This window comes from Xiphias gladius, chromosome 17 (genome assembly GCF_016859285.1).
Source record: "Xiphias gladius isolate SHS-SW01 ecotype Sanya breed wild chromosome 17, ASM1685928v1, whole genome shotgun sequence".
Classification (NCBI taxonomy): Eukaryota; Metazoa; Chordata; class Actinopteri; order Istiophoriformes; family Xiphiidae; genus Xiphias; species Xiphias gladius.
In genome coordinates, this window is record NC_053416.1 from 16847521 (window position 1) to 16898341 (window position 50821).

Genomic DNA, 50821 nt, shown 5'->3' on the forward strand with positions numbered 1-50821 from the left:
AAAATGGACAAGAAAAACATGAGAAGCCCTACTTATAAAGGCTACAGAGAAGCATCTGTGTTACTGTGTGCCCTGCTCATGAGTTCAGTCATGCATGACCGTATGTAGATCTGTGCCTGTGTCGGAGTGTAATTCCTATCAAGCGTGAATATCCTCATGAAAGCAACTACCGGCCCCACTGACGCTCGCACGGTATAGACCTCGTCAGTTTTCGCACAACGTATGCCGAAACCATGTCAGATGAAATATAGGCCGAGTGTCTGTGTACATGCGTGTGTGTGTGAGAGCGAGCGAGAGAGAGAGACAGAAAGTGTGGGAGAGACTGTCATGAGGGACATAGTGAAAGGAAAGAGAGAGCATGTGTCTCTTCAGACGAACTGATAGTAATTTAGCAGACTGCAGCACTGCAGAGAGCGGTGGAGTTGAGAGCAGGGAGGGGGGGGGGCAGTTGTCACACACAGAAACAATGGCATCCTCCATTGCTCAGAAATTTTAAAAAAAAAAGATATTGTATGTAATAACTCACCCACTAATGCATACTGGTTTCTCATTTGCTCCTGTCATGATGTGCTCATAGACAGTGTGCACCAGACATGTTAGTCTGTCAGCTTGGTGCACTTCTTTTAAAGTGCACAAAGCTATGTTCAACATGATGACTGCAAATCATATTGATTATGAGTACACTGAAACAGAAGAAGCATTTGTGTAACAGTCGTGGATGCTACTGGATGCTTGACATTCTCCTAATGCTGACTCATGCTTTGTATTCGCCACACATAACCTTTCTGTTTTTTCATCATGGTACGAATTTAAACAGGAACATTGAAAGAAGGTGGACTTTTGTGTGACGAAGGTGGGAAACACAGTTGGAATTGGGCTTTATTAATGTAATTGTTTAACATTTATTATGTACCATTACATGATAGCCGCAGGATAAATAATAGGCTTTTATACATTTTATACATTCTAAAGACATAAAATTGTTTTCCATTAAATTTTCCTGAAATTTTTAAAATGTAGGCAATATAATAATAATTACTTCACAGAAACAACCAGTCTGCTGAATATAATGTTGTTGTTTTTTTTAAAGTTAATATAATATTCACCTTTAAAAATAAGGGTCTAGTTTGGGACTGCAGTTTGAGACAAAAAAGTGTCATGTTATTTATATGCTCTCTATCTTGCAGGTGATGTTGAGACCTAAATGCAGCTATTTTTAATGAATGTCAAGCTTTTTACTTGATCAAAGCTCTTTTTTTACTCGCAGGGAGGTTTTTTTTTGGATGCTGTTATTGGTCCAACCTTGTCAAATGGTTAAAAAAAAAAACAGTTTCCTTTAATGTCCCCCGAGTGAAGTCAAGACAAAATTGTATAATTTGATGGATTTCACAAAAAATGCCAGTAAAGGAGAACAAAACAGTGAAAAAAATATTTAAATAACTGACTTGAAAAAAGCTTTAGAAATGGTCTCTGATGTGTGTTTTTTTTCCCCATGTGCCTCATTTATATTTACTCCCAGTGTTCAAAGTGATTGTTAGTATGTGAGAACAGGCAGGGCTGTCATTGGTTGACAAATGGTGAACAAGTGCCAGATTACCATACAAGGAATCAGCGACATCAAACCTCACTAACATTTTTCCCTTAACATAGCATCTCCCACCTTCTATCTGTGTACTATTTTGACAGAGTTTAAAGTTATGACACAAACAATATGCGTTTCACACCCACAAACAGTGCATACATGAACGCTGATGCCCCCACACAGCACACACCCACACACACACACACACACACACACACAAAGAGGGACACAAATGCTTACATATGCAGGAATCTAAAAATAGTTTAAGGTCAGGCATTAAAAATAGACCAGAGAAAATAAAAGCAGGACTCGTTCGACTGAGTCTAAATGCTCTGACAGTCTGTCTTTCTACATTTGGCCATTTGTGGCGGACGCAGGCAGGAAGGCAGAGAGGGGAGAGGCGCTGGAGATGAAAAGACGGCAAGCGGCGAGTTGCACTGCAGTTCTGCTGCCTCTCCAGCTGGCTCCCCGGCTAATTAGAATGGGGGAGAGCACACATGGAGGAGGAGAGCAAGCATGAAGCCACATCACACATCATTTTCAGCTGTACATGCTCCCGTGGTCAGAATTGCAGCTCTCCGCTTCTCCCTGCTCGCCCTTCAAAATCCACCTGTCTGGATAATCAGATGTGGCATGTTCGGTAATGGACTCCTCTGTAGCTTATGGAATATTTTTGACCATTTACGGTACAGACAAACGAAGCTTTTGCCTTGACTCCATCTGAGCTGAGCTCACTTCCCTCCAGCTGATTCAATGACCCAGCGTAATACACTGAACTACTAACATATGAAGGATAAAAGGTCAATTGTTCAGAAATAATTAGACACGGGCTGTAATGCAACCACAGGCGAGAGAGACTTTAACTTATCAGCTGTAGTGGAGGAAGTATTCACATCCAGGACCACTGTGCTAATAAGTTATGTTAACGTTACGCTTTTATCTTGTGTCATACTTCAGTTTTTGCCTAACATCTGGTTTGTGTTACATTCTATGTAATTTATTATAATTCATTGTAATTCAAAGACTGAATATGTGTTCTTTCAGTTTAGATTTTTAGTACTCTTAGTTTTGCACGTACTTGGACAAGTGTTTTATGAAAGAACAAAAGTGAGTAAAGTACCTTTACCAAAACGTATAAATACTTTAATTCATCAATTCTAACTACAGCATTATCAGCAAAATGTGCTCAAGTATTAAAGATAAAAGTATTAATACCACAGTGTTATATCATTATATACAGTATATTATTAGATTACTTTACTGCTGCATTGACAAGTATGCAGCATTTTAATGTTGTAGCTGGTTGAGGTAGAGCTAATTTTAACTACTCACACAAACCACCGTACAGTAAGATGGGATCTCACGTATGACTGATGTGTGTGCAAACATATCCTAAATGCCCACACATCATATGTAGTGTCTTTTTTTCGTTGGTTATTTCTGAGCTTCACAGCCTGCTTTTTCTTCCTTTTTTTTCCCACAGGAACCTGGGGAAGTCAGGCCTACGTGTTTCCTGCCTTGGGTTAGGTGAGTTGCCTTGAAGGCAGGAAAGTACCCGTCTCTGTTTCAGCTGCTCACACAAAACAAACGTCTCTGTCTCGCCTCTCATTCAGGCACCTGGGTGACATTTGGATCACAGATCTCTGATGAGGTGAGAGCTCTGTTGTCTCTCTGTTTGCATGAGGAGTCGATTCCCCAACACCTTCACTTGGACAGTGCGAACGCAAATCTCAGTGTTTTCAATTATAGAAATGTCCCACAGACCTTGAAACTATAGTAGCTTGGTTAGACATTGTCTGCATCTCTACTGTATTATCCTCCCTGCATAGTGCCCTACACGGACAACCTCTGGATAATTGGAATTTATCCGTCGCCTCCCTCTCTCAGTCTCAATTTTTGTGCTCCCTCAGATGGCTGAAAACCTGATGGCCATAGCTTATGAGAACGGAGTGAACCTTTTTGACACGGCAGAGGTGTACGCCTCTGGAAGGTCAGTCTTCACTTTCGCTTCCAGTCACCAATTCAAACTTTTCCTCTTGTTGAATGTTTTTGTCCCAGTACTTTTATGTGAGCTGCATATCCTCTGATTGTAACTTTTCTCTCGAGGCAAATGAACAACTCAAAACAGATTGTTCAGGGTTTTTTTTAATCATATGACATGTTTGCAGATCTCCTGTATGCTTTATTATTGTTGTGCAGTGATGTGAGGTTAGCATCGACCTATCAAAATCAATGATGTATTTCTCCACAGAGCTGAAGTCACTCTAGGGAACATTATCAAGAAGAAAGGATGGAGGTGATATTACTCATTTTTCCAAACTGACTCACATGCATGTGAAAAGCTTTCTAACTCAATTAGATAATAAATATTTTTTTGAAATCTTAATAATCCATAATAATTCATCACCTTTCTGAAATGCACTGCATTTCCGCATGTTTTTATTACTGTTGGAACAGAGGCACTATTAAATTATCTCAAGGGAAATTCATACTTTTTAGATGAATGAGGAGCTGTAGCCTCGGAGAGACTATAAAAGGATAAAAATGCAACCATGTGAAAATAAACTCCCAGTTCACAATACTGCCAAACACTCATTTATGCGGGAAATCCTTGAGATATTTTTACTCTGGAGAAAAATATAAATTGTAAGTAATTACAAATCAAACTTTAAATTAAATTAAGAAAAACACAATACTGGTATAAATGTATTTTTTAATGTACCATACCAATGATAGCAGGCACAGAGAAACTGACTATTACTCACTTGTATACAGTAGACAAATTTAAAAAATTGAATACTGTATACAGTATAAAAAGTACAAATAAGGAGAAAAGATTGTCCTACTCAAAGTCTGTTTTTCCTACTGAAACTGCCCTCCTAACGCTCTTGTGTCCTTGCCAGACGTTCAAGTTTTGTCATCACAACAAAAATCTACTGGGGAGGCCAGTACGTATGACACTAAAAACTATAAACTAGACAAAACAGTGTTTGTTTTCATTCAAAATCCTTGTTCTCTTTTATCATTTCAATAGAACATCAATAATGTGTATTTTCAACATTCCACAGAGCTGAGACGGAGAGAGGACTGTCAAGAAAGCACATCATTGAAGGTAAAGTATAACTTTTTTTTACAGTAAAGTACCTGGATTTAATGTATTAAGAATAATGACTAAATAAGGTTCAGGGTTAGGCCCAGGGCCTGAATCTTGAGTTTATCACTCAATACATCCAACAGCAGTCTGATAACTCAAATATAATCAGAAAGCTGCCAGAGCTGTGTATTATTACTGATTTTTTGTTTGTTTGCTGAACATATGTTAGGACATTAATTAAAATTTCAAAAGTCTGGTTTTATCAGATTGTGCAGAACTTTTAGTGTAGATGAAATGCTTCCCATAGTGCATTAGTTCAACCCCAGAACAGGCCTGAGTTGTGATGCCACCTTAGTCTTTGAATATAAGTATTCTGTGTGTCGCTCAATTAAAGCCACTTCATGTCACGTCACAGCAAATACATCATCATGCCTTAAAACACACACACACAACAATAACTGTAAAACAATCTAACGGGCTATTGGCCTTGTATACGGTCATCTTCTTTGTTTGTTTTGTAAGTAGTATGGCCTTGAGGTGTCCATTTCCCAAAGACTTGAATGGGCCGTTTGACCGTCATTGTAATGAGGCTTTTCGTTTGAGGCAGTTGTGTGATGTGTGAACTACGTGTGACTCTCAATGTTTGCACGGCATGCAGAAACAGCGCTCATACGTGGCCTTCATACAGTGTGTCATCTCATTTGTGACTTTAACCTCTACATCAACTGCAGACAAACCAAGATTAGAAAGTTGGCAGACAATTACCTAAAAAAAATTGGCAGTAGAAAATATAGTGTAAAAATTTCAAAAACAGTAACGTCTTCCAGAATGGTTTATTTTTACCCATTTAGTAACATATTGTATGGAGTTTTACTAATGATTTCTTGGGAATCTGCAGTATGTCGTCAAAATGTTTAATTGTTGCTCAGATGCTCTTTTTAGCCACGCCAGCAACGTGGCTCTGTTAATGGCAATGTTGGTCAATCGGTCTGCCACTTTGGTCCAGACTGAAATATCTCAAGAACTGCCTCATAGATTCCCGTGAAATTTTACAGATAATCAGGGTTAAAAAAAAAATTAAAAAAAAATGAATGTCCCTGGAAGATGAATCTCTGGCTATGGTGATCCCCAAGTACTTTGGTTTATGACCAAAACTGCAAAACTACTGACATTCCCATCAACCGTTCTTTGTGTTTAGTGCTAATGGGCATGTTAAACATGGTGACATTATAACTGCTAAACATCAACATTTTCATAGTGAGCATGTTAGCATGCTGAGGTTAGCCATTAGCTCAAAGCACCGCTGAGCCTAAATGCAGCCTCCCAGAACCACTAGCATGGCTGCTGACTTTTAGATGATGATGACTAATAATTGACCATTGTTCATGACAGGTTTAAGAGGATCCTTATCAAGACTCCAGCTAGATTATGTGGACATTGTTTTTGCCAACAGAAATGATGTCAACAGTCCCATGGAAGGTCAGTTGTTTGCTGATATGCAGAGATCATGATGTAGTTATAGTGGCGTATTTTTATGTGTGAAAAAATTGCAATCAATCGTAGTACAGTGATTAAAAAAAGTGTAATTTCAATATAATGTTATATACTGTGATTTTCAGAGATCGTACGGGCCATGACCTTTGTAATAAACCAGGGTATGGCCATGTACTGGGGAACCTCACGCTGGAGTGCCATGGAAATCATGGTGAATGCTCATCTCCCATTCTTTACGAATTTAATGTCAGCTTATGGCACAAATGCTCATCGGTAACCATGGCATTTTGTTTGTGTCCATTTGGCACCAGGAGGCGTACTCGGTGGCACGCCAGTTCAACCTGATACCACCTGTGTGCGAGCAAGCGGAGTATCACTACTTCCAGAGGGATAAAGTCGAGGTGCAGCTTCCTGAGCTGTACCACAAGATCGGTCGGACATCCACAGTCTCACAGCTCTATTTATCTTTAATTTTTTGACTGAAGGTGGTTTAGTTCCAATGTATACCCTTATTCCACTCTTTCAGGTGTTGGAGCAATGACCTGGTCTCCACTTGCTTGTGGATTAATCACAGGGAAGTACAGTGATGGTGTACCAGAGTGCTCCAGAGCAGCAATGAAGGTCAGTTTGATTTGACTGGTCCTCCTCTGAGATCTATCTCCCTGATCAGCGAGGTATTGTAGTGTGAAATCAGTATTGGCGTACTGCATGTTGCCTTATCAATGCATTTCTCCATTTTGCTCCTGGTGAAGGGATATCAGTGGCTGAAGGAGCGAGTGAACAGTGAGGAGGGCCGCAGGCAGCTCGCTAAAATCAAGGAGCTCCATCTACTGGCAGACAGACTGGGCTGCACTGCTGCACAGTTAGCCATAGGTACGACCCAGGCAAATGACATGATTATACAGTGTATAGGTGCAGGGACTTGTTCTTTGTTTATTTTTTAGTTGTGTGACTGGAAGCTAAGATTGGGCTGTTTTCAGATTTGAATGTTTTCAAATCTTAAATGTGTTTGTGGTACTAGTAGGGTCACAAAACTACTGATTCAAAAATGTTATTTCACAAATAGGTAAAGTCCAGTCAAAATTTGAATCAAGGGGCTTTACAATCTGCGCAGCATATGAAATCCGCTTTCCTTTGACCCTCGAAGTGAATAAGAAAAAACTTTCCCAAATTATTATGCAAAGAGAAAGTTACACAAAAGATCTGAACATGATTTAGCATGATTTAGTACACCACATAAATGTGTCCTATGTGCCCATCTGCATGTGCGCAGCCACTTTACTCCTGATCAAGTACTTTATTTGTTAATTATATTACTTTTTTCCATCTTTGTGTTTATTCAATAGTGTGTATTTATTGTTTGAAAGCATGATTTGTCCAATGCATATCCTTGCTTATCTATTACAAAATGCACTGATTTTGGATCACTGTCATGACCAGCTGATCTTAGACCAGAAGTCCTGCTCAAATACATTTGGTAGATACATGTTAAATTTGGCCAGTAGACTCAAACTTAAAACAGTGGCATGTGATCTGACTCCTGCAAAAAACTAAAAATTCTTGTAGTTGATATTCTTTGGTTATCAATGATATCACTCAGTTTTAACTGAGCACAAGTTCTATTGGTTTTCTCACTTTTTTTTACAGCCTGGTGTCTGCGCAGTGAGGGAGTCAGCTCAGTACTTCTGGGAGTTTCTAATACAGACCAGCTACTTGAGAACTTGGGTGCCCTCCGGGTAAAATTTCTTCCTTTTTTTCCTCCCACGTGAATAATTTTAAGTGACATACTTAGCTACAGTTGTCTAAACCAATAGTTATGTCACTTTGTGTGCACTACAAAGTGGCAAAACTGACAGATCACAGCAGATCACATTTTTAACTGATTGCCATCCTTCCCTCCTCATCACAGATTTTATCCCAAATGACCCCTCAAACCATTACTGAGATTGATGCCCTGCTGGGAAATAAGCCACACTCGAAGAAAGAGTCACGCGCTTGAAGACGCAAATCTGAGTGACACATGATGTTTCAAGAAGATGAAGAAGACAATGACATTGGGAAAAATCGCTTTTTGCTCTGCTGTATACTCAACAACTTGCATGTCCTCAGCAACATTATGCTTCCAGTATGTGCGCAGATCCATTTTGCGCAGTACATTGTGTCATCTATGAAAAAAAGAAAATCTTTCGATTGTGAAAAAAGGTCATACATTGCTCACTGCCAATTCTTCAGATTAATTATTTCTACAGAGAGGGAGGCTAAAACTGGTTGGAGTGACAGGTCTCTGCAATCTATAGACCGAGAGAAGACAAAAAAAAATTCAAGTGATCTGACTCTTGTTCAATGAAAAGTTCTAAAGTGGAAAAAACCCACTTCTGTGCTAAAATGAAACTTTACTGCGTGAACGGTGCTTTCATTGGACATCTGACGTCTCTTCCCCTCGCAGCTGCCTGTTATTCTGTATGATGTTTAGTACCCAGCAGCCAGAGAGCCAAAGGTTAGTACTCATGTGTCTAGCCTAACATTTCCCATAATGTGCATGTGACTGGTCTGCCATGCTCACTGCTTTACAGGGTTGGGAACAATGGATGACTTGTAGAGTCTTTACAGTCATCTGACTGTTTAAAAAAAAAAAAAAAAAAAAAAAAAAAGTTAATCCAGTCGGGTGTTACTTTAAAAACAAGATCAGATCACATACTTTAAAAGAAAATAGGCCGATTCCTTTAATGCACCAAGACACACACATAACATATTTTACACATACTGAAATAATGATTGATTTCGGCATAAATTACTTGATCGAAATTAAAATGAATGGATCGCATTGCAAATAATAACTGCTAGATTGGCTTTTAAATTGAAGTATCTCAGTGCATTATATTATTTATTACTATTTAAAATTGTCAATGGAGAATCAAAAGTGGGTGAGATTTTGAAAGTAACTTTCCCAACCCTGCTGCTTTCTCGGCAGTCTTTTTGCCTCCTCTGTTTGTAAACTGTGCGCATGTCCCTTTAAGAGAGAATAGCCCTAACAGGGTGTAAATGTGGCATGGCTTTTATGGCTTATGTAGATTTGCAGTGCCCTTGTAAGCCATTTTTTACTCTAAATTTGATTCAGGATCCGTGCTGGTGGGCACTTTTGCTTTAAAGACTCTCTGCGGTCTGCAGACACGGCTGTGTGTCCATCTGAAATGTAATCTTTGTATTGTCCTAAACTGTATCAAAAGATGTTGACATCACTTTCAAGGATGCCATTCTCGCGAAGAGCATCATTGTTCCTAAATCAGAGGTCTGAGACAGGTGGACTATATGGAAAGGTGACTGAGCATCTGACACAAAGATCTGGACACACTGTGGTGAACAAGTAGTTTTCAAGTGATAGGACATAAATGATATGTCTGAGTTTATCAAATGTGATATTACTCTTGCCACAGGTCACTTGGGGTAAGATTTAGCAAATGTAACTTTTTTTTGTGGAAGCCTAAAAATATAGCTTCTCTGCTCATTTCTCTGGGAGTTTTCTCTCTCTGTATTATTTGTTCCCTTGATTCTTGCACACATGCACAACTCATTTTATACTGTGCTTCCTGTGTCTTTTCCGTTTAGTTTTTGTATTGATTTCAGTACTTTGTAATGTGAGGGGGATTTGTTCCTTTTGTGGTTTCCCATGAAAACAGCACTAATCTCCAAGGCGGGGTGTGTTTTGATACATGAAGTTATTTTAGTCGGCACAAGTTTACATTGTAATGTAAATAGGCTTATCTGTTTCGCAGTGAGATAAGATATAAGTTAAATTTATGAATGAAGAAATTCCTGAAGGAGCAGCTGAAACATTGCCCCCCTTTGTGACTCTGTGATGATGTACAGTTTGACTGAATTTAGCTTCCCATGTGCATAGGTACTGCAATCAAACCTTGGAAATGTCACTTTGCCTGCATAACTTATATTTTACTGTCTTGCGAACAAAGAAAAAACCAAAAGATGAGAAGAGACAACTCATACTGAATGTATCACATCTGTTGTTCAAACCTATCTAACCTAAAGGGACAAAGCACATTACATGTTTTAAAAGGGGTTTCTTTTTGTGCCTGAACCTGTTACATAAAAACCTGAAGAGCTCTCATGCAAACATTTACGTTGGGATTCGGACACAAGGTTATTCACAGAAGCTTCATGCATAAATACTATTCTGAGTCAAATATGTACTCACCTGCTTATAGAAAGTCAGATAAGGTTTTGTATTTACTGTTCATAACCAGAACATATTAGCTGAAACAGGCTAATCATAGCTGTTATGTTGAACATTAAAGTTAGCTTATCTGTACAGCTACATATAAACAACCTTTCCCAAAAAATGGACTGCTACCCACAATGTGAATTGTAGGATTATAATCTCAACCTCCACTCTCACATACCATGTGCGCCTATGATGGTTCTCTGCTTCCTTCTGCACATTTTACTTAACACACTCTTGAAAGCATACACTCACTTAATGACTTGAGAACTAACACACTTTATTTGTAAAAAAAACTCCCTGAGATTCAAAACTAAGAATTTTAATTTTGGATTTCATGCAGATACAAAGTAAAACAAGCAGCAGCGGCTCCTTCAGCCACAGCTTTTTCTCATTGTGGTTAAACAGTCCCTGAAAAATTGGCACTGCCCGGCATGCTTTTACAACTAGTCATTGTTCATAACTTAAGCTAACAAACCTCGACACCAGTGGATAACATTCACACCACAATGCATACATCCACATCTTAACAAACACTGAATCTAACTTTGACCCCGAGCAGGTTTTCTACACCCAGTGAGGCTCATGACATCCCTTTGTATCACTGCTGCAATAGCAGAACTGTTTCATGATGTCTTACGCTAAAAAGGAGCAGATTTTTTTTTTTTTTTTCACGTGTAGAAACGGGCAGCAACATTTACTGCGCATGGAAGAGCATGAAAATAATACCACGAGTTTGTCTGTGCTTCTGTGTATATGAACTGAAAAAAATATATTCCTTTTGGAGATGTTTTTCATCTTCTAGCTAGATTTGGCCCATCAAAAGCTTGATTATCAAAATATCAATATCAATATCATGTCAAAATGTTCTCTTTACCATCTTAGGATATATTTTGAGGTTTGGTAAGTAATGACTCATGTCGATTTATTAAATCAGAGGATGATTATTTTATGTAATGAAAAAAAGGCTGCTTTACAAGGACTATATAACAATCAAAGTGGATGAAAGAAACATTTTCAACTTGCAAATAAAAAAGGCATGCGGTATTTTTTTGCTTAAAAAAATGTTTAAAAAAAGAACTGTCATCCTCACATGCTCCCGAATGTCTGTCAGCCCTTCACCTGTGGACCCCAGGGTCATTCAAATGGATGGTACAAGAACAATATCACAGCCGTGTGCCCAGTGCTGTCTGTGCTGCTAAAAGAGCAGAGCCTTCCAGGACGCCCCACACCCTTACCACAAACAAAAAATATCTGCCACGACAACACTGGTAACCTCTCTGTTACTGGATCCATAATGCCATCGGAGTGACAGATGAAACATATGCGTGTATTAGAGTAATTATCGTATTTGTTGAAAAATGTTAAATGACTCACCGCCAACACTGTCAGTGAAAAACAGGTTTCACCACAATTCATCCTTCCTGTGAAGCAGGTTAAACAGAGTGATGAAAAACAGAAATGAAGGAAGTAGCCATAGACAGTTAATAAGAACATTTGAGATTTACAAGCTCCCACATCTAATAAAGTACACTTCATACCTTGCCTAGTGCTTGCCTTTGTATCAGTTCAGTGATTCTTTTATTATTCTATTAGCCTGTAGATGCTGCTGTGTACCCAAGGACACAGGACACAACTGAAACAGTTGGTCAAAAATGCATTTCAACACTTGCTCAGTTACTTCTAGAGTTATTCTGTTTCTTCACGTTTGCAATTTAAGTTGGATAAGGCTGCTAATGTTCTATATTTTTCTTATTGTCAAAAAACCCAAACAAAAGCCCAAACACTGAATTTATCCTACTAACAAGTATCGCCTGCGCAACAAAAGCCTGATCGCTTATTCATCTGTGCCATAGAGCTCCATTGTTTCCAAAAATACATCAATGAGCCACTCCATCACACCGGTCGACATATTCCTTCTTGCCATGAACATAGCCACTGCAGTTTATCTTAAATTAATCCCATATACATCATCCCACTACCACAGACACTCACTAGAGTACCAATTGGGTATTCATCCACTGCTGCAAACAGTCCCCAAGAAATGCAGTTTTTACTCCTGTTTTAGTAACCTTTGATAAAAACTAGTGCCCAGAAAATTACTAACCCTTAAAAAATAAATAAATAAATAAATGATGTACTTGTGACCCATAAAGATTTACAACTTCAGTAGGAGCTGCAAGAAAACAGAAAGAGGGACACAGATTAACATACTGTTGGTTTTGGTCTTTTCATGGGATTTGTTGACAATAAGACAAATTTGGAATAAAATTAGCCTTATCCTTTGAGCTTCTACTGAGCGTGTGAAATTAGTTGTAGTTGTATCAGTGAGTTATTTTTTATTATCTCATTTATCTTATTTTACCAGATACTCAGACAACATGCAAATCATGTCATGACACAGCTGGTTTTCATTTGTTACCTGCAGTTTATCATACATTATCACTTCCTTAACAGTACAGACATATCATTTGGAAAACTTTAAAAGCATAAAATATACAGATTCCACCCTCTGCTAAAATGTTCCTCCCTGTCCTTAATTCATCCCTGCTGTCTGCACATCTGCTGAATCACATTCAAATCCCCACAGATCGCTTTACAACAAAATTCCTTCACATCATTTCAACACACTGCAGCTATTACCTCTTTTGCCTGCTGAGGGAATAATATACTCCCTACAGCTGATAGTGTTTGTCATAGCTGCTTTTAATACCATAGTCGAGAAATGATTATTGTTTAACTTGTCTTCCTAAATTTATCCCAACAGTCAGCTGTTATTATAGTGTAATTAAAGTAATTTTAAGAAAAAAGGTATACAAAATTGAACAAAGGATGAGTTAGGTGATCACAGGTTACTTTTATTTTCTACTAAAATACATTTTTCATGCAGGTTTTGTCACTTTCCACAACAATCAACAAAAACACAATGAAACTAGTGTTGCCTCACAACATTAGCAAAGAGGGATGTTAAAGTCGCTCAGTACAAGGTTTTGTGTGTGTGAAAATTCCTAGTGGCTTAATAAATAGTGAATCTTCATCTGCTGTAGCATGCTTTCATTTGATAACCAACAGCCAGCCAATCATACCTGGTCATAATACTGTACTTAATTAATACATCTGGGGAAAGAAATGCTTGTTCAGAAAATCATGCTAAATGTGCTGGAAAACTGAAAATAAATAAGTAAATAATGTAGCCAAGTGAAATATTGCTTTTGAAAATTAATGTAATAAAAATCAGTGTACAGTACAAAGTAGCCCAACTGATCTTGGCAGAAGTAGCTGGCTAGAAGGTAAATTATCTCTCTCTACAGATCCATCAGTGGTTGTAAGAACTCAGATCTGGTACAGTTTAGATGGTCTCTTGATTAGCTGGATGTGGCGAGGCAAAAAAGTAAATGTTATCTTTTCTGTCCAGTTTTGTTGTCAACTTTGTGGCTCCCACTTTAACCGACTTAAAACGTTGTGTACTGACAGGCTGTGGTGCAGCTTAAGTTTAAACAGTGGAATAAAAGGCATATGTGGATCAGAGTATAGTAAATGTAGAGGAAAGACTGAGCATGGAGGAAACCCTACGCTCTACTCTACAAGGCCTGCTATGATCTTATGAAAATAAAAAGAGGTAGGCAAATTCTCTCCAATGCTCAAAAATACTGACAGTTTAATAAGATGCAGAAATGGGTATGAAGTGCTTGTCAAACATGCTACACACAAAGCCTGTTTAAAAAAATCACAGTCCAGTACAGCATGCTTAAAATCAACCACCCTACCTTATAAAAATGGTTTCCTTTCCTTGTGCAAGTGGTTGCATATTAACACTATTGAGACTTGAATTACGTTTTCATGTAAACAAGGAGACAACAAAACACACGACTCATGCATTATCATCTCCAGAATGTAGAACAACAGTAAACACAGACAGATGTTACTGCACAGCATACCTATTTAGTGGCTTTTTCTTAGATTTTTAGGTTGCAAGAGAATGTCAGAGAGCTTTGTTAATACACAAATAAAACAACCACCATTCAGCGCATCTTCTTTTCTTTCTTATTGCCTGTCTGCATGACATCGTTAAGGGTAAATGACATGAAGGCAATCTGCTCAAGTTCACTCTCTTTCCCGCACTCTATCAGGCACGAAAACTGATCCTTGTCTCCGTTGTAGGCCAGGTCCGAGTAGCCACTGGGTCCGCTGTGGATGATCCTGGGCCTGTCCCAACCTGATGAGTGCAGGGGGGACCGGTTCAGATACACGCCCATGTCCCTTCTACTGGACCTATTAGTTGGATGCATGAAGAGGAGCCAGGTTTGTGTGTCTGGAGACAAGAGCGATGTGCCACAAGCTTTGCTTTCGGCGTCATCATTTGGGACAAATTCAGGAGCAGGAAAGCCAACGACGCTGCCTTGACACCCTGAAGGTGGTTCGATGAGCTCCTGAGCCATGTGGGGCTTGTCAAAATACACACCGCTGTTTTCACTCAGGGCCTCACATCTGTGGCCTCCAGCGTTACGAGCATTGCAGTAAAGATGACTCCGGCCCTCATGGTCTATGATCTCTGCCATTTCACATTCACATGACTTTTTTCGAAGCATTTTACCTATATGCCACGTCTGTCCAAAGTCCTCACTATAAATAGACAGTGAGCGTGGGTAGACTGTAAATGGAATGGGGAAGGAACAGCATCTGTAAGGGATGTAATAGGCATATGCAGGAATGATCAATCTGCCATTCTCCATCTGAACACCGTGGCCGGGACCCACCGCGAATGTGGCCCACCTATGGATGGTTTCGCCAACTACACTCTCTGTTAAGTCTTTCGCTTGACTCCAAGTTTGCCCATCATCACTGCTGCTAATACAGCAAAGACGTGCCTTGTTCTTACCTGTAATGACTTGCCTAGTCTCTGTGGTGTTTCCCCAGATGCAGATGAATAATAAAAACAATGTTTTGCTGTTTTTCTCATACACTGGGCAAGGATTCATGGTGCGGTGGTTAGGTAGACATGCTGTCAACAGCTCCTGACTGGAGGACCACTGCAAACACATTTCAAAGGACAACAATTAAAAAGATGAGCACACCCAATGCTGATGGTTTTTAGTGTTAAAGCAAAGGCTTACGCAAAGGTGCGAATAATTACCTGAACAGATCCATCTGCTTTTAGTGTTCCTCTTCTCATAACAAGAATTTTGGCATCATGGTCAGAAGGTGAAGATCTTTTCTCTGCAAAGGCGAGGAAGGTGTGACTGTGCCTCAGATAAATGAGAGCAGGAACTCTGTATGTTATCCCATTTGCCTCCTTTTCAAACAAAGTTGTTTTGGCTAGGTCCCCTCCAATGCCACTCTTTGATGGTGTGTTTCCCATGGTGGATCAGAGTTCCTGTGAATAGAAAATGTTCCAAATGTATGACAAGTCTTAGCTTGTGATGTTTAGTCTGGCAATGAAAAATCTTTAAAGCACAAGACTAACAGAGTTCACACTCCAGCAGCTCATCATAGCCACATATGATTGCATTGGTACAAACAGCAGTCTAGCGTATAATGTGCGTGCATAACAAATCCCTTACCTTCACTTGCCACTCTTCACATTCGTCACCCTTGGTCTTTGAGGGAACGGCATTATACCGTCTGATTTCACGCCAAACCAAGGACCTCTAATGTTCACGACACTGATGCTATGGGATCATCCGAAAAGAAGACGACGCTCAAGCGAGAGGTACGCTCACACGCTCTTCCGTTTTCGCTTGGACGCGTCCTGACTAAACTAGACGTCCGGTCTTAACTAGATACGTAAGCAGAAGCACCAAGGAGTCCCTGTATCGTGTATTTCCCCGTGAGTATGCCAACACAATAACTACGTAACAGACAAACTAGCTGCTTTTTGTTACAGGAGTAACCAAAAACAGAATCCCACTGCAACCACGGCACATCCTGATTTACGCATGCGCATTGTGGTTAGTTCTGCTCTGACGCTACCTAGCTAAAAGGTTTAAACGAATAATGGTCGGAAGTAAATATGTCTTGATGAGTAATTAGACACTTTGTGTTAGTGATAGGAAAACTGCATCAAAATCGTATCTATAGCTGTCTAACGTCTCTAAATACTTATCTTATTATTGAATTCAGTCTTCGAACAGCTCGGCTCACCGGTCCCTTCCACCATTAAGAAAATACCCACGTTGACCTTTTACCGCCCCCCGCTGGACGTGAGGGGAAGCTCTCGTCTTACGTGTTGTTGCTAGGAAACGGAACACTACAGTGGAGCTGCAGCAAGTAGTTGTGTCAGTTCGGTGCGTGGAAAGCGTAGTTAGCATTTGCTCCAAGAGTTTTTTCGTGATAAATGGATTTACACAAGCAAACAAGATGACTGCTGCATCCTATAAAATTGATGATGGGCAGAGCTATCCTACCAAATGCTTCCCTGCCCGAACATTACTCCGTCGAAGGAAAGACGGTAGGTTAAATTAACTTAAGTGAAATGATGCAAGAAAATAACTAGTCCGCATAGTTACATGAAATTATCAGCAACAAGGACAGTACCGCAAACAATAGGGAGAACCATTTTAGTAGGTTAATATAATGAAAACAAGATATTACGGTACTACTTTATGAAAAAGCACCATTTATAAGGCTTTAAAAAGCTGTAAGTAATGGCTTTACTACTGCTTTACAGATCAGTTATAAGCCATTAATATCAATAACCTTTGGGTTGCCAGGTTTTTGAAAGTCGTCCTACAGCATGACACCTTATCAACACTTATATTCAGTAGGGCGACCCCTCCTAGCCGTCAAGTCTACAGTAATAAATGTTAGTAAGTCAAGGGTACCATATTTCTCACTTTCCAATAAGTCGCCTTTGGTGCAGTTGGTCAGTATGGCATTAATAAAAGGTAATGGGTTTCTCAATTTGTAATAAGCCGTCAGCAAAAGCTGCAAAAAGTCAGTCAACTATAAATGTTGATAAATCATTAATAAATAGTTCTACTATAATCCATCAAGTTATAAATGTAAAGCTATGTATGAACGGATTTTGGTCCAGATGCCCTGCAGCGCCTTTCCAGAAGGTGAGTGGTCAGAGCCAGCTAAAAGATGAGGGTCTTGCAGAAGGAGGATTTTCAGCAACCTGGCATCCCAAAAGTTGTTTAAGTAATGGCTTATACCTGATTTATAAAGAATTAGTAAATGATTTATTATCCCTTAATAGAGCCAATAATTAAAGATTATAAACCCTTTATAAATGTCGCCTTATCAGAAAGTGGTATGACATTACAATATGGGCTTTATAAAATGCTGGAAATAGTGTGATGCCACTGGAGTTAAAAAGCATTTAGCATTTTAAGGCACTTAGCAAATATATATTACTAACTATAGAAAAAGGGCTGCAAAAGTCATATTCAGTTAACAATCAGCCCATTGATTAGTTGCTTAATGAAATCACCCTTTAGTCTGTGATGAAAAAATAATACCCCGCGAAAGATATCAGGGCCCAAATGGTATTTTCAGATTTCTTATTTGTCTGTCCGAAACAAAACAAAACAGAACAAAACAAAACAAAACAAAAGAACAAAACCTGCAAATTTTCTAATATTTGTTGTCATCAATTCATTTTCTGTTGGTTTAATGACCAAACATTGAAACTTCTGGAAGGCAACATTAGTTTGTCTTAAGGGAGACAAAGTTCAGGCTAATACCGATGATCACTTTTAAAATGGTTTATGGTGTTATGTATCTATAGAAGCTGCCCAATAAATTATTCCTTTAAATATAACTGAATGAGTATCTATTATATACTGTGCATTAAATCAGACAGAAGGTATTAAACTATGAGATTAATAAATTATGAAACTGCACAAACAGCAAGCATGGACATTTTAACATTCAACAACTGGCGGGGAGGGACTGCAAATTCAAACGCAGTTTCCATGACAGATGACTCTGAAGCAAAAAGTTTGCAAAAGTTAGACAGCCATCAAGTCCCACTGAGGGACTTTTGCAGTTAAATCATTACAAGAAAAACATGCTCTATTGATCTCTCACACTCTTAGATAAATGATTAAGGATCTCTACCTTGGCAAATGATCTGGGACATATATGAGCAAATTTGTCAACAGTGCATATGTTATTTGATTATATAAATCATAGCTTTGCTGATCGTTTGTACAGTAATATACTTTGTTTTGCACTACACAGTAGACTGTAGATTTGAAACATTTAGTGGATTAACTGAAAAGTTGATTGACAGAAATTTAATCTGCAACTGTTTTGATAATCATTTAACTGTTTGAGACATTAATCAAACAAAATTGCCAAAATACTCAAATTTGATGATTTGCTGCTTTTCTCTGTTTTATATGATTGTTAATTGACTATCTTTGGGTGTTGGACTACTGGTAGGACAAAAGAAGCAATTTGAATGTCAGCTTCGGCAATGAGAAATTATGATGGCCATTTTTAACTATTTTATTGTATTTTACAGACAGCACGATAAACTATTAATAAGAGAATAATCTGAAAATGAATCAGTCATGAAAGTAATTGTTAGTTGATGCCCTAATAGACTGTTGACATTTGTAAATCTGAACACAGTATCTGCTGATATTATTTTATCCAGTTTTACTTTCCTTTAAGGTGGTGGTCATTGGCTTGTGGCTTACACAAAGGCAGAGGAGCAGAGGTATAGTAATGTGCGCAGAAGAATAAAAGAGACTCATAAAAAACGTTTGAACAGCAGGGTGGCTGATCCTCCTCATAGTAGTACTTTAGATGGACCCTTCCTGGTAAGTCGCTGAAATGAGACTTCTGTGTGAGACTTGCTTATTTGACAAAAGACAGCAAGATCAGTTGTCTTTTGGTGGCCCCCAGACAATTACAATTTTCAATTTTCTTTTGTAGCTCCAGTTACACTGTGTTGATAAACCCTCTGAGCTGTGCTCTGTTGACATCAGTGAACAGAAATTGAATTCTGTAAGAGTCACTTTTCACATTTTGGTCAAAATTATCTGGTAGTCTGAGGGTAAGCCTGAGTAAAGATTGTTTTCTAACTGTGCACAGGTCAAGCCAGAAGACCTCAAGGTGTTTGATAATGTAGCATTCATCGATGCTTCTATTAACTCCCTCTCTTTAGGTGATTATTTTTACATATCATGCAAACCTTAAATAAAGTCTTCTCTTGCAAAGAAGTGAAGAGTTTCTGAAATGTCCATTCTTTTTCTACAGGGTCTTTCAGCAGTTTTGTGTCTTTAAGAGAACTCAATCTGTCTGTAAACAGGATTTGCAACATGACCTTTGATGCCTCTGACTTCCCTTATCTGGAGGTAGGATGACTGATTTTGACATACTGTACTTATTAGATACACTATTGTTATTACTATTTTTAATATTTGTTAATAGTCCCTCCAACATGTTCTCATTTTATTTATGATGCTTCTTTCACAACTCCACTTCTTTCAGAGCTTTTCTATGATCTGGTGACAAACAAAGAAACTATGTACGGCCAGTTTAATCTCCAGTGATGTCTACATCATGCCTTTTAAAAAGAGAACTTCAGTATTTGTGCCTGTTTGATGTTTGAACAAAGCTGATTATGAGGGAAGGGGGGTGGGATTCATAATTAACTCATGCTAGAGCAGTGTGTGTAACATCTGTAATATTTCAAAGTGCATTGTCTTCCACTCTGCTAATGGGTACTTGTAGCAATAACTTCCTTTTTCCATTTCATCTTCTTGATGTGGTCATGTTTATCTAAATGATTTATTGAAATCCTCACAGGCTTTGGATTTGTCCTACAACAGTTTGTCAGCTGATGATATTGTTTCCATCGGTTGGCTTCCACGTCTAAAAGTCCTTCATCTGACTGGAAATCATCTTCATCATCTTCCTCCTAATCTGGGTTCTTCCAACCTTGACCCCACTCAACTGTTAGTACAAAACCTTATTTTCCGTGAAGCAGCAATATAAGAGTGACTAGGTATAGAGTTGGTCATGGGATAATTTTATTTATAGCATTCCTACTACTAATGGAAAAAGCTTCATCTATGATCAGACAACTTGCCATTTCAGTGCATAAAATTGCTCTTTTTGCTAGTTGTTTTAGTCTTAAGTCTGGCTACTTTTATGTAAATTTATGCTAATAACCAACACAAATGTCTTCTAATAGTATTTGCACATTTGTTCTGGGAAAAAATGGCACATACATAAGTAGATAATTGATTAAATTAGCGAGTGTGGTCTTTTTTTTAATTTATTTTTTTTATCCCAACTTCACACTCAGGTCAGTTCTATCAAGCACTTTTTTGTGTAATGCTTGTTTTGCCAGTGAGATGGTGGCTACTTTCCATATAACAGCTAAGTTGAAAAAACACTGACATAAGATGGCGGAATGAAAGACAACTACTCTGTTTCAATACATATTTTCCACATCAAAATGCGAATTGATTCTCCAATTACAGTCTGATGTTGCCTCCAGTTTCTTTTTTCAATTATTACTGCAGAAAATATCTTAAGCAGGCAGCATACATGATCCAGTATCCAGTAGTGAATGAGGAAGAATGAACGGCAATGTATTCCAAGTACTTTAACCAATAATGGTGCAAATGTTTTATAGTTTTATAGTGATCTTTCAAACTATTTGTGTCAGTCATCATTTGGTAGGCTAACTCTTCATGTATCAAACATGCTTATACTTGATCAGTAAATTGTTTAGAATAAGGCGAAACAGTGAATTAGACAGAAAGGACAAAACGTCAAGATGCATTTGGAACAGTTTTCAAATTGACCAAAAGGGGGTGCACAAATGTTCCAGATTCACACTCCTGATTCTGGTAAAGCAAATGTAATGACATTCAATACACCTGCTTTACAGCCAGGTATATAAATGGTGTGCATGCATGTATATTCGTAGCATGTTAATGTAACTTTATGACTTTAATTGCTTTATAAAATGCTTTTAGTGTTTATTAGTATACGCACTGTACTGGATTTTATGATGTTGGTTGATTGTACTGTTGTACTTTTGCTTTTGTTTTTTTTTGTAGACTGGCTAAAGAAGAAGACACACAATTTAGAGCTCTCGAAGTCCTGATGCTTGATGATAACAAACTGTCCTCCGGCGTCTTCAGCAGTCTTACAAACCTTAAGAGGTTATGATTTGGTTTTCTATATAGTATTTTAAGTAAATAAGTATTACTTAAAAGGACACTCCACCAAGTCATAGTCATATCACTAGAGTACCTTTTAGCCTGTGAAAACAATAATAGCGTATAACCACTTTTGGGAGCATAGAGTTTGTAAGATGTGGAGATTTATCATGCAGGGAGGTGCTATCACCTTGCATTATGGGAAGTGTAGGATCCAGTGTTTTTTGGAGATTGACTCATATTAGGGACTAAAAAATGGGATATTTCAGCCTCAGCTGCATCAATTTTGAACATTCTTTTTTAATTACCTCCACCAAGGAGGTTATTTTTTCATCTGTGTCTGTTTATTTGTAAGCAGGATTACGCAAAAAGTACTGAACCGATTTGCTCCAAACTTGGTGGAGTACTGGGGCTTGGGCCAGGGAAAAACCCATTCATTTTTGGGCAGATCCAGATCATTTAGTATGAATTTGAATTTTTTTTCTCGTAAGTCTTGTGTATGTTGTTTTTTCATTGGGCTTGGTGGAGGTATGCACGCCACTGAGGGCCAATTTTGTTTAAAATATGTCTGTTTCAAATATCCCAAATTCATGGAAATACAATACTAATTCATTTTAAATTGTCAATTACAGGCTAAAGTACTTAAACCTACAGGGGAACTGTATTTCTGAAATACCATATTTCCAACCAACGGGCTTTTCAAAACCTGTGCAGACTTCTAATGAAAGGCATGCTGAGGAAGAGGGACCTGGTAAATGTTATGAAGCTGCTTGATGTAATTTGTAATCAATTTAACAACAGACCTGCATGTTAGAGTTTCCTTAGCATCCTCTGAAAAAAATTTGATTTAGTCATTTTTATCCATTCACACCAGTCTACATTGAGCCAGATCCTAACAATGGTGAAAATTTCAAGAGAATCTCACAGGTAATTAATTCTGCAGTTGGTGTTTGAGATGGTTCATCACTTTGTATCTATAGCCCACATTTTACATCTGTTCGTAAAACTTGTGTGTGATCAGTCATCCCAGATCTTTCAGAGGGAAAACCTGGAGGAGTACTGCAAAGGATCCAGTTTGCCACTACCCGAGCTTCAGTTCCTCAATTTATCTGACAACAAGGTATGTCTGCTATTTTATATAGATAAACAACAATTTTTGAAAAATTAGCTAACGTGTCTCAACAGTGTTTTTGTCATCAGATTGAAGCAGAAGAAGCACTGATGGCTGTCGCTCTTTTCCCAGTACTTTGTGAACTTGATATTTGCTCCAACCCTCTGACCACACAGAGAAGTGGTAATCTTCTTCTATAAAAGAAAGTTTTTAATGATTGGTTCTGAATTGGGATTGCTGAAATTGCTTTCATGTCTTTGTTTAAACACAGGAGACCCCCCCTTACTGACCTATTATCTCCAAGAGAGACTGGGGATAACAATAAAGCGTAAAAAGACCCAAGAAGTTGTGAAGCCCCCGTTGAAGGTGTCCACTGACCCAAAATGGAAGGTTGGATGTGTTCTGCATAGTTAATATTGTCTGATCATGACCCTCCAGATTTCACTATATGAAAGTTAAACAGTTATGTCAATGATTCGTCTTTTTGTTGACATGTTTGTTTTGCAGGTGAAAGAAAGAATCCCAAAGATGTCAAAGAAGCTGTTGTTGATGGCTGCAACTTGTCCTGCACCAACTCAGGATGAGGAAACTGAGGTGACTGTCAAGAAAACACCAGAACCTGAGGGCAGAGATGACACCTTCCAAGAAGATACAGAGCACTTCTTTGTTACTCAGGTATGTATACGTCCAGTGTCTGTGATTTTCATATTGCTCCTGTTGGTTGGGAAATACGAATTCTAAAACCTTTAGGTTTATAAATGCTGTTCAGAACTACACAGTGGATTAGTGTCTACACAGTTTCTTTGTCTCGTTACTGAATGTTATTTAATGTCCAGGTAGCAGACATTTCTGATTATGAGTTTGATCTTCGAGCTGATGAGAAAGTGACTGCAGAGAACAAGGGGAGAAACGAGGACGATACCATCCCTGTAAAATTCAACTGTTATAAAATGTTGATTAATGCAAAACCAAATCCTGATGTGGTGGAGTCCATTGGTGAGTACTGTAGTTTCACCTGCAGCTGTTTATTTTTTTTACATTTTACTCAAGCCCTAAAGAGTTTGGCTATACAATGGCCCCATAGTGAAGGGGAATATTCATGCTTTTTTTCTCCCAACAGGAATTCAAACAGCTGTTCGGATGCTGGAACACGCACTGAAGAATCTTAATGTTTACAGAGACTCAAAACCAAAACTTGATAGCATCCAGATGCCACACAAAGAAAGACAGAAAAGGGTTTGATATTTTGCTTCCCAAATTTAATTGCATTCCCTATCAATGTTATTGTCAAATTATAACAAATCTAACAAGAACGGTAAAGAACAAGGAAAATGATATCACCTTCTTGTTATTTTCTTTACACAGATTAAGGAACTTCCACCTTTGAAACTGATAAAGAAGCCAGTTGAAAGGGTTGACCAAATGATCAAAGAAATGAAAGAGAGTACAACGATAAGAGAAGTCACCTTGAGTATGTACATTTCTGATACAAACCCTGTCAGCTAACTTGACCTTTCATGACCTTACTTTTCTTTATGTAACACTTTGTTTTCTGTACAGGCAGTGCCATACAGTGCACAGGTGTTAACAAGCACGAATATAAGGAAGCTTTATCGCTGCTGAGCGATATGAAGACAAAGTACAAGATGGTCCATAAGAAAACAATGGAACAAGCAGCCAGTGTTGAGTCCAATAGACCCACCAACCTAAACTGAGCTCAACCGCCACCTGTGCAGATGATCTAATTGATATTCAAATGCATAGCTAAACTCTGATTCTCTTCCTGTCTTGAATACCACCTTTTTTATGTTGGCATACAAGTGTGTGGGGTTGCATTGAAATCACTGTGTTTCTGTCTGTTCACATAGTTCTGTCTGATTAACACTGTGACAAGCATACAGGGATGGTTTTGAGCAGCTGCACCGATGCTGCTATGACCAGATTCAATCCAGTATGGACTGAATGCATAGTATGCATCCACTGTTTGCTAATAGAGTTCAGCTGTAAGAGTTAAATGGGTCGTCTTTGGGGAGAGCCAACGACAGTTTGTGTACATTTGTATCTTTTCAGTCCAAAAAGAAGTCTCAGTGATTCCTCTGGCCCAACCTGTTTCCATAAGCATGCCCTTGAACATCCCAGAATGAAATTATTAGTGATGTCTTCTATTCTACTATAGGCAAACGGACTTTGATAATCAGTGAGAAAGATGTCGGCTCCAGCAGCCATGTTCCACTGAAGTGTAATTCAGCAATGAAGAAATGCAGCTTCATGGGTAACCGTGTGCTCGAACGTCCTTAATTCCTTTCACTTTTCATTTTCCTCCTTGGTGCAGGGATGGGGCAAGGGCCGGGGAAGAAGCCAGTAAATTTTGAGGCCACTGTGAATTTGAATTTTTTTCTCTGAAGACTGGTGTATGTTGTTTGACACAGACCTGGCGGAGGTATGCACTCTACTGAGTGCCGTTCTAGTTACCATGTAAATTTTTTTGAATCCTTGAAATCAGCTAGAGAACATTTTGATAAAACCTTGATCCACTATCTCATAACTCATAATTAAAACTCATATCTTTTGCTTTGTTAGTCTGGCATTACTGTAGCTGAAACCTTTCATTGGTTTCAGATACAATAATGCAATTGTATGAATTCAGTGTTATCCTTAAGTGAAGCTAGCTGTGATCGTTTCTATCAAGCAGGGACAAGAGCATTTAGTGTTAAAGTCATTGTTCTTAATTTTGAACAGACCTCTACAGTTCAATATGATTTACAGTCAAATGATCATGTCTTATTACACCAGAATTTGATATGTCATAGGTGACATTCCAACACGTTTACAACAGAAGCTTTTTAAAATTTTTCTAGTCATGTTTTTGTTGTTCATTCCCATTCTGATTTCATGGTCTTGTCCTTCATATGATTTCAATTATTTTTCTTGAGAGCAGCTTGCAGATGTGGAATGCACATTCAGCCCAGGTGGAATAATTCAATAGATACTCTGTATTACATACATTTTTACTTTACTCTACCCAAAAGGACAGGTTACAAATAATCTAAAATATTTAAAAATGTGTGTTTGCTCTGGTAAAAAAAAATCTGCTACTGAAAACATTCAGTAATTCCCTGATCTGTGCTACCAGACAAACACATGGCCTTCAGTCTGAGGGTTTTATTGTTTTTAGTGGTATATTTGATGGTTTTTATTTTGCCTGAAAAGAAAACTGTTGCAAAGTAATTTTGAAGTGATAATGGTTGCATAAGTGCAGTGTTTTCATGCTGGAATTCAATGATGTAAGAAGAAAATGGATATGTACTATTGTGCAAGAGGTTGTTTTACATGTCAGTTTTCCACAGTTTTGCACCAGTCACAGTAATGGCTGTTATAATCCATGCAGTAAGTAGGCATTCACTGACCTCATCGCAGACTCACAGAACTCTTAGGTAATTTATCAGAAACACCTTTTTCCCACTTGTAAAAGTTCACAAGACGAAGGATAATATGAATGTGTTTAGGTAAGTGTTTACTTTTCAGCTTCTGTCACCATTTTTTCTGACAAATAAACTTTCTGCCTTGGTCTGCTTGTGTTTGCACCATCTATTATAAGACCACAAAACCCTGCCTCAGCCCCCCAGGTACTATCTTGCATTGCCTTCTTAATACACGCATCAAAATAATCCTGGTCACACACCCTCACCACTACCTTTCTCTTCAATCCTAAAAGAATTTGGCATCAAGAGAAGAGTCAGAAGTGTGTGTACAAAAGCAATGAACCACTCCAGATTCCCTTATGAGTCTGATCAGGTGATTGATACATAATCAAAATGAGTCCTATTTAAATCTGTCAGCACAGTTTAAACTATATGCCGGGAGAAGATTTTAATTCACTTTATATAGACACAAATGTAAGCTAGAGAATAGCCAAAAATACTCATAATCAAATATGAGTACAGAACATCAAGACTGCCATAAAATAAATACATCATCAGGAAAAACCACCAAAAGGAGCAACTGATTTTCTATTGCACTTTCATAAAGTGATAAAGAGACATATGACAAAAAAGAATAGTCAAAGTTGAAGCAGCAGAGGTATCCTGACTTTAGTCCGTACAGGTCAACTTCCAAAAACACTGGATGCTACTGGATTTCCCATAACGCCACTTGATAGCATCTTTCATTAGAACTGCCCTGTCCGGTTATGCAGACGTTGTATTAAAACTCCACACCCCCAGTCTGTAACGCAGACGTTCTGTTATAACTATGACATCATCAGGGTTTGGTTTTTTTTTTCAGACTGGTGAGCTCCATCCAGAGCCACAACGACTGTTTTGTCAGTTAGTAGTACTCCTTATGCCGAGTAAACTGAATTTGGTGTGTAAAACTGGTGGAGTGCTCCTTTAAGATTCTTTTTTATCGTTAATGTTACTTTGATCGGTGTCCAAAGTTAATCCCCATTTCTAATTGTATATTGTATGTTGTTTCTTTTTCTTTTGGAAATAAAAGTTCAAACATCACTACTACCTCTTTGCTTTCCGGGGCTGTTAATCCTAATCTTGGTGATTTACACTGACTGACCTCATGGAGGCATGCACGCTAAAGATGTGAAAACGGTCTAATAATGTGACAAATCACTTCAAGATAGAAGATAATTACACAATCCACATATGTCTGTAATTTATTTCCTATAAACATGGAAAGTTTTTCCAGAATTTCATTTTAATAAGCACAAAGTTAGATTGACTTTATGTTGTAGAGTGAATCCAATAGAAATTCATGTCTGTTTATTTTTATTGGACTCTTCCTTACATTAACATCAACTCAGAATAAACGGACAAACAAAAAGGCTCAGTTATGCTTGTCCTCTGTAACCTCTTTTGCTCTTACCATGAAAAACTGATGAGGTGAGTTATTAACTGAAAACACATTTTATCCATGCTCTCAGTGATATAACAGAATCTGGCAGGAGAGCCGGATACAGTGTCCAAAAGCAAAAATAACAAAAGACGTGGTGGAGAAAGGCATCGATGGTCTGTGTCTTAGACAGAGCAGTGTTTATATATCTATACGTTTTCTTCTGTATATTTGAATGCAGTACACTTTCACATCTGGAGCAGTCATAGCGGTGATCAAGCCTGATAAACCTTTGGGTAAGATTTGTTTGACTCTCAAATTGAGGGCTAACAGTTAAGCTTTGAGAATAACCCTGTGGAGACTCAGACACCAGATTTGGCTCAGGAAGAATAGGCCTGAATACCTCATCAACACTCCTCATTACTCAAGTGCCAAATGAGTTCACTGCAGACCGGACCTATTCATTATTTCTTTTGATGGACAATTGAACTGTAACACAATTATCATGTAATCCTGGAGAGGCTTCGGATACCCTAGCTGACATCTGAAAGGAGGCCATTATTAATTGCAGATCATAACTGTAAAGTTGTCGTCGGTCTTCTTTATTCGTTTGAAACAAAAGATCTCACTGTGGTCTGTGTCTTTAATAGTTTACAGTCATTATAAGCATGTGTTTAAAATGATGACCTTTATGCTGAGTCGCTCAGGATAAGGGGAGGAAGACCAAAGTGTTCATGACATATATCCAGGTATTGTCCATGTTTTCTTGGCCAGATTCCAACCATCAGCTAAAATGATCAGGGCCAACTTAATTAATGAGAGGGTAAGGGTGTAAAAAACAGAGCCCTTGATAGATTTCGGAAGTATTTTGATGAAGTATAAACTCAGGGGCTCTGCTGAGCACCTTAATCAGCTATGAAAGCAAACGCATCTATCAGACTTAATTAACTTAACACAATTTGGCTCCCTTTGAATCAAAAGACTGCCTGATTGATTTGCAATGCTTCAGTTCCTCACAAACACTAACATCTGCGAGGAAGTACGTGCTGCAGCAGACGAGGATGCTTTATTCATACTTTTGAAATAAGTTGAAGTCAGCAAGACTGCACGATTATTGCAAAAGCTACAGAAAGTAAATCTGTATGAACTTTGACCTTAAACATTTCAATGTCTTTTCTGTAACATGCAGGAATCGATTCATTTTCTCTGACAGTACCACAAAGGAAGTGACATAGAAAACAAAAGCAAAACAGATTTGTTAATATCATAATAATGGCTAAGAGGTGCCTCCAATCCTGAGCTGAGCCGTGACCCCGAGTCTCACATTTTCTTCACTTCTCACTGAATCTGGGCTACATGGGCAGCAGGGTGGACTACACATTCACAGAGAGCTGACCGACTGCATGATTTATACCTACTGACTACCCCCAGCTGTTACACTTGCCAGAGCCAAGATTAAGCATGCATAGCTAAATTGGCCCGTGAGACAAATTCCAACATCCACAAAATGTGGACTGATAGGACTTCCATCAAAAATGACAGATAAAGATATTGAAACATGCAGTGCCAGATACAACATGTTTGTTGAAAATAAAACTGGTTTTAAACCTGAACATTTAATATCCATCTTTTGATGACCGGCATGGGAAAATGACAACATGAAAATGTTAATTACTAATTTAAGTTGGCAGCAATAAAGTAGAACACCACTTTCTCATCCTTTTGACTGGAACAGCCACTGTGAATAACTAAGGGAGATACTGTCAGGTCCAGCAGCTTGCACAAAAATATTTGTGAGTAATGAAGGCATAAAAGGGAAGTGCGTTTGTTTCAAAATATTGTTTCATGCCTTCAGTGAGAGACGGACAGAGCTGTCTGGCGCAAAGTGTGAAAGAAACACAATGAGTCATTGTGGAAGGGGAGGGGACAGAGAGAGCATGTCAGGAGTTCACAGAGAAAGGGAAGCAATATTTTTCTGAAGTGCCCACTCAGTCTAACAAATCTGCAGTTGCACACTGACTGAGTCATGGGAACCACAGTGATAATTTGACACCTGTTGATCAAACCGGCCTGCGGACAGACTGCACACAGTGCTGCTGAGCAAATCGACTGTTTCTGGGCTTAGGGGAGCTCTTTTCCACAACCAGGCTACTTGTCTATGTTATTTCAAAGTTTAAATGAGTTTTTGGTGGCACCAAACTAATTATTGAGTATGCTCTAGGCTACATCCTTTGCTCTGTGTTTTGGAAATATAGATGTCCTTCAGTTTCCTGGCCAACATTTAGATCCACCAGTACAATCCTACACATCTTAACAACATTGCAAACCCCACAACAGAAATTCAAAACATTTAACTGAAGATATGTTTTTCATCTTGTTTTGATTTGTAGAATTTACAATGGGCCCTCTGACAGCCAAAAAAAAGGTTTGCAGGAAAAAATGTAGATTCAATAGGCATATATTTGCAGCTATGTTGCAATATACCCATTGTGTTGTCAGTTACTTCAAATTGCTTTTTCATTTTTGCAGTTAACGGAATTTGTTGGAAATTTTTTTGGATTGTTTTTCTGCAGTTTTGTCAATTTTCTCAAATGGTTGTTAAAATTAAAAATTGGGCATCCCCTAAAGCAAATTTTGGCCACTTGGGGGCAGCGGCACCAAGTTATATACACGACACTGACATAACAATCACCTTTTCAGTTGATATGGCTCATGTGTTAGCAAACAGTTGCCTATTACACATCCAGCAGGTACAGAGCAGCATTGCCATTGTCGTGTTTCTAACAACCTGGTGAATGTAAGTCTTATATCATCTCTTCTTTAAATCGGTTTTTGGTCTCTACCAACTCAAGAGAAAAAAAATATCTGGCTCTTCAGCGGCTACGTGCTCCAGTATGTTCGCTGGCTAGTAGCCAACCTTGTCCCTCTGCTGTTTGATGCTTTGCAAGTAGTGCACAGTGAGTTTTTTGAGCTTTTTTACTGAGAGTAGCTGCTGCTACTTGGGTTAAAAAAAAAAAAAAAAAACTATGAGAACAATGGGAGTGGACCAAAACAGTAAAGCTCTGTATCAAACTTTGAAAACAATGAGCTCAAAGACATTACAGAGCTCCATTGAGGGGGAACTGCAGATTCAGGTGATAATTCTGTCAGCAACACTTTTTGTATAAAAGCAGTCATTTGATCGTTTGTTAATATAAAAATATTGATAATAGTAGCTTTAACATTGGTTAACCAACATTTTAACACTGGGTTTTTGTCACTGGTTTGAAGGGTAATTAAAAATCATACTGTATACACAGTTAAATGAATGTTAATAATTCACCCGGCCAACAATTTCCATAGTGTGACTGTTGAATGGATTTACGCAGGAAGCTGTGATTGCTTTGCAACTCAAAGAGGAATTTCTCTATGGCACAGAACAGGAAGAGAGCACTGTTTTGCCAGTACACATAGAAGTAAAGTTTCAGTTTCTCGCAATATCAGACGGTGGAACAAGTGAAACGCTGTTTCATCAGCTTCTATACGTCATACTAAATGAGCTATAACTTATCAGAAGAGAGATTTAACTGAAACATGTAAGGACAAGGTGTTATGCGGCAATAATATCTCACCTATTAACTGTTTAATTTTTAGGAAAAAGCGGGTGTGAGACGGACACGACCAGTACTGTGCACCATGGTCTCATCGAGGTACAATAACTAACAACAAACAAATTTTTAAATACTGGCGCTGGGAAAATATTGCATGTGTGTATGAGTTTAGGGGTGAAGGGACTTTCAACTTCTGCTTTTGATTTCCATTGTCTCTGATAACATTTCATCTCCAGCAGGAACACAGTTTATCCGGCCTTCCGGAGCTCCATTAAATGGAAGCCTTGAGGCGAAGACGGTGTTAGGACCGCTCTGCTGTGACCAGCATGTGGACCAAAGATGAATCAGCAAATCGTTTTCAAAAACAACTATGAGCTCTGAGCCACATGCCTGTCTCAAATACGTGTCCCCACTGTCTTACTATGTTTGACTCTATGCAAATGACTGCAACACAACAAATCAGACAAAATGCTGACTGGTGTAAAACACTGAAAAAACTTTATGGGTTAAAACTGTGAGCAGAGGTACTAAGTGCATTCAGCTACATCAACAATGACCACTTTAAAATACAAATACTTCTGGTATGTGGAGTTGTTAAATGTCATTAGGCTATGATAACAAACCAAATCCTGTGGCTGTATAAAAATAGCTACAGTAGGTCTATATTCGACATCAGAAAGAAAGGAAGGCTGTTTTCTCACTAACCAACACACAGTTTTGACAAAGCTGTGTATTTACTAATGCAATGCTTCTTGCTAATTCAAGCAAAGAAAAAAAACAACATTCAAACAGTCAGATGTATATACAGAAATCATACGAGAACCAATACACTTTAAATAAGGTGACAAATCCTTAATTTGTATTTACAATAAATATGTTGATCATATAACATCCTTAAAAAAACCCTTTACATTCTAAAGAGAACGTGGCCCCTTGTCCAGCATATGCTAAAATACAAATTATACTCATATAGTTAAGCAAAGGGTTTGTTTGAGAAATATTGATCCCAAAAGCGCCACTGAGTCTACAAAGTCTCAACCCACCGACTCAGAGCTAGATACTGAGGCCGTCTCCGGCTCTAACCTCTATACTCCGCATTCACATTTACCTTTTGTTGCATTTTGTTTAGAGCTTTCAACTAAATCCACCCAATCTAATAATGTTTGAATTATGACAGGTGAAGGCAGAACTATCTTCCAGTTTATGACCAAGACCACCACCCTGCTATAGCCTTTGCTCTGAAACCCAATAATTAACAATTAAAAATAAGTGATGATTAAAACATGAGGGAAAATGATGTATGAATTAACTGATAAGCAATAATAATATAAATGAGAAATTCCACGATTATGACGCAGTCAACATGCATGACTGAAGTAGGTACTGTATGTCAACCATGTACTTATGGGGAGTATCAATATAAAGAGCGACTATTAGGGTGAACACAGGCCTTCAGTCTGCGTGGGATTTATGAAAGTCACCACCTCCCGAATGCCGTCTTCACAAATTGTGGTCTGAGGAGCTTTACTCAGATTTTCTCCCTCCTCTTTAAATTTTTTCCATGTCTCTGAAAAATGAATTAATGTAATTTCATTACAATTCTTTCAGTCACATTAAAATAAATCTAAAAGTCTAATAAATTACCCAGAATACAAACATATATATGCATCATAAAATCATTTTTAACATACCTTCATCAAGTGTTGTAAGCATTGTGTAATTTTCTGGATGATCCATGATATCTTTTCTTTGCACATCACCGATTTCCATTAATTGTAAAACACCTGGATGAATGAAAAATCCAGATGAGAACCAAACACTGGTGTGTCAATACTGTATATTTGTCCTGAAGAAATATTTTTGGCATTTTGGAAAATACTCTTAATTACTTTCTTGACGAGTTAGATGAGAAAAAAATCGATACCGCTCTCCTGTCTGTACACTAAAGATAAAATTATGGCCAGCATACAGGAGGTTAGCTTAGCAGGGCATAAAGACTAGAAACAAAGGCAAACAGCTAGCCTGGCTCTGTCAAATGGTAGAAAATTCACCTACCAGCACCTGTAAAACTCACTAATGACCACTTGATACGCCATTTGTTTATTGCTTACAGATTGTTGGTTAGCTTCTATCCCGTTTCCACTCTTTATGCTAAGTTAAGATAACCAGCTGCTGATTCTAGCTTCATACTAAATGGACAGACAAGAGATGCGCATCCATGTTCTCATCTAACTCTCTGCAAGAAAGCAAATATGGAATTTTCCTGAAACGTCAGACTATTCCTTTAATATCGGTCCCACCAGTGGTTACAGTACCTTCTACAGACTTCCATACTTGCACTTCAACTTCAGCAGTACTTTGTCTTTCAATGGCAATGATCTTAACCGTGTTCGGTGAGTCAACTCTCAAAGATGATTCTACTTTATACACCAAGAGGCTATTTTTAAATCCAAGATAGCACTGGGTCTGGTTACTTTCAGCTTTACTCTCTAGAGAGCAAAAACAGAAGGAAGTTGTGTAGATGATGTACATATACAGCCAATCAATATCATATCGCTATAAACAGTTCATTATGTTATGAGCCACGTTTGACTACCTGGACAAGTCTTGCAGCACTTTCCCACTAACTTCATAGGATGTTGGCATGGATACTGGCTGGGGCAAGTGATCCGTTTGCAGTCCTGGATGCCATCAGTACAAGTGCACAGGATGCATTCCAGGACCTTCCCCAAAACTGGGTGCCACATGTCTCCATGAGAGTACGTCTTGCCATTGTATAAACATGCTGAGAGAAATGGAAAACATCTGAGCGTTGTGCTGCATATGGAAATGATCGAAAAGTCGTGAGGAAGATGTCCATAAAATCAAACACCTATAACGGATCTCTCTGTTTTTACAAAGTCTCACCTCTTTGGTGTTTCCTCTGCAACAAAATCTTCACAGTGGTCTCTGAAGCCCCTTTGAGGTTGAGTTTACTCAGGCTCAGGCCACTGGGAGAAGTCCTGACCCTGGGTGGAGTGGCACGGTCTGACCGCGCCTTGCTTGGCTCTCCAGAACACTGGTCGACTGAATGCCTCTTTTGTAAACAAACATATAATAAAATGCAGTTATCTTTCATCTATTCAGTTGTTGGCTTTACTTCCTTCTTCCCAGAGTAATAGCTGAAGGAGCATCATATTTAGGCAAAAATCTAAACGGTTCATAGCTTGGCTCCAGATCACTGTGTCACTGCCCAGATCTCAGATTTTTTCAAAAATTCAAATAAAACGACATTCCAGCTTAGTCTGATTATCAGGCCAAATAGTCCATGATTCTTGAGTGAAAGTTATTGTTTTTAATGATCACAGCGAAATGGATGTCTCAGTACTAATGTAAACAATGTGATGCCAAGTTGAGCATATTATCCTTGCAATTTCTCAAGGGAAAATAAACGATGTGCTTGTCCTTTTGCACAGGGAGGTAAATGGTCACGGTCAGCTACATAGCAGCTCCCCTAAAGATTGCAGTGACCTGTGTCACATTCGAGGACACTTCATCAGAGCAGACACTTGCCTGTGAGACTTGAAGCCAAGTTCTGTGAAAGTAAAGTGGCGTTACTCAACTTCAACACTTTGCTACCTTCCAGTACATTTAAATGTGTTTTCAGAAATAGGCAAGTTTCATGTGAAAGCAATGTCTAAGATATGTTAATTTTATGAGAAATCAGCAAGCACATACAACGCCTCTGTTCAGTTGCTGGTTTCCATCCTCAGCTGATGAGGACCCACTGGTGCCGTGATCTAAGGGGAAGAAAACACCAAAACCAAGCATGAGGAACTTGTAATTAACACAGAAAAACATGGCAGTCTGAGTTCATTTACATTAGGGCTGGGCTATAATTCAATATTATTGTATATCAACCTTTAGTGGAAATTTATCATAATGATATGATCATATTGTGATGTTTGACAAAATTACAAGTACATTGTAATTAAAAAGTTTTGTTTGCATTTTCCTAACATATGTGAATATTTTATCTGATTTATTGCTTTACATTTAAACAAAATTCAAAGCACTGAACAGTAATTTGACCATTTTAAGTATAAGTTTGCATCTATTTGCATATTCAGTTTATCAATATCACAAAAATATCAGCCCTGAGCTACAGTTTAAATTCCTAAAAAATATTATTCCAAGTTGGAAACAGAGAAAGAGACATTTTCTCAGGTCGGAGCTTGGAGTTTGACTACCTTTACACACCAAACAGCAGGTATCTGGAACTGAAACTGGTGAGGAACAGAAGATTGGTTGGCATGTTTTCAAAGCGCAGAAGATGTTTCGATTCTGAGAAAAGAAAGGGAGGGAAAGTTTCTTTTTTTTTTTTTTAATTCCAAGTATGTGCTCCAGAAGGTGAGGTTTAAGTAATCCAATGTTTCTGCCTCTCTAGACCTGTTTACGTATTTATATGGACTCTTATTTAAGTATATGACTTGGAATAATAGAAACAGAGTCCACACAACATAATCACAGTATCTTCTGAGATCTAATGTTCTTGAAATATATCAGCAAAAACATAATGAGACCTTACGTTTATTTGGCTTTTGTCCCGAGCAATTTACATTTTCTTTCTCCAATGACAGACACACTCATACACCAGCGGTGGCAGAGCTGCTGTGCAAGGCTCTGGCCTGCTCATTGGAAACAATTAAGGGCTAAAAGACAGTCGAACCAGCAACCATATGAATAATGGTGATCCTGCTCTACCACCTGAGCCACCTCAGGGCAGCTAAAGACATGTCTTGAAAAACTCAAGACCACAGAGGGATCCATTTTAAAAACTGTAGTAAATCATACTCATATTCCCAGTTTTTTCTGCAATACAAAGGAAACTTATGTCACAGCAATAAGCAAAGCTGTGAACATGTTGCATTGAAGTCAAGGCCTGAACAGAAACTGCAGTGCTCTAACAGTGAGAATGCAACAAGTAATTACTGACTAAGAGATACATGAAATAAATGTATCAAGCTAAACATGATTAGTACTGTTCTAAAATGTTTACTGGGAATCATTTTGTTAGGTTTATTGTTATGTGTAGTCTCCTTGGAGACTTAGAAACATCTGTTAACAAACACCACTTAACAACTCATAAAATTAACTTCTCACATCATGACAACTCCAGGGTGATCACCAGCCGCGATAACTTGGCTGGGATTGTGTTCACCTTGTGAGTCTGTGTGTGTGTGTGTGTGTGTGTGTGTGTGTGTGTGTGTGTGTGTGTGTGTATATATATATATCGTCATGACAAAATGTGGTCCCGGAGACACATGCTGTTGCAGGAACTCCCACAGAGGCAGTTTTAAGTACTTTGGCAGGTGTTTATATGTCTTACAGTCTGTCTGTGGAGAGATTCTGTTAGCATGATAGCGTCACAACTGTGCAAGGTAAAGTCACAAAACTTTACAGATGTGTAGTTAAAATCAAAATGAAGGCCAAGTTCGAAGATTGCCGAGGTATGACCCATGAGTACCGAGGACTCATGGGTGAGAACGTCAACATGTGGATGGGCGTCGTGGCTGCTGTGATCCAAAAGCAAGATGGTTTTTAGTTTCAGTTTTGGCTTCACTTTGGCGTTCATCTCCAGTATCTGCCTTTTTGTTTTCTAAATCAAAACTTTCATCCATTCTCTTGTGCCAATCACAAACAAGCTAAGCCAACACACAAACCAAAGCAAGATGCTTTCACCAGCCACAGTATTCATAAATAAATGGAATTCAACAATACATTTCCACTTTGACTGCATATCATTAGCAGCAGAAAGTTAGTGGGCAGACATATTCTTCATGTATCTGCAGTAACATTATGCAGCAATGGCAACCTAAAACACAACACACACACAGACACAAAATTAACTTTAGAAAAATCTAAGGAAAATCTTTAAATGCACCAGTGGCCTTTATTTGATGGTAGAGTAGTTATATTCATAATTTAAAGAGTTCAGTGAGCATTAACACAAATTTCCTAATGGTTAGAAAGACACCGTGTTCTGTACTTTAAAGCTTTTCATTTCATGTACACCTAATGATTAAAAGCTCATTTTTTTCATGATTTTTTTTCCCGCCCATTTTAGTGCTCGACTAAGTTGCTTAGGAGGAAAATAAAAATTCCCAATCAAAGGAGGATTGTGCGGAATTCATGATTATTCAGTGGGAAAACATTTTATTGCAAACATAGTCACCACTGGCAAGGACTGAGGTTTTGTCATATATTTTTTAAGATTAAGAGACATCTGAAAATTCGGCTGTTTTTCTGCAGTTATTATTTTCCATTTCTTTGTGTTTTATTTTATTGTCTATAAAGTATACGATGAATGTGCTTTGACAACCAGTTTCACAGACAGAGTTTCACTGCACTTACGACTAAAATTATAGAACTTAAATGTCTTATACACTGCATGATATTCTCTCACCAGATTAATAAAAACACAACCTGACTAAAAAAATAAAGCAGTAAATTATCTGTAACTTACAGAGCATGTGCACATAACACACTGATTGCTTTGCTTGGATGGGAAGAGGTCGTGCTTAGTGAAGGTCTCCCCTGGCTGATAAATACTTCCATTATACCTGCAGGATTTCACTGAAGCTCTCAGCCCTGCGGGGATCCTGGGCTCATCTGAGGAGGGCATATCACACAGGACAGGAGGCTTTGAAGTCACAACCATAATCGATTCTCTTTTTAAAAAAAAAAAAAAAACAACAACTCAGAGCTAGTGAGGGGTGCAGAGAGAGACAGTCTACCTGTGCATCGTGGGCAACACTGCTGAGGCTCAGCTACCGGGTTTTCACAGGGCAGAGCCGGGCACTTGATCGTGTTGCATTTCACATGGCCTGTCTAAGACAGAGCAATATTAGGGGTTTACAAGCATCCCAGCTCAGGGCACAAACAGTTGGCCGGTTTTCGTGTAATATTCCTTTACATGTTCGTCCTGAGCTGATACAGTTTGTCAAATATTAAAAGTTACCTCCGTGCAGACACAGCGCATGCAGAACATAAATCCGAAGGGCTCCAGAAAAGGATGCCAGCTGTCTCCCGGGCTATATGTCTTGTCTTTGAAAGTACATACCACCCCGGACCCTGGGTGTCAGAAATGAAACAGATGACCGATTGAGAAACACATATGGCGCAGATAAAACTGGACGGCAAAAAAAACAACAAAAAACAACAAAACAAAAAACAAACAAAAGCATTTACCAGTGAACCACTATGAACATTCAGTTCCAGCGACGTCTATGACAAGCTCAAAGTAATGCAACGTAGAAGAAAATATGGGAAACTACAAATGCCACTGATCCCACCTCAGCCCAGAACTGTTCAGACAAATAGAAGTCAAGATACAACTCTTAGTGGCTTCTGTGACAGACTGAGGTGAATAACTTCTGCCACAAAACGCCAAAGTTATGTTCAGGGCAGCAGAGGATGTTAATCTTAAAATGTGAGTTCAGATTTGGCTGAGTCTCACAAAGCTTGCCTCACTTGAGTCACATTTTCACGCTTTTCCTTATTTGAAGCCCCACACGTTTGATCAGGACAGAATTAGCATCAGCAGGGTCTGGTCTTACCTTTCCGGGGTTTTAGCTCTGCATCTGCAAACCAAATGATGACAAAGAACCAAAGCATGGACTTCATTTTTAACATGTGCGTGACTGAGCCCCTCAACGCGCAATAAGTATGTTTCTGCAGGACAGAAACTGCAGGACAGTGTGAAACTTAGGATAAAAAAAAAAAAAAGGAAAAAAAAAAAATCCCAACATTTTTCTTGCTTGATCTATGGCGCCTCCCTCAGGACAGAGACGTCATGTCCTCATAAAACCAGGGTGGTGACAGCAGAGTAGCGCGACCGAATGAAACACACAAATGCCCATTGACCCACATAACGTAGCATTTTGTGTATGGGTCCCTCAAAAGAGAAGACTGGCTGTCGGATCTATTAATACACAAGTGTGCATATACTTTATATATGCAGATAACCAGTGAGTGCACTTGTGATCAAAACAGTCATTATGGTATCTCCCATTACATTTATTCATGGTGAAATTACTGCCGAATAATGCTAATGCTGATTCAACTCTATGGTTATGTTTGAGGCTGTATTTTGTTTATGTTGTATTAAAATCAAAAATGAAAAGGAGAGCTGAAATGCAAAGATTTGGCTGTGCAGAAGTGAAGGCAGCATACAGGTAAAGGTCTAATACTGTTCTCCATTTATTAACACACATGGGGGGATAAAACAGTGCAACTATGTTAAAACAGACATCAAGATGCCAAGAAACTCTTACTTGAAGACATGACCAACAGAAGACTTAGAATAAAACTTAGTGACCGACATCCCAACAAGGGATCTCGCACTCCTACTCCTTACATTGATTCCTATTGCAAGCCATCACGTGGCTCAACAATTAAGCACTGAACTAGGAGTAAACAGTTCAATTCACAGTCAGTGCAGATGTATAGAAACAAAGAAAATCTCAGACTTAATCACAGATTCCTAAAATCCACAAAACAGTATTTTCTAAAATGGGATTCCTCTTACGATGGAGGAAATGGCATGCTTCCAACTTTACAAAGTTTTGTTACAGGTTGAGAGTGGGGGGGGGGGGGGGGGCAGAGGCTGGTCAATAGAAGAACATTGCTGGTTCCCTTCTAAAACTGCAATGGATATTTGGAACACTGTCAGTAGGACTATTCAGCCATACTTTGTCTAAAGCCTTGTTTTCAAGACTTCATCCAGCCCAGCCAAAGCTCAAAACTCTAAATATTTTTAATGATAAAAATGTCACTTAGGACTACAAATGCACACCTTCATCAAAGATGTTAATCACTGCCAAAATATTGTCCTTTAAAAAATCTGTATGTTTTTATGTAGCTGAACACTGAGACACTTTTTTTCAAACAAAAAAAGTTTCTCATACTGTATAGGGTCCAATCATGTGTTTGAGAAGCTTGATAACTGACAGACTAACTGACAGGCAAATGTTGAACAAACATGTATCAGACACACCTGAGCATCTTCCGCTTAACAGGATTTCATGATTTCAGCACAGACTTGGTCAAAGAGTGGCATACATACTAGATTCATGCCTGTCATATAAGTTAAACTTTTAAAATCACTGAAGTAAAGGACATTGCATTACAGAATGAATTAAGAGTTTTCAAACAAAGCGCCCACACACGCACGCACGCACGCTCGCACACACACACACACACACACACACACACACACACACACACACACACACACACACACAACAGTAGACAAAGCAGAAACAGTGGAGACTCAAGAACTGCTGCTGTGGGCCCCCGTGTCGTCCTCTCGCTTCTGCCGTTTCTTGGCTCTGATTTCATTCATGGCTTCCTCTATGGAGCGAGTGTCTCTCTTGTTGGCCACCGGCACTGGGAGAGAAAATTACAAACATAATGAGTAAATACAGAGGGGGGTGGAAAACTGTGTGCGGCAAAGCAATGCAGTGATTCCATGAAACAGATCAGTGCAACGTAATTTGCTCACCACAGCCATATGACCTGTTGGCCTCTAGCGTATGCGCTGCATCTTTTGCAGCTGAGGTGCCAATCAGGTGACTGTACTTGTCTCTGTAATTGGAGTTGGGAGCTTCTGACTTCTTTGCCTGACTGGATGCTGCTATTTCCAATGCAGCCTGCTCCTGCAGCAACAAGGAAAAGTAGAGTCAGAGACTGTGACAGAAAGTCAAGGAAAAATCTCTCCTAATACTCTTACATTGTCAGATATTATCATGCTGCAGTGAGAAATGTATTCTTGGAGTTACCTGGCAATGGAATTTAAAAACAACTGCTTAGATATACCTGCTTCACCTATTTAGGTAAATGAATTAACATATGTCAACATTCGTCCTGAGTAAGTGCTGGGACTTGTAGCAGTAACTGTGGGTTATGTATATAAAATGGAAAGAAAAATGTAAGTGACATCTATTACCAAACAAGAAGGTTTCCAGTCAAGACAATCTGAGTCAAAACAGTTGTGCTAAACACACAATATGTCCAGTGCTTGTATTTCTTTATGCTCCACTGAGGTGACAATCTATGAAGAAACTGATGCCTCTTTTTTTTGTCTCCCTGTATGACTGTTGAGTGTCTGTACAAAACTGAAGTTCTAAAGAGAAGTGCTGTCCCTTTCATTCTGAGATATCAATGTATATTTTTTTATTTTATGAGGTATTTATGGTGTAACATAAATATTTCAGGGTATTTATTTGTCTAGATTCAGCTACTTATTGATAGGAATGAGACAAATGCACTAGAACAAACAACAAAGTAGAGCCAGAGGTGCAAGGTGCCCTGCAAATCGATGATTTTATTGCTACACATTACATTACTGTCACCTAGACAGACCTAAATACCTGAGTAAATAAAAAGAGCATCCACTCTTACTTTTAGTCTTCGTCGTTGCTCTGCCAGCTGGGGATCCCACTCCTCTCCTTTGCGATAGGCTTCCAGCTCCTCATCTGATGGCGCAAACTCCTGCCGAAGCACAAGGTGGAAAGCAGCCACATTATTCCGAACTTCTATTTTCGTAAGTTAAAGCCTAAAAAGTTCGCATTTTAATATTTCAAACACTGGCTTAAATTGTATTCAGACCTTCTTGAAAAGCATGACATAACGGCTCTCTTCATCCTCCCCGAAAGAAAAAGAAGTCAGACCAGCCACTTCTGCAACATCGTGCCTATGAGACAGGAAGAAATGAAATGTAAGTAGCTGTGTACATGTTAAGAAAAAGCATGTCATTTTCTTGCCTAAGGAGGCTTATTTTAATTATCTGAAGTACTGACTACTTACAATATACTCCTTTCAATCTTCCCCATAGGGTTGTATTTTCGTTTCTGTTGTGAACTGTCTTGGATGAAATCCGACACCTCTTTCTCCATCTAAACAAGAAACGTAGGAAGCTAGAGTCTGTGTAATTTTGCATGCGATGAACACCAACAGTGGTAAAGGGAGGTCAGAGGAGTGCCACGCCAGAACTAAATTCAGTGTGTATTAGATATGACACTTAAGCCCTTACCTTTTTCCTGAACTCTGCTTTCTTTCTTTTCTCCTCTTCCTCCATCTTTTTGAGTCTTGCTGCTTGCTCTTAACAGAACAGAAGTTAAAGTTTCATGGGGTTCGTTTATGTCCGATAGCCTTAAAGGTTGCCATTGTAAACACAGATCATGCAATCTTAAAGCCGGCCTTCTTGTATTTTGAAAGCCAGAAGTAAAAAAGAAAGGCTAATGAAGAGACAGACTCCCTGTAACCCAAAACCACATTTCCATATCATTCAGGGCTGGAGTATAGAGTCACTCAAATCCTATTATTTGTTGCATGTCTCTACGATGAAACAGCCCCTGATGTTTTATTGGTAGGTATACTCATAACAATAAATGGAACGGATATGGCCAGTTTTTAATCACAGCCATCCTGTGGCTATGTCTTCAAAACAACTGAAAAGTGGGGAAAAAAAAGTTGTCCATTTGTAGCAATACTCCAACTCAGCCTTGCTACAGTTTTGAGCCTAGCTGCTATTGATTTTGGAGTTGGAACTGAAAAGTATAGTTTTTCAAGATCTACAGACAGGAAATATTATCAAGTATTCCCAATGTCCTATGTTTTAGTGGTGCCATGTAGCAGTTATGGGTTACTGCAGTTTTGACTGTATAAAAATGGAGCCAAACTGAAAAGTAGCTGCTGACTCTCAAAGTCTCATTGGAAACTTTAAGTAACATATGAACACTTTAGTGGTTTACCATCTGTTTGTGTTATCTATGACTACAAATGAACAAAGCTGAAATTACGTACACATTTGATTTATATTATTCACATGTATCCACTACGAGTCATTAAAGGGCCCATATCCTGACCTAATAGCTAATATAATGGTTTCTGAAATGTCTAAGCAGTGAATTCTTTGGCAGATAAACAAAGTAGCTAAAACTTATCAAGAACGGGAATAATAAGGGCTCACAAGAAACTAAGATCAGAGGGACAGAGCTCCGAGAAGGCTCAGAGGTAACTTCTCCTCTAAGTGAACAACCAGGAGGAGGCTGCAGCAGGTAAACCGGCGCGGGATGTTGACACACTGCATTCGGCAGGTTTGTATTACAGTAACAGCAGCTGCCCCTGGCCCGGACACTGCCCTCTGGCCTGCGGCAGTCTGCAGGACATGCGGAACTGTATGCTCCGTTGAGGCGGTGCTAACCCCGGACGAGCAGAGTTTACTTGAAAGCTCAACGAGCCAATGGCAGCGCCAGAGCTGCTCTCTTCGCCTGTCCTTTTCATTTTTTTACACACTTGTAGGACCCATACCATAGCCATCTCAACCGTTTCAAGCTCACGCTAAATGACTCGTTATTAAAGCAATACATAATGTACCTCGAGCCTTTCGTCGGCTCTCCTGGTCGCCGACAGTTGGAGGCTTCTCCATCGAGTTTAAGATTGAACCTAGGAGGTCCGCCATCTTGGAATGATAGGGCAGACGGTCCAGACTGTTGTTTTGGCTGCAGCTGTACGGGCTGCGCAGGCGCAGATGTCCACGGTTTTCTTCGTCGTGTTGAAAAATCGGCGAATGAGACATATATCGCCACCTTCTTTACCAGAAAGTTGAGTTACACTGCTGTTATGTATGCATAATGTTACATATTCGGTTTTGATTAATGATATAAGTTGCACAATACAATCGTATAGTACAGGCGAAGGCGTCTGTCTGTCCCTTAAGCCCAATATCCTTTTATTACGAGGATTTTGCCATTGCAGTGATGACTTTTGAACATTTTAAATATGATTTTGTGTTTCTTTTATTTGATTAGACAGTTCAGATCCCATAAGTCACTTATTAGAAATCTAAATGAATGCTACAAAGCTCTATCCGCTACTACCATTGTACAGTGTATATCCAGCACATAGTGGAGCTATTGATCTATCTTTAGTCTATATTTGTGTATTATCTATATTTATTTTTTACCTTAAAAAAATGTTTTGGGGGTGCTTTAGAAGAAGGGTGAGAAAGAGAGAAAGGCAGTGTGGGGAGTGTACAATTCAATACAATCGCTTTATTGCAATAATGAGGCCATTACAGGGCTCCACCTCTTTGGAGATTTAATACATGTATGATTTGGTCCATCTCGTACAGTTCCTATTCCTATTTGATCTAAACGTCCTTTTTGTATGATCCAAGATCAGATTTCAACCACCTAATTGTAATACATTTAATAGCAGCCACTGATAGGATTTATAGCAAGTAGATTTTAGCCCTTACCGCAAAGCCTTCTGGAAGTACACCTCCTACTTTTGGATCTTTAGGAATATCATAGTAGAAGACTTTAAATCAGGTCATCACATACATCCTTCCTTCCAATAATTTTTTAACTTTGGACATGGCCAGAAACTACAAAGCCCATTGCGACATCTGTCAAATTGTGGGGTCTCTGATAATGGGATTGCTTTCTGCACTGTTACAGCTGCACTATGTGATTTAAGCTGATATGAAGAGTGTACTTTTCAGCATTCTGAAAGAAAATCATTCTTTACACTGATTAATCACAGACTGGATCATGATTTGTTCCTTTAAGGTGGTTTATCTGTGCACGTACGTGTGTGTTAGAGAGAATAAACGAGAAAACAAACATCTTTACATAAGCACTAGGGGGCATGCTATACAAGTACATGTCTATGTGTCCATGCCTTGTGTTGTTATTGTTTTGTTAACAATCCTCCCCTGCGTCACTGGAGCAGTGTGTTTTGTGCAGTTTGATTGTAGTTTCACAGCATCAGCAATAACACATGAACTACTGCCATATTCAGATGTGGGCAAAGCAGTGAACGAACAGAGGGCAGCCCTGTAAACACAGTAGAACAGAATTGTACTGCTTACTGTGTCTAAAGCAAACAGATTAGCTTGTACTTCACCTGTAATTATAACTTTTGGAGTTCTTTGTGGTCTATGTTTACCCCTCTGTCCAGCCATAGGGGTCTATGTAAGTACAATACCAAAGAATGTCCCTGTTTCATTTGGATGTCTTTGTTGGTGAACAGTACAGAGTATTTGTATCTCTAAATCACAGAGCAGGTTGAATAATTAAAAAAAAATGTTTTGCACACTGACAGAAAATCACAGTATGGTTCTTTGTAAAATGCCCTAAAAGGAATCTCAGATTCTCGAGGAGCTGCAGGTTTTGACTAAGCTGAGTAAGCTGATAGTCCTGAACCTCAGCCCTCAGACTCCCATCATTCAGCGATACTTTGTTATTGTGATTTGGACAGAGCACGACGGACTCCTCCCCCGTGGTTGAAATTCTGTATAAATGCAGCATCAGCCTGTCAACAGCAGTGTCTGGAAAGCTTACTGGTACCCAAACATGAAGGGACTGAGTTTGGTTCTCCTTGTGCTTCTCCTGATGCTCGCAGTCGGGGAGGGTAAGCAATGGATACACCCGTTTTCTTAGTGTATGAGATCAAATCAAGCAAATCATGATATGGCAAATGCTCAAACTTCACTCTACTCATATGGGGCCTGTTTGTTTGGCTCTGAGGAGAAGTTAAAAAAAAATTATGAAATCAAAGCGTGACAGTTTTCTTAACTATTAAGTAATTTAAATTTTGTTAACTTCTTTATTAAAGGATTTACTGTGATTACAGTTTATGAAAAGGTCATCAAGTTAAGCCAATATTCATCTGGAATATGGGAACATATTTCGGATTCTTTTATAATTATCTACAGGCAATGATCCAGAAACGCAGTACTGGACATGTGGCTATAGAGGACTCTGCAGACGGTTCTGCTATGCACAGGAGTACATCGTTGGTCATCACGGCTGCCCTCGGAGATACAGGTAGTCCTGCTAAGATCATAATGTAGATTCTCCCACAACTTTGTAATATTTGTACTTGTATTACAAAGACAACACTTTATGAGTTTCAGCAGTATTCTAAAGAAACTGAAGAGGAATTATTGCTAAGTTGTAATGTGCTCACTTTCAGGTGCTGTGCTATGCGGTCTTAGCACCTGTCATCTCTTGGCACCTGCAAGATGTCCACGCATGAGGGCTGACATCTTAATTTCAGGTACCTGGGATCCTGGTAACTGACAGCATTCTTCTGGATAAACCACTTGACAACTTTACTCTCAGTCAGTCCCTCTTGGACCCCTAACATGCTGTGGGATCTGACAATGAGTGCTTTTGAAATGGACTTTATATAGTTAGATCTAACTCATTTACAGCTGTTAGGTGTGTCCCTGCAGTTATGTCCTTATTATTAAATAAATGATGCTCAAATTGTTGCCTGAAACAATGATGTGACTGATCCTGTACCTGACATTTAATGATGTATCATAATCAAGCCTTTGTGAACAGTTGGTCATTCTCTCTGAAATGCAGTGTTGCCAATAAATGCATTAAAAATAAATGCACTGGTGTTTGGTTTGTTCCTGTTGAGTAAGGATGATCATCATATCAGCTTTAATTATATTGTCTCAAATATAATGCAAAGTAATGGAGCCACTTTCTGAAAAACATCTAAAATACAGCGTCTACATGCAGCCCGTCACCCACTTGGCTTGACCTTGGGGAAATAATAGCATGGAAAGCAGTCTGAGCTGAGTCTGGCATGCTTTCACTCAGCACTGCACTGACAGGAGACAATAATGGTCAAGTGACTGACCTACATAGCTGTGATGGAATAGAGCTTTTGTGAATGAAGTGTTATGTCTCTTGTCTGTGTTTATGTTATCTCACCATTCTGTCTGTCTGAACAAATTTGTCAGGAACAGATGGACAACGTCACAATGCACCAGTCACGATTGCAAAGCAAATTCATTGTCACATCGTCTGCCTATCTCAGATCATCATAAGGTCAAATGTCTTTGCTGGTAAACTTTGGCTTTGTGCCTTTTTTTTCGGACGCAACATAACTGTCAGCTGAAAACAAATTTACTCACCTCAGTTTGAGGCTACACTGTTACTGGATGACACAAAGCTTGTCATAATAAACTATAAAATACTGACATCTAGTAACCAAGTAACTATATGATTCAAACATTTTATTATACACCTGGTTACTGGATGTTGCACCGGAGTTAACTGAGCCAGGGTCTGAAGATGGTTGATGACTGGCCCGGGCTAGTAGGTGTTAAAGGCATGGATGCTATTTGTAAACAGGAGCCACTGTATTGTGCCCTGCATTGTCATCTGGGTTGAATCTTTGTACTATTCAGACAGCGCAGCGTGTCCAAACCACAAAGGGGCAAACCCCCACGAACCTGTTTACATGAAGCTATCTGTCTTCACAAAGCTGACAGCAACAGCTTAAAACAGAAAATTATTACGGGATGGATGTATTTTTGAACTGTAACCGTGTAGATCTGTGTTACTGTAGGGAAATCAAGGTTTGAAGATGCTAAAGACAAATTAATAATATAGACATACAGTAGAAGGAAACTAAGGCCTCTAACATTGCAGCCCAAGTAATTGGAGTCCTGGTTAGGGGTTTTCTTGTGCACTTCTTCAAGCCTGAATGACTTATCAAAATAAAATAATGACTTAATTAGAAATTAAACAATCAGAGAGTAAATCACAAAGCTGACATATGATTTTAACAATGTACATTTCAATGGCGTCTTTACTGTTAAGTATATGTGAATATGTTTTTGGCAAACTGAATATTATTCTCATAGTACTATAGGCCCCTTCTTGATTGCTTTCAGTAATCATTAAAAACAGGGCATCATCATGAAATGTGTAACAGCATGAAGGATGATTCATGACAGTCTCTGACTTGTCTCCGTTATATACCATTTTAGCATTAACCCATATAATCCTATCATGTAAGAAAGTTTTCAAGTACAGGGCCTATCTTCTACTTTGGTATTGAGAGGCAGTGCTAAGACCAAAGTGATTTTTGCTGGCAGTAAGTGAATAAAATAAAATAGCTTCCACCTCACTAGATGGCAGTGTGTTAAAAAAAAAAAAAAATCCTTTTAGGACTTCCAATAATGTTACTGTACCCCTCTAGCAAAGTGATGGTGGTAATTTTCAATCATGATGTTAATGTCGGGTGAAAGCAAAACTTTTTTTCAAGGTCAGATGTTTTCTGCCCTCTGGATAATGTTCTCTTAAAGAACCTTTGTCTTTGAATCCATCGATTATTCCCTCAGTCTCAACCAGTCTCACACACCCTGCGCTTGAGAAGCACCTCTCAGGATGCTGACACCACTATGCTTCACCAGAGGGATTATCCAGGCGATGAGCAATACCTGACTTTCATTTGATGTAGTCCTTGACATTCAGGCCACAGTTTAACTTTTTTGAAATCAAACCAGAGAATATTTTTCCCTCACGCTCTTAAGATCCATTAAATCCCATTATACAAGCTCTTAGTAGAATGCCATAGACCTTTTACTTTTAAAACCATGTACGCCTGATTGATGGAGCACGGCAGACAGGGTTGTCCTTCTGCCAAGTTCGCCTGGAGAGGATCTCTGAAGCTCTGTTAGAGTGGACCTTTGGGCCTTTTGTCACCTCAACGAATAGCAAATATTTCTACACTCTTCCTCGAGTCTGTTTCTCACTACAGTTGCCTGAACTCGTTTCCTTTAGACTTCATGGTTTGGTTTTTGTTCTGACATGAATTTTGAACTTTCCTGGAGGACAGTCAATTTGAAGAGAGACTGGATGTAAGAGGGAAACAATGTGTCTCTAAGGTCAACTTAGAGCATCACAGCATAGGGTCTGAATTCATGTACATGAGATATTTATGTAACTGAATAAAGATTGTGTGTAGACACTGGCTAAATAGTAATACCTTTGATGGCCAATTGTACAATATAATGCAGTCCACTAAAAAGCCCCGCAACAGACACTATCATTGGGACGCTGATGTATTAGCTAGTATTATAAGTATTATAACAGGTTTGGCCCTTTGTGTCCACACACTGTTACAACCAAACTTTGGACTGTAGGCCTTTGTCTTTCTTAATCATATAGGCTGTTGTAGGGAGACATAAACTGCATGAAATAACTTTTCCCTTTATACAGCACGGGAAATCTGCCCTGATGACATCAATCAACCTTGACCTGTTTCCAGATGAAGGGGATGGATTTAACTTACCGTCTCCTTCAAAAGGATACTAACCTCTTTACGGATGCTGTGATGATCGCCTTAATGAACACAGTTATGGGCAGACCACAACTATCGCTCACTACTTGTTGCTTATCAGAGCAGCTTTTGAATACAGGTCATGTGAAAGGTAGCACAATGCAAAAAAGCTGGCATGACTAATAAGATGGCAGCCTATTAACCCAGATACAGACTGGTTTACTATGAACACAAAAATTAATTTGAGAGAGCAGTCCCTACCTTTATGTCTGTACCTATTTCCACCCAAAAATAAATCACCTTAGAACGTGCTGTATAAGCAAATACTGAACCACAAAATCTGGATCCACTTTTAATCAATTAAAATGTTAAACACAGAGAAACATTCAGATATATTTTGTTGTTCAGAGGCATGAAAATTAAAAGCTTCCCTGACAGAGGGGGTATTTTATTCCAACAGTTTTTCCATAAAACTGATTCTAGGAAAGATAAAGTACATGTAAAACATCAACTTGAACTGCAGAAAAATTTACTAAACTAGTTTAATTCCCTCGAGTCATATCAGTGCAAATTCAACATGAAAAGGTGAATTTTAGTGCCATTAAAATCATATACCCCTTGATTATATGCATTTGTTGTGCTCGAAAGAGATTAACAATTTTTAAGACATCTAGTTTTAGCTATTTCATTGCAGTTTTAGAACAATTTTATGTACTTTCATGTTACAAAACTTCTAATAAATGAGAAGTGGGAACGCAACTGTAAGTACGACTTATGTCAAGGCTTTGTGTTTCTGACAAATATTTGATCAACATTTCATTGCAAATGCTGCTCAAATCTTATAATCAGGTTGTAGCTACAGGTTTTAAACATTAGTTACCATTGAAAATTGGTCTGCTGTTAAAAACAATTTATGATTTTAGGGTGTAGGATGAGTTAAAATTTAGAAAATGTAAGCAAAGTATTGAATGTGGGGTTTACTTTCAGTGTATTCCGTAGATCTGTTGCACAAAGCAGGATTACTAAATTACCTGCATAATATTGTTTAAAAAAAAAAAAAAAGCCCAACAGAGCTCTTTCTCTCAGCAAAATGCCAGATAAGCAAACGCTGTTTTTCATCAACTATTTCTTGGAATGGGTCCTAGTTTTCGAGCTGCAAATACAAAACATATAAGTACATAATAAATTATAAAAACTAAAAATACATTACGGTGTGCTTTCATTGCAATTTATCTTGTCATATTTACCTTTTGTTTTCTTTGCAACATGAAAACCTGGACCCTAAAGCTTTCACATTCCAAACAACACCAGGTTTTCTTAACTTCAATCCACCCTACACATCTTATGACGGAATTTAATTTGCTGGCTAAAAGGGCAGAATTGTATTCTTAAAAAGCAAATGTAGAAAATCGTACTGTAAACTATAACCTGAATATGAGATCTGACCATCATAGGTTTTGTAATAGTAATAGTAAAATTTGTCACCAGTATTACACCCTCATGATACAAGGGGTGTTGCCTTTCTTACACCCTATTTGTTGTTTAATTTCTTTGCATTCAGGACTTTGCACAACTTTGTGCAAAACCTCAAGGGAAGTACAAAATGT

At 38.7% G+C, this 50821-nt stretch overlaps 6 protein-coding genes across 9 annotated transcripts in view; 3 read left to right on the forward strand and 3 right to left on the reverse strand.

The window, feature by feature from the left end:
* The window catches only part of LOC120802679 (voltage-gated potassium channel subunit beta-3-like), a 15476-nt gene extending 7275 nt beyond the window's left edge, over nucleotides 1-8201 (forward strand). Inside the window, exons 2-14 of the mRNA XM_040150749.1 lie at nucleotides 3066-3109; nucleotides 3196-3233; nucleotides 3493-3572; nucleotides 3834-3878; nucleotides 4486-4530; nucleotides 4651-4694; nucleotides 6069-6155; nucleotides 6296-6381; nucleotides 6482-6602; nucleotides 6697-6791; nucleotides 6923-7043; nucleotides 7818-7906; nucleotides 8080-8201. Of these exons, the coding sequence (XP_040006683.1) occupies nucleotides 3066-3109; nucleotides 3196-3233; nucleotides 3493-3572; nucleotides 3834-3878; nucleotides 4486-4530; nucleotides 4651-4694; nucleotides 6069-6155; nucleotides 6296-6381; nucleotides 6482-6602; nucleotides 6697-6791; nucleotides 6923-7043; nucleotides 7818-7906; nucleotides 8080-8169 (985 nt within the window). The 3' untranslated portion in view covers nucleotides 8170-8201. The remainder of the gene's footprint in view (nucleotides 1-3065; nucleotides 3110-3195; nucleotides 3234-3492; nucleotides 3573-3833; nucleotides 3879-4485; nucleotides 4531-4650; nucleotides 4695-6068; nucleotides 6156-6295; nucleotides 6382-6481; nucleotides 6603-6696; nucleotides 6792-6922; nucleotides 7044-7817; nucleotides 7907-8079) is intronic.
* A 4714-nt stretch (nucleotides 8202-12915) lies between these two features.
* LOC120803110 (sialidase-3-like) lies at nucleotides 12916-16584 on the reverse strand. 2 transcript variants are annotated; one of them, XM_040151446.1, is made up of 4 exons: nucleotides 15966-16584; nucleotides 15539-15778; nucleotides 15284-15434; nucleotides 12916-15055 (listed from the first exon to the last, which is right to left on the reverse strand). In XM_040151446.1, the coding sequence occupies exons 2-4, from the start codon at nucleotides 15761-15763 to the stop codon at nucleotides 14427-14429; spliced, it is 1005 nt and encodes a 334-aa protein (XP_040007380.1). In that variant the 5' UTR covers nucleotides 15764-15778; nucleotides 15966-16584; the 3' UTR covers nucleotides 12916-14426. The 2 variants fall into 2 exon arrangements, with proteins under 2 accessions (XP_040007380.1, XP_040007379.1); XM_040151445.1 differs by having other exon boundaries at nucleotides 12916-15434.
* Nucleotides 16585-16761: 177 nt separating this feature from the next.
* On the forward strand, nucleotides 16762-24423 carry xrra1 (X-ray radiation resistance associated 1). The gene is made up of 17 exons (XM_040151224.1): nucleotides 16762-16852; nucleotides 19027-19175; nucleotides 19291-19362; nucleotides 19450-19522; nucleotides 19615-19712; nucleotides 20167-20315; nucleotides 21432-21536; nucleotides 22166-22284; nucleotides 22408-22460; nucleotides 22573-22653; nucleotides 22734-22827; nucleotides 22916-23034; nucleotides 23152-23323; nucleotides 23485-23640; nucleotides 23765-23880; nucleotides 24010-24115; nucleotides 24205-24423. The coding sequence occupies exons 1-17, from the start codon at nucleotides 16762-16764 to the stop codon at nucleotides 24357-24359; spliced, it is 1908 nt and encodes a 635-aa protein (XP_040007158.1). The 3' UTR covers nucleotides 24360-24423.
* Nucleotides 24424-31559: 7136 nt separating this feature from the next.
* Nucleotides 31560-38810, reverse strand: chrdl2 (chordin-like 2). Of its 2 annotated transcripts, none has more exons than XM_040151524.1 (11): nucleotides 38675-38810; nucleotides 38077-38189; nucleotides 37853-37946; nucleotides 37582-37727; nucleotides 35306-35399; nucleotides 34794-34855; nucleotides 33984-34152; nucleotides 33673-33861; nucleotides 33392-33565; nucleotides 32768-32860; nucleotides 31560-32643 (listed from the first exon to the last, which is right to left on the reverse strand). In XM_040151524.1, the coding sequence occupies exons 1-11, from the start codon at nucleotides 38748-38750 to the stop codon at nucleotides 32510-32512; spliced, it is 1344 nt and encodes a 447-aa protein (XP_040007458.1). In that variant the 5' UTR covers nucleotides 38751-38810; the 3' UTR covers nucleotides 31560-32509. The 2 variants fall into 2 exon arrangements, with proteins under 2 accessions (XP_040007458.1, XP_040007459.1); XM_040151525.1 differs by lacking the exon at nucleotides 38675-38810 and adding an exon at nucleotides 38307-38645.
* A 489-nt stretch (nucleotides 38811-39299) lies between these two features.
* Nucleotides 39300-43652, reverse strand: spag7 (sperm associated antigen 7). The gene is made up of 7 exons (XM_040151442.1): nucleotides 43497-43652; nucleotides 42151-42218; nucleotides 41925-42013; nucleotides 41727-41811; nucleotides 41520-41609; nucleotides 40621-40774; nucleotides 39300-40505 (listed from the first exon to the last, which is right to left on the reverse strand). The coding sequence occupies exons 1-7, from the start codon at nucleotides 43579-43581 to the stop codon at nucleotides 40390-40392; spliced, it is 687 nt and encodes a 228-aa protein (XP_040007376.1). The 5' UTR covers nucleotides 43582-43652; the 3' UTR covers nucleotides 39300-40389.
* Nucleotides 43017-46510, forward strand: defbl2 (defensin, beta-like 2). 2 transcript variants are annotated; one of them, XM_040151443.1, is made up of 4 exons: nucleotides 43017-43216; nucleotides 45384-45536; nucleotides 45841-45952; nucleotides 46101-46510. In XM_040151443.1, the coding sequence occupies exons 2-4, from the start codon at nucleotides 45425-45427 to the stop codon at nucleotides 46120-46122; spliced, it is 246 nt and encodes an 81-aa protein (XP_040007377.1). In that variant the 5' UTR covers nucleotides 43017-43216; nucleotides 45384-45424; the 3' UTR covers nucleotides 46123-46510. The 2 variants fall into 2 exon arrangements, with proteins under 2 accessions (XP_040007377.1, XP_040007378.1); XM_040151444.1 differs by having other exon boundaries at nucleotides 43017-43177.
* The last annotated feature ends 4311 nt before the right edge of the window (nucleotides 46511-50821 follow it).

Bases quoted from the DNA above. Each gene is read 5' to 3' on its own strand.
- LOC120803110 (XM_040151445.1), bottom strand. From the start codon at position 15,763: ATGGGAAACACACCATCAAAGAGTGGCATTGGAGGGGACCTAGCCAAA. The intron at 15,435-15,538 runs GTAATTATTCGC...ATGTGTTTGCAG, and splicing joins AAGCAGATGGATCTGTTCAG to TGGTCCTCCAGTCAGGAGCT.
- xrra1 (XM_040151224.1), top strand. From the start codon at position 16,762: ATGACTGCTGCATCCTATAAAATTGATGATGGGCAGAGCTATCCTACC. The intron at 20,316-21,431 runs GTTAGTACAAAA...TTTTTTTTGTAG, and splicing joins AACCTTGACCCCACTCAACT to ACTGGCTAAAGAAGAAGACA. The intron at 23,035-23,151 runs GTTGGATGTGTT...TTTGTTTTGCAG, and splicing joins CCACTGACCCAAAATGGAAG to GTGAAAGAAAGAATCCCAAA.
- chrdl2 (XM_040151524.1), bottom strand. From the start codon at position 38,750: ATGTTAAAAATGAAGTCCATGCTTTGGTTCTTTGTCATCATTTGGTTT. The intron at 33,862-33,983 runs GTGAGACTTTGT...CATTTCTCTCAG, and splicing joins GCAGAGGAAACACCAAAGAG to CATGTTTATACAATGGCAAG. The intron at 32,861-33,391 runs GTACTGTAACCA...TCATTCATCCAG, and splicing joins AGTATGGAAGTCTGTAGAAG to GTGTTTTACAATTAATGGAA.
- spag7 (XM_040151442.1), bottom strand. From the start codon at position 43,581: ATGGCGGACCTCCTAGGTTCAATCTTAAACTCGATGGAGAAGCCTCCA. The intron at 41,812-41,924 runs GTAAGTAGTCAG...CCTGTCTCATAG, and splicing joins AAGATTGAAAGGAGTATATT to GCACGATGTTGCAGAAGTGG. The intron at 41,610-41,726 runs GTCTGAATACAA...GTGCTTCGGCAG, and splicing joins ATGTCATGCTTTTCAAGAAG to GAGTTTGCGCCATCAGATGA.
- defbl2 (XM_040151443.1), top strand. From the start codon at position 45,425: ATGCAGCATCAGCCTGTCAACAGCAGTGTCTGGAAAGCTTACTGGTAC. The intron at 45,537-45,840 runs GTAAGCAATGGA...AATTATCTACAG, and splicing joins GATGCTCGCAGTCGGGGAGG to GCAATGATCCAGAAACGCAG. The intron at 45,953-46,100 runs GTAGTCCTGCTA...GCTCACTTTCAG, and splicing joins GGCTGCCCTCGGAGATACAG to GTGCTGTGCTATGCGGTCTT.